Source organism: Equus quagga, chromosome 7 (genome assembly GCF_021613505.1).
Source record: "Equus quagga isolate Etosha38 chromosome 7, UCLA_HA_Equagga_1.0, whole genome shotgun sequence".
Taxonomy (NCBI): domain Eukaryota; kingdom Metazoa; phylum Chordata; class Mammalia; order Perissodactyla; family Equidae; genus Equus; species Equus quagga.
The window spans coordinates 134,711,621-134,782,478 of NC_060273.1; the positions used below are offsets into that span (position 1 = coordinate 134,711,621).

The following is a 70,858-nucleotide window of genomic DNA, read 5'->3' on the forward strand; positions in this document are numbered from 1 at the left end:
GGGGGGGGGGGGGGGCATGAATCGAGCACCCGCCACGCTGGAGCCCCTGGAGCGTCTGTGAGCTGAGGGGACGGGTGGCCGCCCCACGGAGGGCAGATCCAGAGTGAGATGTCCAGATATTTTTAAGCATTTTCCCGAGTGTTTCTGGAAGAAGATCTGGAGTGGGAAAGAGTCTGAAGTGGATTCACACCAGCACACTGCATCTTCAGCAAACGCTGACCTTGCGGGCGGGGAAGGGTGGCTGGACCACACTGAGCTTGCTCTCTCTTTCAGCCACTCGTATTTTTCTAAAATGGCTGATGTCAAGACGATATTCTGTGGTCATGATCTGGAATCCTCACCAGCAACTGCCTTTAACCATCTGTGCTCAAGAAGTCAAAAGTCTGACCGGATGTGCACACACCAAATTCACAGCAGTGGAACCCCCTAGATGGGAGCGCCTGGGGCCCCAGCACCCTTCAGGCAGTCCCTGGTCCCCGTGGGAATTTTCACGTGGCTGCTGTTGTGACAGCAGATAACTCTGGCTTGGGCATTCTCTCTGTCTACGAGAAGGTGTTGGGCAGTCTTGCGCTCAGAGAGGGGGGTGCAGGCCCCGTTGTAGTAGGGAAAAAGAGATACCTGGTGCGTCTCTCTCAACACTGTCCCCACTGCTCATCACCGAGGGCAGAGACCTCACAGTGTCCGTCTATTTACATCGTCAGCTCAGTGGTACAGAATGGGACCTTGATCCTTGGTGTGTGCTGTGTAACGCGCCCCTCATCACCTCTGCCCTCCCGAGAGAGACTGCACTCCCACTGGAGCGGGGTCTTGGGGAATAGCGTGTCCTGGAGCCCGGGAGAGCCTGTGCTGGCCTGGCTCTAATTCTCCGACACCAACTGAGGGCCCAACAGTTCACTTCCACGCTGACACTAGCCACTGGAGGTGGCGCAGACCCCAAAGGTTAAGGGCAAAGTCCTGCACAGGACAGCCCCCACTTCAGACGCCCACTGCCAGTCTCAGGGGTCACTCACACTTCTGCTGGGCTGGCTACAAATCGGGGGATTCCAATGACCCCCTCAGGTTTGATTATTCATTGGAACAACGCACAGAACTCACTGAAAGCTCTTTCCTTGTGATTAGATTTTATTGTAAAGGATCTGACTCAGGAACAGCCAAATGTTGGGGGTAGCACTTCGTGACGTCTGGAGGGTCCCAATGCACAGCTTCCACGTCCTGCCAGCACAATCAGGAAGCTGAGCTGAGCTGTCCGGGGTACTTATGGGGTTTCCATACCCCACCCCACGTTGACTCCATCTGCAGCCCCCTCCCCAGAGGTTGGTCTGGCCCAAAGTCCCAACCCTCTAGCCATGTGCTTGGTGACCAGCCCCATCCTGAAGCTATCTACCCTTCTCCCCACTTGAGTCCCATTAGCAGAACAAAGATGCTCCTATTTCTCAGGAAATTTCAGGGGTTCTTGAAGTTCAGTGCCAGGAACGAGGGGCAAGGACCAGACCTGTTCTTTGTTGTGCCACGAGCCGCAGGGAGGGGCCTCCCTCAGAAAGGACTCTCAGGATGCGGCCCCATCCTGCTCACATGGTCAAAGCTGCGGCCATCTGTCCCAACTTCCCTGTCACCCCGTGCTGGCTGCTACCCACTGGGGCTGTTCCCTTAGGGCCACGGGCTTGCTGGTCTCACAGAAATGCTGCTGTTCCCGGACACCAGTGGAGCTGAAAGCCCGGAGCTGCATGCACCCTGGAAAGGGGGTTAGTGGAGGGGCTGCTCTTGTTAGGACTTATGAGTGCTTTTGACCATTGCCATTTCGGGCAGATGAGGACATCACACAACGATAGACAAGGAGAGCAAAGTGGCCTCCTAGGTTTTACTTAAAGATGGTGGATTCCTCCCTAAGGATGGGGCTTCCTGTGGATGGATGCCACTTCCTCCCTTATCCTGGACACCCCGTGCTTGCCGAGGTGGCAGCACTGCAGAGCGGCCAGTGGGTCAGCTCCATGGTTCCAGTGTCTAGATGGAGGATCACGTGCGGAGATGGGGAAGGAAGGCAGAAGGAATGCACGCAGATGAATGTTCTCCTGCTTCAGCCCTTCGAGTCCTAAACATTTGTAACCAGAGACAACCCTAAAAGAGAATTTGGGCAAAATGCTTCTTCATGCCCAGGGAGTTGGGCTTGTGTGATAAGGTGTCGCAGCTGCCTGGGCTTGATGCCAGGTGATTCCAGAGGTGCTATCTTCATCCGCTTTCCTGTCTCCACAGCAGAGGGTGCTCGTCTCCTCTGCCGGTCGTGCACTCTTGTAAGATGCACAGGAGGGTGAATGGGGTGTGAGGAGGACGGTTAAATGCTAGACAACAAGCACTGAGCTCTGTTGCTCTGGCCGGAGACCCCTGGGCCGCAGGAAGCCGGGTCGCTGTGGCTCCCATCCACAGCTGACTTGCTCGGTTTGTGGAAAGCTTCCTTTGGATTCCAGCAGTTAGAGGCGGGCGCTGGAGGCAGACACCTGGTCTCTGAGCCGTGACCCAGCCGTGCCTCCTCCAGTCTGCAAAGGGAACTCTGCAGAGTCGGGGCTCTCACTGGATGGTTTTTAGCCCAGGTGCGTGTTTGCAAATCCTTCACTGGCCTAAAGAAGAGAAATATACGGGGTGAGCACATTCATTCACTTAGCCATGTTCACCAAGAGTTACTGTGATTGGAGTGCTTTCCCGTGAGGCCCACACCCTGTGTGGAATCTTCCGGATGTTGCATCACAAACAGCTGTCAGCAAAGCAGTGCAGGGAGGCAGAAAGGCTCCTGCCCTCCAAGGAGGTGAGCATCAGCAAGCCTCTGCTAGCCTCTCGCTCTGAAGCAAGTCAGGTGCAGAGGTCACAAGACGTGAAATAGTCGAGGCCCGGCATGTCTACTTGACTCCGCTCCCTACTCCCAGGCACCGGGTCTTCCCTGCGTTTTGAATCACTGCACAGTTTATCCACAAAACCCTTGGAAACAGGTGTGCTTACGCACAGCTGCCAGCGGGGGCACAGTATAAAAAGGTGAGGGTTAGAAATAGAAGGAAAAGGTAGAAGACGAAATCTGCCTCCTGGAGGCCAGAAGGCATTAGGACTGAGGCTCATGAGTGCTGGGTCCCGGTCCTGAAATCAAGCTCCATGCGTGATCCTGGATGCCCTTCCTGGGGCTCCCCACCTCCAGTCACCACAAAGGCCATCTCTCACTCCCCAGCGAAGCTCCGTGGGCCTCACTCCGAGGAGCGAAATCCCAAGTGAAAGCAAACACTCTTGGGAGAGTATTTGCTCCCAAGAGAAATTCAAGTTTTCTGAGAATCTGGAATAAGCAAGGTAACAACAATAACAATTACAACCTGCATGTTAAATGGGTTAAACACAGCCCAGGGGGCAGGAAGAGGAGACCCCGAGAACTGGAGGGTGTGAGGTGGCCGTGCCCTGGGGTGAACTGTGTCCCCAAAGACCTTCCACGTCCCAACCTCTGGAACCTGTGAACGTGACGTTATCCGGAAAAAGGGTCTTTGCTGGTGTGATCAAGTTACAGATCTCCAGAGTAGGTCATCCTGGATTACCTGGGTGGGCCCTAAATCCGATGGCAAGTGTCCTCACAGGAAGAGGAGACACACAGAAGAGGGGACATGGGGAGAAGTCATGAGAAGGCAGAGGCAGAGAGGATGACGCAGCCACAAGCCAGGGATGCCTGGAGCCCCCGGGAGTGGAAGAGACAGAAAGAATTCTCCCCTAGAGCCATCAAGACCTTGATCCCAGACTTCTGGCCTCCAGAACTGGGAGAGAAGGCCCCTCTGTTGTTTTAGCCAGCCCGTTTGTGGCTATTTGTTCCAGCAGCTCTAGGTTTCACCAGCTCCCTGGGGCTCCAGACGTTCCTCGGCTTGTGGCCGCATCTCTCCAGACTCTGCCCCCGTCTTCACAGGGCTTCTCCTCTCCGTCTCTTGTAAGACTTGTAAGATTCCACCCTTGTTGCTGGAATTAGGGCCCACCTGGGTAATCCTCAGTGATCTCATCACAAAATCCTTACCTTAATTATATATGAAAAGACCCTTTCTCCAAAAAAGGTGACATTCACAGGTTCCAGGCAACAGATCTTCACAGGGACCCCATTCAACCTACTCCTGTGGTTGTCAAGGGTCTGATTCTTTCAAGGGAGGATTAAAATCAACAATCTCCTGTGGTTACAGCAAATCAAAGCTGCCCTTGACATTCTGGTTTTCCGTGGTAAAGTGATGTTCCCAAGAATATGATTCTCTTCAGTCAAGAATCCAGAGTGTTGGGGGCTGGCTCCGTGGTCGAGTGGTTAAGTTTGCGGGCTCTGCTTTGGCAACCTGGGGTTTGTGGGTCCGGATCCTGGGCATGGACCTACACACGGCTCATCAAGCCGTGCTGTGGCGGCGTCCCACATAGAAGAACTAGAATGACCTACAACTAGGATACACAACTATGTCCTGGGGCTTTGGGGAGAAAAAGAGAAGAATCAGTGTTAAACCTGAAAGAGACAATGAGTTACCTGAAACCCTTCTCAGCAGGCGGGGACTGATGTGGGCTTGGTGAATCAAGGAGTCGAAAGAAAGATTTCTTGGACTCTCAAGGTCTGGCAGTAGTGCTCTTTTGTTCAGAGAATAGCATGGAGTACATGGGGACAGGAGCTGCAATGTGTTGAGGGTTAGAGCTAAATTGATAAGGCATGGGTATGTGAGTTATTTCTTTACAAGACAAAGAAAAGATGATGAAAAAAGTCATTAACATGGTATCAGTGAAGGTGGGGTCTGGTTATTGGGTGGTCCTATAACTTTAGATAAGAATCAGATCGGATTAAGTCAGGATGTCCTATTTTTCCTGGAGGATGATACAGATCAGTATGTAGGGCAGGACACCTTGGGCTTCTCCCTGGGGCAGCCTTGATCCTCATCAGGGACCATTTGGTTAAAGTTTTTATTTTTTGTTTGTTTGTTTTTAAAGATTTTATTTTTTTTCCTTTTTCTCCCCAAAGCCCCCCCCCCCCAGTACATAGTTGTATATTCTTTGTTGTGGGTCCTTCTAGTTGTGGCATGTGGAACGCCACCTCAGCGTGGCTTGATGAGCAGTGCCATGTCTGCGCCCAGGATTGGAACCAACGAAACTCTGGGCCGCCTGCAGCAGAGCGTGTGAACTTAACCACTCGGCCACGGGGCCAGCCCCAGGTTAAAGTTTTGTCTGGGGTCACAGACAAGTGGGGAAAGAACCTGGTGGGCCAGGATCCCAGGTTCTGCTCAGGAAGTGGCAAGGACCTAGGTGGAAGAGAGACGGGACATGCCTCCGTGTGTCTGCCAGGATTCCCCAGAGAGAAGCGGCACTAATGGGATGTGTATACACGGAGACAGATTTATACTGGGGAATTTGCTCCCATGATTGTGGGGGCCGGCCAGTCTATATCTGCAGGGCGGCCGGCCGGCTGGAGGCCAGGGAAGGGCTGCAGTCCAGTCTAAAGGTGGTCTGCTGGCTGGATTCCTTCTTGGGGAAGGCCAGTCTTCATTTTATTAAGGCCTTTGTCTTAGTTTGGGCCACTATGACAAAAATACCATAGCCTGGTGGCTAAACAGTGTTTCTTAAAGAAACGCTCATTTCCCATGGTTATGGAGGCTGAGAAGTCCAGGATCAAGGCCCCACAGATCTAGTGTCTGCTGAGAGATTCCTGGTTCAAGGATGGCTGTCTTCTCACTGTGTCCCATATGGTGGCAGGGGTGAAGGAGCTCTCTGGGTCTCTTTTATAAGAGCACTAATCCCTTTCATGAGGGCTCCATGCTCATAAACTAATCATCCCCAAAGGCCCCACCTCCTGACATCATCACACTGGAGATTAGGTTTCAATGGGTGGGTTTTGAGGGGACACAAACATTCAGTCCATAGCAGTCTTCAACTGATTGTATGAGGCACACCCACCCTATAGAGGACAATCCACTTTATTCAAAGTGTGCTGATTTAAATGTAAATCTCATCCCAAGAACACTGTCCCAGAAATGTCCAGAATAGTGTTTGACCAAACATCTGGGCACCGGTGCCCAGTGATGTTGACGCATAAAGTTAACCATCTCGGAGTCTGTGTTACAGAAGCCAAAACCTTGCTTTCCCAGATATCTGCTGGCCAGAGTCTTGAATGAGTTAAAAACTTGGGTTCAAAACAAGCCCTACCCCCAGTTTCACGGCTGAGCAGGTCCAGAGCCGGCTCTCCATCGCGAGAGTGACAAATAAAAATGGCAAGTTATAGGATATATTGGAATATATGAAGAAGCCATTTGGTGTAAACCTAATTCGGCCTGACCTTGTCTTTCCAAAAGGGCCTGACCACGGCTGTTGAGCATGCATTGTATATCTGCTTTAGACATTTCCTATGGCAAGAGCAAAGGCCCTTGAGATAAAGGTGCAACTTCCCTCCCCCTCCCAATGTTGGCATTTCCTTAAGGATTAAGCATCTTTCTTTAGGCCAGAAACTGATTGCTGCGCTCACCTGTGACCGCCAAATAGACTTGCCTCCTGCTATGCCCGCCGAGATAGCAGATCCACTACCTGCTGTGTCCATCAAGCGCTGTGCCGACAGGGCAATCTTGTGACTATTGTGGGAGGGACATTTCAATCGTATGTGAAATATGTTTGGGGGTATATAACCACTCTGTATACCTCACTTCTTTGGTGTCCTTTCTTCCTTCTGGAAGAAAGGCCCCGGGCCATGGTTCTCAGATTTTAGCTCAGAATAAACTCTCCTGAATTTTCATTTATAGATTGGTTATGGATTATTTTTGTCGACAAGAGTAAATCTGGGTCTGGTCACGAAAGAGCTCTGTCCTAGCCCCTTGATTCATCCTGTGCTGAGATCTCAGCGTGCTGTTGTGACAGGACCACTTGAGCCAGCCACAGGCACAGCTGGGGCAGCCATGGGTCAGGGCCACACACAGCCCTCGATGCCCCATTCCAGCCAAGGAAGACTGACCCTGTGGCCACTGTCCAGTCCCATCCGCGGCCAGGGTCAGGCCACCCGCCTCCCCACTGACCTTGTGCATCAGCCTGGGGAGGAAAGGAGAGGGTGACAGGTGAACCCCGTATCATCTCTGTGTGCACAGGAGGGTCTCAGGACGCAATTTTTCATGGAATGCTCAAACCTCGATAGGGCAAGGAATTGGGAGCCAGGAAGATGAACCTCAGAGGTGAGACAGACCTTCACTGACGTTCTGAGATGCCATGTGGGGAGATCTCTGCACCTCAGCTGCAGAGGCTACGCTGGGCCCACCTCGAGAGGCCCCGTGAGCTCTGGTGAGCCCGAGGTCCCTGGCTCCCCAATGCCCCACAGCAGGCTTTGGGCTGTACAGGACAGCATAAGAAGCGGGCAGGTGGACATGATGCCCCTGTGAGCTCCTGGCCTTGGAGGTGATGTTTATAGAGCCACTGGGCACCTTAAAATCAGCAGGCTTGGCCCACTCAACTCGTTCCGTTGAGGCGGAAGCTGAAGCCAGAAGAAGTTTAAGTGACTGTTCAGTCTGTGGGTTAGTGGTGGGACAAAGTGCAGGTCCTTGTACCGGGGCCCCCAGCTCCAGAGCTCACACTTGCCTCCAGGTTCATAGCCAGCTGCGCCTCCTGCTGTGTAGACCTGCATCTCATGTGGTCCCTTGCTGGTCTCTCCAAGCCCATTCTGTGCCTGGCCTCTCCAAGCCCATTCTGTGCCTGTTCTCTTATTCACTGGCACTGTCCAGGAGAAAAAAACTTTTTCTTTACCCTTCTATTCAGTAATTGGGGGCCACAAATTAAACTGACAAAAGATAGACAAGCAACAGAAGAGACAGATTTTTATCCACTTGTATGCAGGAATTCACAAAAATGTGACTCAAATTGGTGGTTAGAATTTGGGTCTTACACATCATCTTACTAGGAGGTGGGAGGAGCAGAGGGCACTTTTGGGGGAACAAATAATTGTTTAGAAGGGTGGGAGGGGAGCACTTATGGAAATACAAAGGACTTTTTTGAAAGATAAATGGGCCCTTAGGAGAACAGACAGAGGCCTGAAGCTTGGGAGGACCGCGTGGGTGTGGCAGGATCCTGGTCTCTCTCCTGTGGTGTCAGTCTGCCGTGGTTGGTGAAACTACCGCCACGGGGAGGGGATTTGGGACAGCTGAGTTCTTTTGGGATACTCTGCTTTTAAGCTGTTGAAATAAATCTCTAGGCAGATGGAGCCTCTCCTGCCGGTGTCACGTCAGGACACTGAAACGGAGATGACTTTCGGGTCCCTGTGAATGCTCCGCTTGACCAGAGCGCAGTGAACCCGGTCAGCCCGTCCCCAAGGCCGGGCCAGCTCTGGGCCTTCTCACTCCGGACAAGGTGGACTCCGCGGCCCCAGCCAATCAGATGCTATTTGTCTCTTCCTTGTTCTCGATTCTTTATCCTATTCGTTATCCTTCTTCCCCTCCATCCCGTTTTGCAGGTCTCTCGAAGGAGACTGTCCCTTAATGAAACGTGCAATACAGTTTGTATCACCTAAATTGTCTTTCTTAATCATTTTTTAACAAAGGAAATAAGGGATTTCAGGAACTATAATGCCTTCAGTTCGAAATAGCTCTTACGCCACCGCGGCAAGTGTGGGCAGCCCGCCCTGGGCCCCTGTGGCGCGGACCCACCCGAGGCCCGCGCTGCCCCGACTCTGCGCTCCGAGGGCGCCCGGGGCCCCGCCGACCGCGTCAGGTGCGGAGGCGGCCGTGAGGCCTGGCTTGTCTCCGCTGCCCCCGCCCACTCCCGTGGTCTCCCCTGGGGGGGATAAATGTCAGAGACGCGGGCCCTCTCGCGCCCGACGGACCGCCCAGAATGTGGCACACGGGCTTTTGTTTGTCGCTTTCCTGGGCCGAGGCGAGACTTTTTTTGAGCAGGGTTTTAAGGACAAGCAGAGAGAACCAAAGCTGCTTTTCTGCAGTTTCTCAGGCACATGAGAGGAAGTCTTATCTGAAGCCAGACAGCTGCCCCTCCCCGCCGGGCTCAGGTCCCTGCGCCCCGGGGAACGGCCCTGGGGCGGTGGGGCTGCTCCCCTCCCGCACAGGGTGTGGCTGAGCGCAGACCCGCAGCGGGCTGAGCTTCGGGCTCTGGATAGCAAGGTGGAGTCACGATAAATCCAGGGAAGAAAAAAGTCGCTTTCAGTAAGATGCGAGCCTGCATTGAAATGGGGCGAGGGAGGACACTGTCTGCGCAGGATACCAAGCAACGGGCTCGCTCCGCTCCCCGGATCTGAGCCAACAGCCACAACGGGCTGGGGATCCAGAAAGGAAGTTTTAATTTGATTAGCCGGCGAATCGAAGACCGGTGACTAATATCTCAAAAAACCATCTTCACGAATTACGGAGTCGAGAGGTGGTTGTATAGGGAAAACGGGCAGTGAGAGGGCCTTTCCTTCAGGCGTGGTGGGCGCCAGGGTCTTTCACTGTTCTCTTCCGTCGGCTGCGATGGATGCCTTGCAGGTGTGTTTCCCGCCTGTGGTCAGCCTGTTTCTGGAGAGAAACTCATACAACAAACGTTTTGATTCATGAAGCTGTGGGGCAGCGCATGCGTAAGCAGAGGCCATAAGTCGGAAGAGCATGTGACTTATTTTAGAGTAAACGCAGAACAGCAAGTAGCCACACAGAGGAGGGGCTGGGGCCGTTTAGCGTCACAAGATGGCCTCACTTAGCTCACTTAACAGGAGAGGCTTGTTTAACCTGGAAATGCTTGGGAGCTGCCCTCCCCGCCCGTCCCTCTTGGCCACCTTGCTGGTAGCCAGTAAGGGAGGGACTTGTAAGGGCCAGGACGGCTTGGGGACGCCTTGGCTGGGCTGCCGTGGGCTGATGGATGTATATCAACTCCAGGGTGCCACCTGTAGGGGAGGAAGACATTTCCTCTTCCCAAATGTGGGTTCGTCTGGCCAGAGAACGAATTAAATTCACATGAGACAGAATAGCAAGAGAAAATTAAACAAAGCTTTATGAGGAACCATGGCCCGGGGCCTTTCTTCCCGAAGGAAGAAAGGACACCGAAGAAGCGGGGTGCACAGAGTAGTTATATACCCCCAAACAGGGTGTTTCACATATGATTGAAATATCCTTTTTACAATAGTTACGAGGCTGCTCTGTCAGCACAGCCCTTCATGGAAATGGCAGATAGGTCTGCTGTCTCAGTGAATGCGGCGGGGTGGTAGGTGTGTTGCCTCGGGCTGGGGGGTCACAGATGACCGCTGCAATCGGTTCCCAGCCTAAAGAAAGATGCTTAATCTTTAAGGAGATGTCAAGGTTGGGAGGGGGAGGGAAGTCAGTTACAGGTTACCAGACAAGCACAATAAAATGTAGATTTTAAGTCCTTGCCTTTGGTATTGATTAAGAGTTTCTAGAGAGAAGGTCATCTCCTTTCTTCTTCCTGGTACAGAGAGGGAGGCACCTTTTACAGATAGAGATTTACCTTACAAATGCAAATGTGTCCTAACAAAGGGCAAGTTCCATTCCTCAGAGCCTCCTTCCCTGTCCCAGTTTATCAAAAGCAATCAGCCTTAAATAATCCTGATGCCAAAGAGACAGATCTTGGGATGGCCATTTCCAGGTCCCTACACACCTCTCTCTCCTCAAGGGGGCAGCTCTCTCTGGGATCCCAAAGCATTGCTTTTGGGTCTGGTTTGTTCCAGCAGGGCTGCAGCAGAGGCTCGGTGGTAGAGGGGAGGGAGGGGTCCATTTCTGCGTGTCTGTCCTTGTGCACTTTTGTCTTGATAATTGCTGAGCATCCTAGAGTCATGGAAACACTGACTGCAGATGTCTGGGAGGGTTCAGCTCGGGCAGCTCTAATCTGCCCCTCGCAGCCTCTGCCTATCTGTCTGTTTTTCCTAGAGGCTAGGAGTATGGTGGAGAGACCAGGGAGGAGGCCGGGCTGCGTTCTGGTCCCACCGCCTCTGTGTGGCCCTTGGCAGTTTCCTGGGAGTCACTGAACTGCTCTGAGCCTCAGGGTGAAGCGGGGTACCTGAGGGCTACTGTAGATGGCCTCTTGACCTTGTTCCCAACACAGACATGGATGAATCTGGTCAGTTTGCTGCTTTCCCCTCAGGTTGAGGGGTGACTCGGTCTCCAGGATTTGTGAGCTTGTTGTGCAGAAGAGAGAATGCCTTTGGGGAAGTTGTGATCACCAGATGGCCGGCCTCCAGCAGCCAGTGCAGACTGCCCGGGGGCTTCTTGGGAGTGAACCCTTTGTTTTGCGGAGCTCCTCCTGCCCAGCCCCTTAGCTCTATAAAGCTCCCCTGCTTTTTGCTCTGGTAAAGGCAAATTTGAGTGAAGCCATGCTCCCACCTTCTCGGCTTGGCCAACTCGAATAGGGCCTTTTTCCGTCTCCAAGCACCGGTGTCTTGGTGTTTGGCTTGCCATGCATCAGGCACACGAACTTGAGATTAAGAGGTTTGGTAACAAAGTGTCTTCCACTCTGAAGAGACTACAAGACTGTAAACAAACGTCCACCAAGTTAATGGCCTTACAGTCGCCCCCATATCTACCTTTGAAGGAGGGCTCCCATATGGGTCCTCCTGGGGTTGACAGGATGGCAGGACACTTGAGGGATTTTCTGGCAAACTGATACATTATTCCGTTACACAACCATGGGAAGCTAAAATTAAAGTTAGTAGAGAACTTGCCAGATTCTGGTACATACCAAAGCCTGCACATGGGATCCTGGAAAACTGGCAGAAACCAGCGAAGGGTGAGCAATCTTTCTAGAGTCCCCTTGATGCGGGGTCGGTGAGCCGAGGAGTCGAAAGAAAGATTTCCTAGACTCAAGATCTGGCAGTAGTGCTTTTTTATTTAGAGAATAGTGTGGAATAGCATGGGGACAGGACCCATGGGCAGGCAGAGCTCCTGCTGCTGCCCCCGCTGGCATGGGGACAGGACCCATGGGCAGGCAGAGCTCCTGCTGCTGCCCTGAGTTGAGGGTTAGGGCTAATTTTATAAGGCATGGGTACGTGACTTATTTTTACTGGAAAAAAAAGAAAAAGAAAAAGATGATGTAAAAAGTCATTAAATGATTTCAGTGCAGATGGGGTCTGGTTATTGTGCGGTCATATAACTTTAGATACGAATCTGGCCATATAGATCGGCATGCAGGTGAGGATGCCCCGGGCTTCTCTCCCTGGGGCAGTCGTAATTCATACCATAAAAAAAGTCCACTGGGTCATATAGTTTGGCATGTAGGCCAGGTCACCTTGGGCTCCTCTAGCTGGGGCAGCCTTAATCCACATCACCCTCTCTCAAGTCTGTCCCTAGTGCCTGGTCAAGAGAAGAAAGTAAAATTCACGTTGTCCCTTCCTTTAGTGTTTGTCCTAGCTGAACTGACAAGACATCTGAAAGGATTTTTTTCAAAGTAACTCTGTGGTCAGAAATTGGCCAGATTGAAAGCTGATATTCAGAGCCTGATAGGAACTTCTTTTCTTCTTCTCTCAGCTAAATGTACAGGGGAGGGGGGGGGGGGGGGGATCTTCTAAAGACTTTGTGGAAGGATTTACTAAACATTCCGAATGTTCCAGCTCTAAATCTAGAACATAGGAATCCTTTTGATTTTCATCTTAGTTGAAGATCTTCTCCTTAATATAAAAAAAAAGCAAACTGAGATAATGTAGTCGGACAAATGGATCAACCTATGTTGCAACCTGATTCCTTGAGGAATTAATAACAACTGTCCTTATCTTACGAATCTTTGCAAAATAAGAAATGCAGCCTCAGAAACAATTCAAAGTCCACCTATCCTTTTTGCCAATCCCAAAACCTCCCTTGTTTACCTCAAAAGGCTTGTAAGTATTGTTAAAATTCTAGCCTTAGGAAACAAGCGTCCTTCTTGGAGGAACTTGCGTTCTTCCCTGTGCCTTTCAGATGTAAATGATTTGCCTCCAGGAACTCTTATCCGGGCCATCTCTTTGAAATGCAAACTTCAGAGAGGTCATTCTTATAAAAACCAAATAAACAAAAGGGAGAAAGACCATTCAGAATTTAGGCAAATGTCTTCTCCACAAATATTAATAGAAAGCTTTAACCATCTGAGCAGGTAATCTTAACTCATTCCATCTTGCAAAAATACAATTTGGATCCAACTTCTTTTGTAACTAGTGAGCTTTGTATTATTGTACCTGATTTATGTCTACAATTTTACAAGAGAAGCTATAAAGGTCTCTGTTTATGTCTGTCTGTTTATGTGTGTCTCTATATATGTGCTGCAGATACGTGATATTTTTCTACCTCTGGATGATACTGTTAACATTCGTTTGTAGAAGAGATCTATCTAATTGGCATAAAAACAAGCAAGCACTTATATGAATTAAGGATTCCTAAAATTCTCAGAAATAGAAAAACTAATCCAAATGTTTTTCCAGTCCACATGATCTGGGGAAGTATTTGGTATTAAAGCTAGTTTAAGGTTGTTAGTTTAGTTAAAACAAGTATGTCTTCAGTTGTCGGCATTCACAATCATGCAGAAATGCAGCTTTTTCTACCTGGGTTTACTAGTCAAATAAACTCATATTATCACCACTGCAGAATCTGTCAGCAAGAGGAATAACTTGGTACGATGCAATTTTCATGAGTAACCTAAACGTAATTGTTGAGAAGAAGTAAATTAAATAGATGTAAGTGGGATAAAAGTTTTTGAGTGAACTTTCTAAATAGTTTCCCCAAGTCTTTTTGGTAACCTGAAATTTTAAAGTTTTGCTTAGTTAAATTAAATGACAGGTAGTCATTGAATATCTAGATTATTTTCAAATAAAATAGAATACTGAAATATTAAATCCTGAACATAGGTTTCTCTACTTTTGCTTCTTATTACTGAGAAACTTAAGATATTTGGGTCTATTAGTAAACATGTTTTGTGCTACATTTAAAAAAGTTTTATGAGGAAGATTATACTTCTAGAAATTATGAAATGTATTTACGTCTACCAATCCACAGAACGCTACTATAAGAGACAGTCTATAATTATTTATTTCTTTTCACTAGAAAACAAGGCTTACGAATTCTAATATGTATAATTAGAGCTACTGGAAATAAGAAGGGAACCATCTCTGCGTGCAAAGAATGTAGGATATGTGTTTTCAGTAAGAGAAGGTATGAGAACAGGGGATCATTTTTGTTGAGAAAAAAGAAAGTAGTGTTCCAAAGTGAGGCTGGTTATTTCAGAATGAGAAAGAGGGAAAAAAAGACATAGGGCAAAATCGTAAAAGGTTTGTGGAAAAGGAATCTTGGGAAAGGAATTTTATGCATGGCCAAGTTGGATAAGATTGAATTTGTTATAAAGGCTTTAAAAATAAGCTTCAATATCAATAGTGTGCTTATGTAAAACTAAACCTTAATTTTCTTTCATCTGCTAAAAAGACAGGTTTCCTTAGATTATTGGTCTGCTGTTAACAAGAAATCGTAAGCAAAGTTTTTCTTTACCTTTCAAGTAACTGCCTAGAAAACAAAGCTTCTGTATTTTGTCAAAATAATTTAAATGTTTCATGTTGTCTTTATCATGTTTTTGTTTACTTAAGAAAGTTGAGTCTTCTCTATTAAAAGAGCTACGGTTTTTGTTTTGTTTTTACAACTATTTACCTTTCTGTATTTACTTGTGAAGTCTTTAACTGTTACTATGGTTAAGTGGATAATTAAGTATTGTTTCACAGTGACCTATAATCCTATTTGACTAAGTGATTAAAACCTCTTGATATTTTTGAAAAACTTCCCAAAAATGAAATTCTAAATAAAGTCTTTTTGACCTGGAAGTAACTGGGATTTTCCAGAGGGCCCCTGGAACTTGTCAAAAGATTTGTTGTCTCTCCTTATAAAAAGAGAGATGTTAAACTAATTAGGTTTAACTGATATGTTAAATTACATGGGAATCATGATCAAATAAGAAGCAATACTAAGGCTTCTTTATGTTATATTTGTATAGGTATATGTCATAAGTGTTCCAGAAATTCTATTCCTGGAAATCTGATTTGTCCTGATATAACGTTATCAGTCATAATACCAGTTATTATCTTAAAATGTTGTATATCACTGAAATAACTACATTTCCATGTCAAATAAACTGTCATCAGATCTCAAACAATGGACATTTTTAAGTCTTTTGTCATTTCCAGATAGTTCTTGTTTTACTCTGATGTTTTTGCAAAGTGAGACACATGGAAACAACTTTACCAAGTGCTCCTGACCACTGACACTGCTGCAAAATTAAAAGGCGTAGAACCTTGGGTACCATCTCACAGTGGAAGAAGGCTGTGCCTGACCTCTGGTCCTGTGCAAACTATGGACACCTCCAGATCAAACTGACTAGGAAAAGAAGTAGCTGACATGGGGGTAGACTGCTTCCACCCAAGATGCCAGATCAAGTCTTCATACTTCAACTAAACAGGAAACCCTTTCTTCTTCTCTTTCTTTCCTTTACTCTGGCATTGGCCTGGAAAGATAACACCATCATCCATATCTCCCAGGCCATTGCTAAGGGGGGAAACCTGTCAGACTGCTGGATTTGTCATCAAAAACTGCAGTCTGTCTATGATGCTAGAGACCCCCTGATCTTCCCTGTGACCAATTTCTCTTCTATTCCCAACGTCCCATAAATTACAATTGACCGCTATTAGAAGTTATATACAGAGTCTGACTTTTACAGCCGGGACATCCAGGGCCCTGCTTTTACCTTTCTTCAATTATTACTGTACATGCTCATTTAGACACAAATACCTAAGCAAATCGTAGTATGTTTGCACCCCAAACTCTCATGATCATTTAGTCAGATCGGCCCCCAATCATGCAAAGAGCTCACCAGCAGCCCTCATCTTAGCAAGAAATTTAGGACAATTTTTTATTTCAGGCTAGGAGATTTACTTCCTGGATGTGCCAAAAACCCTAACTGACCCTGGCTTGCACGGGCAAATGCGACAATCCCTGTGAGTGAATCCATTGCCAGTGCTGCCTTAGCAGGAGTGATTTGTGCCCTGACAGGATTTGCCTTTGTCTGTGGTGGTTATCATTTTCCTTGGGCCTATGAATATGTAGATGGCTGCTGCAAAGGTGGGCAATGCCTCTCGGGTACATAACCGTGCCCCTAACTGTTCACAAGCTGAGAAACCTCACTGGTCAATGCCCCTGAATTTACACCATTGACTTAGAGGGGACCTACCAGGTGGCAGTCAGGATTTAGGATTTGCTTCCTTTGGCAGGCCCCTACTTCCCTGGTTAGGAGTACGTATGAATTAGGCTATGATCAAGAACCTCTCCTTAACTCTTGAAGGTATGGCAGAATCCACTGCTAAAGCGATTGGTGCCCAAGAAAAATCCTTAGACTCTCTGGCCAAGGTTGTTCTTGATAATAGGATAGCCCTTGATTATCTTTTAGCTGATCAAGGAGGTGTCTGTGCTGAGGCCAACACCACCTGCTGCACCTGGGTTAATGCTTCTGGGGAAGTTGAAACTCAGCTATATAAGATCACTGAACAAGCCACTTGGCTTAAGAAAGCGACTCCTTCACTGGGGTCTTTCTTTGACGTATTTGGTTTTGATTGGTTTGTGTCTTGGGGACCATGACTTCAAAGGGCACTCCAGACATTGGGCGTTATCCTGCTTATAATAATCGTGGTGGTCTCCCTGGTGCACTGTGTTCTCTCGAAGCTTCAAATGCATGTTCACAGCTGCTAAACCCCAAGCAAATGACCTCCCTAAGACTGGAACATCAGAAAAAGGATGAAGAGAACGACTGACTTAAAAATTGTGAACCTGAAGTTCTGACCTGTGACTACCACACAGAGGATCAGCAAAAACTGTACGATCTTAAGAACAGTAGCTGGAAGTGGCACTAATGCCTGAAATTTTGGTCACACCTCTTAGTTGGGCTGAGAGTCCGATCAAAGGGGAATTGTTAAAAAAGAGACAACAGGCCCCAAATGGGGTCACTTGTGCTAAGCCCCATGTCACCAAATCGAGACTCAACACCTAGCTTGACTATAGTTTCAGCCTCCCTGAGGAGTGGGATCTTGGACCAGTCCATCTGGAATTCCCTGGTCAGCATGTGTGAGGCAATCCCCCTGATAGACCCCTGCTGTCCCCCAAAGGAAGGTGACCTTGTCACAAACAATCCTCTCTTTGCTAGTAACTTCCTCACCCCGCACCCTGCTGCCCATAAACGTCATTATGAGGGGCCGGTGGTGCAGTGGTTAAGTTTGCGCGTTCCGCTTCTCGGCGGCCCGGGGTTCGCCGGTTCAGATCCCGGGTGCACACATGGCACCGCTTGTCAAGCCATGCTGTGGCAGGCGTCCCACGTATAAAGTAGAGGAAGATGGGCACGGATGTTAGCTCAGGGCCAGTCTTCCTCAGCGAAAAGAGGAGGGTTGGCAGTAGTTAGCTCAGGGCTAATCTTCCTCAAAAAAAAAAAGTCATTATGAGCAGCTCCTCAGAGCTCCTTTCTCCCTGCTAGACGGGATGCTGCCAGATTCGTGAATTATCGAATAAAGCCAATAAGATCTTTAAAATGTACCCAGTTTAATTTTTTTAAAAAACACATGTAACACAAGGATACATTTTACAGAGTGTTTATTCAATTTTCCCGACTTGTCCCCAAATTGTCTTTTTATTGAGGTGAAATTTACATAACATGAAGTCCACCATTTTAAAGTGTATGATTCAGTGACATTTGGTATCTTTACAATGCTATGCTACCTCTGTGTATAGCATATTCGCAAAACATTTTAATTAACCCAAAAGAAACCCTGTGAGTATTTTTTTTTAAAGATTGGCACCTGAGCTAACAACTGTTGCCAATCTTTTTTTTTTTTAAATTTTTCTTCTTTTTCTCCCCAAAGCCCCCCAGTACATAGTCGTGTATTTTAGTTGTGGGCCCATGTAGTTGTGGCATGTGGGACACCAACTCAGCGTGGCCTGATGGGTGGTGCCATATCTGCACCCAGGATCCAAAAGCCTGGGCCGCTGAAGCAGAGCACACGAACTTAACCACTCGGCCAGGGGGCCGGCTGCCAAACCCCCCGACCTGTGAGTATTAATTAGTCACCCACCATTCCTTCTTATCTCTATCTCTGGGAAACTCCAATTTGTTTACTAATCTGCACTTACTTATTCTGGATATTTTATGTCAGTGAAATCGTACGGTGTGTTTCCTTTTGTGTCTGGCTTCTGTCAGGTAGCATGATGTTTCCTAGGTCTCGCCATGTTGTATTTCATTCCTCTTTTGGCTGAATAATTTTCCACTGTATGTATATGACACATTCATCCATTCATCCTTTGATGGGCATTGGTTTGTTTTCAAACATTTTTCTTTTTCTTTTTTTTCAGGATAAAATATACAAATATATTTTATTTATTTTTTATTGCGTCAACATTGGTTTATAGCATTATATAAATTTCAGGCATACATCATTATATTTCGATTCCTGTGAAGAGTACATCACGTTCATCACCCAAAGACTAATTACCATCCATCACCACACACATGTGCCTAGTCACCCCATTCAGCCTGCTCCCTCCCTTCTTCCCTTCTGGTAACTGCCAATCCAACCTCCCTCTCTTTGTGATTGTTTGTTCTTGTTGTTATCTTCTACTCATGAGTGAGATCATACAGTATTTGACTTTCTCCCTCTGACTTATTTCACTCAGCATAATACCCTCAAGGTCCATCCATGTTGTCGCAAATGGCAAGATTTCATCATTTTTTATGGCTGAGTAGTATTCCATTGTGTATATATACCGTATCTTCTTTATCCATTCCTCCCTTGGTGGGCACCTAGGTTGCTTCCAAGGCTTGGCTATTGTGAAAAATGCTGTGATGAACATAGGGGTGCATGTATCATTATGCATCTGTGTTTTCAAGTTCTTTGGATAAATACCCAGCAGTGGAATACCTGGATCATATGGTAGATCTATTCTTAATTTTCTGAGGACTCTCCTTACTGCTTTCCATACTGGCTGCACCAGTTTGCACTCCCATCAGCAGTGTACGAGAGTTCCCTTCTCTCCACATCCTCTCCAACACTTGTTTCCTGTCTTGTTAATTATAGCCATTCTGACCGGAGTGAGGAGATACCTCACTGTAGTTTTCATTTGTATTTCCCTGATAGTTAATGATGTTGAACATCTTTTCATGTGCCTGTTGGCCATCTGTCTATCTTCTTTATAGAAATCTCTGTTCAGATCTTTTGCCCATTTTTTAATTGTGTTGTTGAGATGTATGAGTTCTTAGTATAATTCAGATATTAACCCCTTATCTGATATATGGTTTGCAAATATCTTCTCCCAATTATTAGGTTGTCTTTTCGTTTTGTTGATGATTTCCTTTGCTGTGCAGAAGATTTTTAGTTTGATGTAGTCCCATTTGTTTATTTTTTCTAATGTTTCTCTTGCTTGGTCAGACATGGGACTTGAAAATATGCTGCTCAGACTGATGTCATAGAGCGTACTGCCTATGTTTTCTTCTAGAAGTTTCATGGTTTTGGGTCTTACATTCAAGTCTTTAACCCATTTTGAGTTGATTTTTGTGCATGGTGTAAGGGAATGGTCTACTTTCATTCTTTTGCATGTGGCTGTCCAGTTTTCCCAACACCATTTATTGAAGAGGCTCTCCTTTCTCCATTGTATGCTCTTGGCTTCCCTGTCAAATGTTAGCTGATCATAAACGTGTGGGTTTATTTCTGGGCTCTCGATTCTGTTCCATTGATCTGTGTGTCTGTTTTTGTGCTAGTACCATGCTGTTTTGGTTACTATGGCTTTGTCGCATATTTTGAAATCAGGGAGTGTGATACCTCCAGCTTTGTTCTTTTTTGTCAAGATTGCTTTGGCTATTCAGGGTCTTTTGTTTTCCATATAAATTTTAGGATTCTTTGTTCTACTATGAAAAATGTTCTTGGAACTTTGGTAGGAATTGCATTGAATCTACTGATTACTTTAGGAAGTGTGGACATTTTAACTGTGTTAATTCTTCCAATCCAAGAGCACAGAATATCTTTCCATTTCTCTGTGTCTTCTTCGATTTCTTTCAACAATGTTTTATAGTTTTCACCGTACAGATCTTTCACCTCTTTGGTTAAGTTTATTCCTAAGTATTTTATTCTTTTTGTTGCAATTGTAAATGGGATTGTACTCTTAATTTCTCTTTCTGCTACTTCGTTGTTAGTGTATAGGAATGCAACTGATTCTTTTTTTTTTTAATTGAGTTAACGATAGGTTACAATCTTGTGAAATTTCAGTTGTACGTTATTGTTTGTCATTCATGTTGTAGGTGCACCACTTCACCCTTTGTGCCCACCCCCCACCCCACCTTTCCCCTGGTATCCACTAAACTGTTCTTAGTCCATAATTTTAAATTCCTCATATGAGTGGAGTCATACACCGATTATCCTTCTCTCGCTGGCTTATTTCACTTAACATAATTCCCTCAAGGCCCATCCATGTTATTGCAAATGGAATGATTTTGTTCTGTTTTACAGCTGAGTAGTATTCCATTGTATATATGTACCACATCTTCTTTATCCATTCGTCTGTTGATGGGCACTTAGGTTGCTTCCACGTCTTGGCTATTGTAAACAGTGCTGCAATAAACATTGGGGTGCATAGGACTTTTGGGATTGCTGACTTCAGGCTCTTTGGATAAATACCCAGTAGTGATATGGCTGGATCGTATGGTAGTTCTATTTTTAATTTTTTGAGGAATCTCCATACTGTTTTCCATAGTGGCTGCACCAGTTTGCATTCCCACCATCAGTGTATGAGGGTTCCTTTTTCTCCGCAACCTCTCCAACATTTGTTGCTATTAGTTTTAGATATTTTTGTCATTCTAACGGGTGTAAGGTGATATCTTAGTGTAGTTTTGATTTGCATTTCCCTGATAATCAGCGATGATGAGCATCTTTTCATGTGCCTATTGACCATCAGTATATCTTCTTTGGAGAAATGTTTGTTCATGTCTCCAGCCCATTTTTTGATTGGGTTGTTTGATGTTTCGTGGTTGAGTTGCGAGAGTTCTTTATATATTATGGATATTAAGCCTTTGTCAGATATATGACTTGCAAATATTTTTTCCCAGTTAGTGGCTTGTTTTTTTGATTCAATCCTGTTTTCATTTGCCTTGAAGAAGTTCTTTAGTCTGATGAAGTCCCATTTGTTTATTCTTTCTATTGTTTCCCTTCTCTGAGAAGGCATGGTGCCTGAAAAGATCCTTTTAATACTGATGTCAAAGAGTGTACTGCCTACGTTTTCTTCCAGAAGCCTTATGGTTTCAGGTCTCACCTTTAGGTCTTTGATCCATTTTGAGTTTATTTTGGTGAATGGTGAAAAAGAGTGGTCAATTTTCATTCTTTTACATGTGGCTTTCCAGTTTTCCCAGCACCATTTGTTGAAAAGACTTTCTTTTCTCCGTTGTATGCCCTCAGCTCCTTTGTCAAAGATAAGCTGTCCATAGATGTGTGGTTTTATTTCTGGGCTTTCAATTCTGTTCCACTGATCTGTGCACCTGTTTTTGTACCAGTACCATGCTGTTTTGATTACTGTAGCTTTGTAGTATGTTTTGAAGTCAGGGATTGTGATGCCTCCCGTTTTGTTCTTTTTTCTCAGGATTGCTTTAGAAATTCGGGGTCTTTTGTTGCCCCATATGAATTTTAGGATTCTTTGTTCTAATTCTGTAAAGAATGTCATTGGGATTCTGATTGGGATGGCGTTGAATCTGTAGATTGCTTTAGGTAGAACGGACATTTTAACTATGTTTATTCTTCCAATCCATGTACATGGGATGTCTTTCCATCTCCTTATGTCGTCATCCAGTTCTCTCAGAAAGGCCTTGTAATTTTCATTATATAGGTCCTTCACTTCCTTAGTTAAATTTACCCCAAGATATTTTATTCTTTTTGTTGCGATTGTGAATGGTATTGTGTTCTTGAGTTTTTTTTCTGTTGGTTCATTACTGGAGTATAGAAATGCTACTGATTTATGCAAATTGATTTTATACCCTGCAACTTTGCTGTAGCTGTTGATTACATCTAACAGTTTTCCAATGGAGTCTTTGGGGTTTTCTATATATAAGGTCATGTTGTCTGCAAACAGCGAGAGTTTCACTTCTTCCCTTCCTATTTGGATTCCTTTTATTCCTTTTTCTTGACTGATTGCTCTGGCCAGGACCTCCAGTACTATGTTAAATAAGAGTGGTGATAGAGGGCATCCTTGTCTCGTTCCTGTTTTCAGGGGGATGGCATTCAGTTTTTGCCCATTGAGTATGATGTTGGCTATGGGTTTGTCTTATATGGCCTTTATTACATTGAAGTAGTTTCCTTCTATGCCCATTTTGTTCAGAGTTTTTATCATAAATGGCTGTTGGATCTTGTCAAATGCCTTCTCTGCATCTATTGAGATGATCATGTGGTTTTTATTCCTCAGTTTGTTGATGTGGTGTATCACGTTGATTGATTTGCGGATGTTGAACCATCCCTGTGTCCCTGGTATGAATCCCACCTGATCATGAGGTATGATCCTTTTGATGAATTGCTGAACTCTGGTTGCCAAAATTTTGTTTAGAATTTTTGCATCTATGTTCATCAGTGATATTGGCCTGTAGTTCTCTTTTTTCGTGGTGTCCTTGTCAGGTTTTGGTATCAGCGTGATGTTGGCCTCATAGAATGTGTTAGGAAGTGTTCCATCTTCCCTAATTTTTTGGAATAGCTTGAAAAGGATAGGTATTAAATCCTCTCTGAAAGTTTGGTAGAATTCCCCAGGAAAGCCATCTGGTCCTGGGGTTTTATTCTTTGGGATGTTTTTTATTGCTGTTTCCATCTCTTTCCTTGTGATTGTTCTGTTCAAATTGTCTGCCTCTTCTTGAGTGAGCTTTGGGAGATTGTAGGAGTCCAAGAATTTATCCATTTCCTCTAGGTTATCCATTCTGTTGGCATATAGTTTTTTGTAGTATTCTCTTATAATCTGTTGTATTTCTGCATAGTCTGTTGTTATTTCTCCTCGCTCATTTCTGATTTTGTTTATTTGAGCTTTCTCCCTTTTTTCTTTGTAAATCTGGATAGTGGTTTGTCAATTTTATTTATCTTCTCAAAAAACCAGCTCTTTGTCTCATTGATCCTTTCTACTGCCTTTTTCGTTTCAATAGTATTTATTTCTGCTCTGATTTTTATTATTTCTCTCCTTCTGCTGACTTTGGGCTTCATTTGTTCTTTTTTCTCTAGTTCAGTTAGGTGTGTTTAAGGTTGCTTATTTGGGATTTTTCTTGTTTGTTAAGATGTGCCTGTATTGCGATGAATTTTCCTCTTAATACAGCTTTTGCTGTATCCCATATGAGTTGGTATGGCATGCTATCACTTTCATTTGTTTCCAGGTATTTTTTAATTTCTTCTTTAATTTCTTCAATGATCCATTGCTTGTTCAATAGTGTATTGTTTAGTCTCCACATCTTTGTGCCTTTCTCAGCTTTTTTCTTGTAATTAATTTCTAGCCTTATAGCACTATGATCAGAGACGATGCTTGTTATTATTTCAATTTTTTTAAATTTGTAGAGGCTTGCCTTGTTTCCCAACATATGGTCTATCCTTGAGAATGCTCCATGTGCACTTGAGAAGAATGTGTATTCAGCTCTTTCAGGGTGAAGTGATCTATATATGTCTATTAAGTCCAATTGTTTTAGTTTTTCATTTAGCTCCACTATTTCCTTGTTGATTTTCTGTCTGGATGATCTGTCCATTGATGTGAGTGGGGTGTTGAGGTCCCCTACTATTATTGTGTTGTTTTTAACATCTTCCTTTAGGTCTGTTAATAGTTGCTTTATGAATCTTGGTGCTCCTGTGTTGGGTGCATAGATATTTATAAGCGTTATTTCTTCTTGATGAAGTGTCCCTTTGATCATTATATATTGTCCCTCTGTGTCTCTCTTTACCTGTCTTATTTTGAAATCCATTTGTCTGATATAAGAATTGCAACACCTGCCTTTTTTTCCTTGCTATTAGCTTGAAGTATTGTCCTCCACCCCTTCACCCTGAGTCTGTGTTTGTCCTTGGGGCTGAGGTGTGTTTCCTGGAGGCAACAAATTGTTGGATCTTGTTCTTTAATCCATTTTGCCACTCTGTGTCTTTTTATTGGAGAGTTCAATACGTTTACATTGAGAGTGATTATTGATGCATGTGGACTTAATGCTGTCAATCTGTCGCTCATTATCTTGTTTTCCTGCATTTCTTTTCCTGTTTGCTTTAGACTACCCATTTAATACTGCAATTTCTTATGCTGGGTTTCTTAGATTTTTCCTTATTTATGATTTGTGACTCTGTTCTGTACTTTATTTTAGTGTCTCCCTTGAAGTTTGTATTTAGAATGTCGTGTATAATATAGTCTATTCTCTGGTGGTCTCTTACTTACTTGACCAATACTGATTTAGACCCTTTGCTCTTCCCCTCCTAAATAATTATTTTCATTTTTTATTCCAACTCGTCTTATTAATTTGTAGTTAGAGTGATAAGATCGTCCTTGCTTTCGTAGTTTCCTTACCTTTACCCTAACGCTACAGTTGAATATTTGCTATCCTGTTCTGGTTCTATCCATCGGTCTCCCTAGTCTGTGGATTGTGTCCCCTTTCTCCCTTTTTTCTTTTTTCAGGTATGAGAGCCTTCTTGAGGATTTCTTGTAATGGAGGGTTTTTAGTTACAAATTCCCTTAACTTTTGTTTGTCTGGAAAAGATTTAATTTCTCCCTCATATCTGAAGGAAATTCTTGCTGGATAGAGTATTCTTGGCTGAAGATTTTTATATTTTAAAGCTTTGAATATGTCACTCCATTCTCTCCTAGCTTGTAGGGTTTCTGTAGAGAAATCCGCTGACAGTCTGATAGGGGCTCCTTTATAGGTTATTCTCTTTTTTTTCCCTTACTTCCCTGAGTATTCTTTCCTTGTCTTTCCTTTTTGCCAATTTTACTACTATGTGCCTTGCAGTAGCTCTTTTTACATCGACAAATCTAGGAGATCTAAAACCCTCCTCTACACACATTTCTCCGTCGATCCCTAGATTTGGGAAGTTCTCTTCAATAATTTTGTTAAGTACACTTCCTGCTCCATTTTCCTTTTCCACATTCTCAGGAATTCCTATGATCCTTATGTTCTTACTCCTCATTGAATCCATTGTCTCTCGGAGATTTTCCTCATTTTTTTTAATTCTTAGTTCTCTTTCTTCCTCTGTCTGGAGCCATTCAGCCTGTCTATCTTCAATTATGTTAATTTGCTCTTCTATAGTGTCTACACAGGCATTCAGGGAATCCGTATTCTGTTTTATCTGGTCCATTGTGTTTTTCATCTCTAGTAATTCTGTTTGATTCTTCTTTATGATTTCAATCTCTTTTGTGAAGTAACTCCAGAACTCGTTGAGTTGTCTATCTGAATTCTCTTTTAACTCATTGAGTTTTTTAATGACGGCTGTTTTGAAGTCATTGTCATTTAGGTTATATATTTCATTGTCTTTGGGATTGTTTTCTGGGTATTTGTCATTTTCCTTCTGTTCTGGAGATGTAATATATTTTTTCATATTGTTTGATGGTGTGGATTTGTGCCTCCGCATAGAGATAGAGTTTAGTTACTACTTCCACTTGTTTCTACTGGTGTGGTGGGGGAACAGCTGTTTATACTGCACCAACCAGGAACCCTGTCAGCTGTTGCTAACTGGGCCTGGGCCCCTCCTCATAGTCACAGTGGTCCTGTGGGGTCCCTCTTCAGCTGTGGGGGCAGTCACAAGAGGGCTTCAGGCTGCTGGTGTCTACTGTTGCAGACCACCTAGACGTGCTCCCTCCTTAGGGTCTGCAGCAGTGTTATGGGCTTTCCCAGCGGCCAGGGGCAGGATCACTTATATTTGCAGCTCTGTCACTGTCGGAGCCCACAAAATCTCACTTGTCCAATATGGTCACAGCAGAGCTATGGGCATCTTCTGCAGTCTGTGGTTAGCTCACCTAGCTATGCTACTTTTGTCTCAGGGTCTTCCAGCCTTGTGGTTGGTGGGCAGGGCCTCTCTACTAGTGCTGTACAGAGGCTTTCGCTGAGGCTGCTGTGAGACTGTAGAGTTTCCCCCTGGGCCGTGGAGCCGGGCCGCTGGAACTCCACCCAGCCCCATTCTCTCCCCCAGGATCTCGGGGAGCCCCTTGCCCTGTCTTGGGGACAGCCGGAGACTGTGAGTTCAGTGGCGGCTGGCCGGCTGCGGCCCTGCCTGGGATTCTCCTCTTTGGGAACCTCCCGGCGTTCTGAATGCTGGGCGGAGCCTCTCCACTAATGGTGAGTAGAGGTTTTGCCTGCTGCCAGAACGGGACCCTGGAGTTTCCCCCTGGGCTGTGGAGCTGGCCGCTGGAACTCCACCCAGCCCCAGTCCTCTCCCAGGATATCTCTGGCAGCCCCGTGCCCCGTCCAGGCGACAGCTGCAGTCTGTGGGACTGGTGGCAGCAGCTGGCGGGCTGCTACCCCGTTAGGGATTCTCTCCAGGAGCCTCGCGGCATTGTGGATGCTGGGAAGAGCCTCTCTGCTAATGGCAAGTAGAGGCTTTTGCTGCCGCCACCGGTGTGGGACTCTGGAGTTTCCCCCTGGGCTTAGGTGTAATTGCAGGGGGCTTAGGTAGGGCTGTAGTCACCTGTTTCCACTGTCGCTCCTCTGGTGTGCTCACCCTCCTGCCCTTGGTGTATGGCAATGTTTTGGGGGCGTCCGCTGGAAGAAAACCACTTGCAGGTACTAGGCTGTTTGGGGGTGGGGGTCGGAGAGTTTTCACCTATCTCCACCTCCTCCCAGGGGGAAGTCCATCCGCCTTCCGATGTATAGCAGCATGGGTCTCTCAGGCGTCCTGAGATGCTATATGGATATCCTTTGTTAAGCGATGAATGTCCAATTAGTTGTAGATTCGAAGGGGGAGAGACAAAGAAGACTACTCACGCCACCATCTTGGTGACGTCCATGAAATCCATTTTTGAAGGGACCATATCAGTGTCTTCCAACATGTCCTATGTACTAAACTTCTCTTAATGTTTCCTTAGGGTGTTATTTATCTTTTCCCTCTATAACCACTGCTTCCCAGAAACTGAAATTTATATCTGAAGGTTGATTCAATTGAGGTTAAATATCTTTCAAAGGAAGACTTCACAGTGATGCTGTATTCTTCATGTTGTTATATTGCACAGAAGGCACATTTTGTAGGCAGACTTCTAACATAGATTTCACCATGTGGTATACATGGCTTGTATAACCCACCACCTTAAATGTGGGTGGAACCTGGGACTATGATGAGATACCACTACAGTACAGTAATTATGTTATATGGAAAAAGGAATTTTAAAGATAAAATTAAGGTGCCTAATTTGTTGATGTTACATGAAGCAAAAGGGAAGGCATCCTGGGTGGGCCTGCTACAATTAAGGACATCCTTGAAAGAGGAAAGAGGCGGCCCTGGAGATCCTCGTGCCACCCCCCAGAGCTGGCTGCCATGTTATGCAGGAGCCAAATGCCACCGAGCCAAGAGCAGACCGTTAGAACCAAGAGCAGTGCTGGCCTACAGCTGCAAGAAAACATGAAATAATGTTTCCAAACACCTGAGGGAGCTTGAGTACCCGCCTAGCTAACATTTTGATTTCAGATTTTTTAGGATTCAACTAAAACATTCTTGTCTCCTGACCACAAGCTATGACTTAATAAATTTGTGTTTTTTAAGCTGCTAAAGTCATGCTAACTTTTGCACAGCAATAGAAGACTAATACAACACGCAGTGTCTGATTGCCTGTCAGTAGAGATTCCAAGATTGATTAATAGACAAGGAGAGTTTGACACTAGCCTTTTATCTGTTTTATGACACTTACAGTATGCCAATATCCTTCCTTACTCCTTTTTTAGTAACACTAAGAATGGGATTGTGAACATTTTTATTTGTAATGCTATTCCATTAGTTACAGAAATTATTCATTTTGATGCCCAAATTCTTCAGCTTTGCATTTGGAAGTCCCTAATCACTATCTTCTCTGTCTTTTTCATCCAATCTCACTAGTGTTGGAATGACTTACTCCTTTTTGACAAGGGTTCATTTTGTGCATTCATCACTCAAGACCAAGTCTTAGAGGGAGACAGACATTTAGAAGTCAAACTCTGGCTGAGAGGCATCGCATTGCTCTTGCTGTCTCCTTACCTTCAGCCATTTTGGTGAGAAAAGCTAGGTAAGATGTGTTAAAAATCATGAGTTAATTTGCTATTTCCAGTTCTCAGTGTGTTCGAGATGATCCTACATTACATCCAGGCGGAAGGAGGGATCACAGTGTGAGGATTTCATTTTGCTTGCCATGATGTAACCACGTGAACACGCCAGGTTTGGACACTGTGTTACAGCACTGGAAGGTTCCACCAGGGGTGCCTGTTTACCTTGCTAAACTCTGAAACTGAAATAAGTATTTTTCCCCTTTGGAGATTCCTTCTTTCCAAACAACCAGACATCACTGTGCTTTAAAGGCAACATGAAAATTGCTCATCTGGGGAGAGATGAGGTAATGGCATCCTTTCTGTATAACTACAGCTTGACTCTCCTCTCTCGCCAGCAGACACACCCTCAAGGACCGCTTGGTAAGTGTCGTTCTGAGAAACCATGAGGAGGTGGCAGTGGGAGAGGAACTTGGATCCCGGTCTATCCAGGCAGGCACGGGAACAGGTTTTGTCTTAAGGAGTAGAGTGACTTACGAGAATGCTCAGAATACGCTCAGTAGACTCCAGATGCAAGGCTCACTTCAGCAAAAAACCTTCCAGAAACCATCACTTTCTAAATGTTTGTTTACTTATATGAGTGGAACCTTTATATATGCTTGTTATGCTACTTTAAAAACTGAATGTTAGGCAGACTGAAAATCTGACTTTATTTAATTCTTTTTGAATACTTATTTCTAGTATCTTGTAGGATATAATTTTACTAAATGTAGGCCATTATGTTTCTTTAAAATGTTCATTTCCTCATGAATTCTAAAGGCCCATGTGTTTCTTCTCACTTCCTCCTTTAAAACTGTGGGCAGTATACTCTATTTGAAATGTCCTAAGGGTGTTGTGTGGGGAAAGTGAATGGTAGAATTATTTCCCTTTTGTGATGTCATAATGCTTGGGTTGTTTTTTTTTAAATGCATGGGATAATATAATTTTAACAGGTGGGTATATTTTTATCTTTTTCATCACTGTAATTAAGAACATATTTTTATTGCGTATGACATATAACTTGAGGGATTGTCTTCCTGGTGATTTAATTCATTTCACACTTAGGAAAATAATTCATATTTAATTAAGAAAGAGTGTGAAGTCTCAACTATAGATTTTATTGAAATATTTTAATTTTACTGTTTAAATTTCCTAAATCTATCAGGTGTGATTGACCAAGCACTTTATATTAGTTTCAGTTCATTTTCATAATTAACGGACAAGAGTAAGTCAGAATAGTTAGGAAAATTTCCTTCTTTTTGTTCAAAATATTTTATTTATTAATGAATTTTGAATGCACTTTCTACCAAAAACCTAAATTGTAATTTAATTAACAAAATATTCCTCATAAAATTAGGTAATTTACCACAAATGTCAAGTTAGTTTTCCACAATTAACCAAAACCTGCACATCCTCTATAATTTTGTGCTTTCAAAGGAGGAGAAAACTGTGGCTGGTCTGTGAGTGTGGTAAATAAAAAGACAAAAATCAGGATGACAGAGATTTTCCTTCTCGCTGTTGAGAATAATCAATGAAATATCAGAAAACCTAAGCAGGAGAAAAACCTATGTGTAAGGCCACACACTGAGAAAATGTCCAGTTGTTCCCAGACTTGTTCAAAGTGGAAGATTCCTTCCTCTTCTCTGCTGAGACGCAGCCAGCTGATCTCATTAAGAAGAGAGGGCAGACTGAGTCTGACTGGTTCTGACTTATGGATTTAAAATATCGGGCCTCCCTTCAGCTGACATTTCCAGGACGCCAACTGTGAGAAAGGGAAGGTAGTCTATGCCCTTCACCTCACCTGGGATGCGAGGAAAAGGAGGGCATTAGACTACGCAAGCTGTTCAACAGAAGATGGCACACGCTGCTCCCGCTGTAATTTGTGTAGGTCAGGAAACGTAGATTGAAATGTGGGTTTCCCGTTAGTGTTATATTTTGTTTGTGGTAGACCTCCTCTGGTTTTTTCCCACCTCTCTTTTCCCACTTCTTCTCCACAGTGACGTAAACGCTCTGGGATTGTGAACATCCTAGTAGCAGACAAAACCATGAACATAGCTTTTTTCAATTCAGTTGTCAAAGGACAAGTGATTGTCTGACCACGGCTTTGGGAATTGGCTCTGACTCATCCCACAGGTCCATAACGATCTTTTGGGGAATGCAGTTGAATATTTGCACATCTGTGCCTTCTCCATATGAGCCAGATGGATTTTTATGATCCTGTCCATGGTTTCCTTGTTTTGAGGAAACACCGTCACCCACTGCCTCCACTACCTCTTCTCAGTGTTACTTTTATCTCCCAGATAGTCTTTAGACCTTTATACTCATTATTGTGTTGAACAAGACTTTTTTCCCCACAGGATAATAGAGTAAATAAAAATGATGATGATGTAGACGAAAATCACAATGACAAAGTAGTCTGTCACTTTGTGGTTGATATGATTCACTTTTATCCCCTCATGTTGTGACACTGATTTACACACTTTATATAGTTTATATTTCATGCTCCATTAGGATCCTAGGGACACTCTTACTTTCTAATTCTACAACTGAGGACACAGGCCCACAACTCATTTCCTTGTGACTCATCACTTCCTGTGATGATCGTCTGGATCACACGACTGGACACGATTGGGAATGGTTTGCCGTGGAAACAGAGCCTGCCTGCTCCCATCCAGGCGGGGCCTTGGTGCACGCTGGGGCTCACTCCTGCAACCTTCGCCATCATCCTGGGGTCCAGGCTTCATTTACCAAAACAAACGCCCAGAGGTGAATGTGAAAGTTCTGGTTGTTTACAGATCTTAAGGTTTTGTTGTTTTTCTGTAGAATCTATATAGGCTAAGTGCCAAGATAGACGTGAGAAGTCGCTCTCCTATCGTTAGTACTTACTGTTCATCGGAAATGATTAGATCACTTTTCTTGCCTAAGATTTCTTGTGCCCTCAGATGCACCAGAGAGGGAGCCCTAAAGAAGATGAGCCAAAGACGGGAATGGCCCTGTTTGAATCTTTTACTGCTTTCACTTGCCAGTTTTGTTTGGCAATTGTTTCCATTTTGTCTGACAATTATCCCCAGGCAGCATTTTGAGCATGGCAGAAATCCAACTTGCTTTCTGTCCTTGAGGTACTTACAGGTGGGAAAGGAAGAATACTTTCCATTCATGGTATAAATGTCACTGTGGAGAGGGGCACAGGCTCTGTGGGAACCCAGGAAAGGGCACAGTGGGAGCACCATCGGAGGGAGGGAGGGAGACAGACAGGGAGCATCCTGAGAAAGGCATGACTGAGCTGATCTTGAATGATAAGGAATAAACCACTCACATTCAATCCCATGTTTTCAGGTGTAGAAACTACTGATTCCAGATCACAGACATTGTTGGACATAGTGGTAACGATTGGGAAATTGGCAGAAATGGTGCTATTATCATCAGATCTCTTGTTTTTCTCCACAGATATCCTTTTTTAAAAAACTTGCATGAAGATGACCAAACTTCCTAGTTATATTAACACAAAAAACTTCTTTTATCCACAAGCCAGCTTTGGGATCTCAGCAAACACCTTCCTTCTTCTCTCCCACGTCTTCACCTTGGCCTTTACTCACAGGGTTAAGCCCATTGACATGACAGTTAGTCACTTGTCCCTAATCCACATACTGCTGCTCTTCACCAAAGCAACGTTGGTGTCCTCAGACTTGTTTGGGTCACAGAATGTTCAGAGCAATCTAGGGTGTAAGGTAGCCGTCTTTTTAAGCAAGGTGCTGAGGGGCCTCTCCATCAGTACCACCTGCCTCCCGAGTGTGCTCCAGGCTGTCACCATCAGCCCCAGCAGCTCCTCCTTGGCAAAGTTCAAACACATTTCTCCAAATCACGCCCTAGGATTCTTCCTCTTCTCATGGGTCCTCAACATGTCCATAAGCAGCAACCTTCTGTTCTACACTGCGGCCGCCCCCAGTGGGACTGAGGCCGGTCTTCTGTTTGTCACGAAGCACTGCTCTTTTTTGCCCGTGAGCAATATGCACAGGAGCATGTTCTCCACCCTAGTGACATTGAGAGATGTCACCTTCCTAGGGTTCATGGTCCTCTCTAGTGGCTACATGGTGACCATTTTGTATAGACATGAGAGGTTGTCCCAACACCTTCACAGCACCGGCTTCTCGCCAAGAGTCTCACCAGCGAAAAGGGCCTCTCAGACCGTCCTGTTGCTGGTGAGTTGTTTTGTCTTTGTATACTGGGTGGACTTCACCTTTTCATTTTCAGTGGTTGTGACATGGATGAATGACCCTCTATTAGTGTGGTTCCAGATTCTTGTGGTCGACAGCTATGCTACCATTAGTCCTTTGGTGCTAAATCCAAGCAGATAAGCGAATATTCAAGATTGTGCAAACTCTGCGGGGAAAGAAGAAACAAGGTTTAAAAAAATTAATGGATATTTACAACTAATATGCATTTGACAGTCCCTAAACAGTTTTACATGTTGCACAGGTCATTTTTCTGAATAAATTCATTGAGTCATTACTAATTCTCCACTGAATCCATTATATAAGCCTTTGTAATGTGGTTGGCAAATACAATTGAGTCGATTGTACATATCAGTCATATATGTGTAGGCTTCAGTGTTTTGCTTTCCATTCATTTTTGCATCTCTGGCCAGATGTCTGTGATCATTGTCTTCTTCAATTATATTATTGGAAATTCTTTTATTGAACATTGATTGTAGGTAAATGCTCTCCTTTGATCTAAAATGTCTCTTTTCTCTACATCTTAAAGTCAAATAGAGTATAGTCGATTCTAGCTATTTGTGTGGGAGTTATGTTCTACAGTCTTGCTTAAAACACTGAATTATCAGATACTGATTCATTGTTCCTAAGGAAAATACAAGAATAGGTTAGCGTGAGTCTCTTGTCACAACATGCTCATCAACTGATCAATACAGAACCTTGTTTTATGTGTGTTTCTGCTTAAAGACAACGTATTTAAAGTTTTTGATTAACACTGAACTCATGGCCAACAGCACTGTAACTCATGCCTCAAGGACGTTTATGTAACATACAAATTTTTCCCTGAGGCACATCACGGATTTCTGTGCCTAATTGCACTGGACAGCCCAGCAGCACTGCACTTGGGAGGCATCCTAACAGCAAAATCACCAACAAAAATGCAAAAGTATGGCACTAAATATATCCTGAAAAGACACTTGTTTACCGTATGAGAGCCGAAACAAGAGGTCAGAGCATTGCCCCGTTGACCTCTCTGGCAATGTGGATACCAGATGACTCAAGTTTTTGCTTTTCTGTGTACGTCTCCAAATCACCATAAAAGTACTGTGAGCATTGTTTTTGGGGTTACAAAAGAATTTTAATGATTAAATGAAATTACAAATATGGAACACACAGTTAGTGAGGATCACCGTGTATAGTTCTATATTCTTATACTGTTAGGATAATATTTTCTTTTCTCTTGGCCTCCATTTTTGTGAATTATGCTGCCATGTGATATTTTTTAGGTAGCTTGTTTTCCACCCCACTGACTAAATTTAATTTTTTCCTAAACATTGGTGTTCCTATTACACTGTGCTGTGTCTGTCTATGGATACCCACTCTTTAACAATCACACTGGTTTGATATTCCACATTAATCCCAATTTCTTGTATCTGCCATGTCTATAAAATTCTGTCTTTATTTTTTGTGTTGTATCTTAGTTTCCCCACTTCTCTAATTCTGAATTTCTAACGTATTATAAAATAGACCCTCTCATTTTCTTCTTTGTGTCTCTTAATATCTTTTCCATATTTATTTATATTTTTCCAGTTTTGTTGAGATATGATTGATGTATAATATAGTGTGAGATTAAGGTGTAAAATGTGATGACTTGAAACATGTATATATTGTAAAATGTTTACCAAAATAAGTTAAGTTAATGAGTCATTTACCTCACAAAATTATCATTTTGTTGTTGTTGTTATGGTGAAAACACAGAAGCTCTACTCTCTTAGCAACTTTCGAGTATATAAATCAGTAATGTTAACCATGGTCACCATGCTGTCCATTAGATCCCTGGAACTTATGCATTTCATAACTGAGAGTTTGTACCTTTGACCAACATCTTCCCTTTCCACAACCTCTCAGTCCCTGGCAACCACTGCTCTACTCTCTGTTTTATAGAGTTCAATGTTTTTAGATTCCACATATAAGTGATATCATACAGTGTTTGTCTTTCTCTTCCTGACTTGTTTCACTTAGCACAATGCCCTCAAGGTCCATCCACGTTGTCATAAATGGCAGGATTTCCTTCTATTCTATGGCTGAATAATATTCCACTGTATATATGCCACATTTTCTTTATCTATTCATCCATCAACAGACACCTAAGTTTTTTCCATATCTTGGCTATTGTGAATAATGCTGCAATGAACATAGGTGCGCAAATATCTCTTCAATATGTTGATTTCATCTTCTTCGGATATATATCAGAAATGGGATTGCTGGATCTTATGGTAGTTCTATTTCTTATTTTTTGAGGAACCTCCATATTGTTTTCCATAGTGGCAGCACCAATTTGCATTCCTACCAGCAGGGCACAAGGGCTCCCTTTCCTCCACATCCTCACCAACATTTGTTATCGCTTGTCTTTTTGATAATAGCCATTCTAACAGGTGTGGGGTGATATCTCATTGTGGTTTTGATTTGCATTTCGCTGGTAAGTGATGTTGAGCACCTTTTCATGTACCTGTAGGCAGTTTGTGTCTTTTTAAAAAAAATGTCTATTCAATTCCTCTGTCCATTATTAAATCAGATTGCTTGTTTTCTTGCTATTAAGTTATTTGAGTTCCTTGTGTATTTTGAATGTTAACCCCTTATTAGATTCGTGGTTTGCAAATATTTCCTCCCATTCCATAGGTTGCCTTTTTATTTTGTTTATGGTTTCTTTTGCTGTGCAGAAGCTTTTTATTTGATGTAGTCCGGCTTGTTTATTTTTGCTCTTGTTGCTTGTGCTTTTGATGTCATAGCCCAAAATGCATTGCTAGGACTGATGGCAAGGAGCTTTTTCCTGTGTTTTCTTCTAGGAGTTTTAGAGTCTCAAGTCTTAGATTTAAATTCTTAATCTATTTTGAGTTAATTTTTGTAAGCAGTATGAGATTGGAGTTTAATTCTTTTTTAAAGCTTTGTTTAAGTATAATTGACATATGACATTGTGTAAGTTAGAAGTGTATAATGTGTTGATTTGATACTGTTATATGTTGCAAAATGACTACCACCATGGCATTAACTGACTCTTCCATCATATCACATAATTACCATTACTTTTTTGTAGTGAGAACATTTAAGATCTACTCTCTTAGCAACTTTCAAGAGTATAATACGTTATCGCAAACTAGATAGGGGTCCAATTTCATTGTTTTGCATGTACAGATCCAATTTTCCCAACACCATTTATTGAAGAGATTATGCTTTCCCCACTGGGTATTACTGGCCCCTTGTCATGCGCTGGTTCACCACATATGCATGGGTTTATTCCTGGGCTCTTGATTCTGTTTCATTGGTCTGTGTGTCTGATTTTAAGCCAGTGCCATACTGTATTGATTACTACAGCTTTGTAATACAGTTTGAAATCAGGAAGTGAGATGCCTCCAGATGTGTTCTCTATAAAAATTGCTTTGGTTACTCAGGATCTTTTGTCGTTCCATACAAATTTTAGGATTGCTTTTTAAAAAAAATTTCTGTGAAGAATGTCATTGGAATTTTGATAGGGATTGCATTGAATCCTTAGATGGCTTTGGGTAGTACGGATATTTTAACATATAACAAATAATATTAATTCTTCTGATCCATGAACATGTGGAGTCTTTCTATTTATTTGTGTTCCTTTCAATCTCTTTATCAATGTCTTATAGTTTTCAGTGTATGATCTTTGAGGTCCTTGATTAAATTTACTCCTAACTATTTTATTGTTTTTGATGCTATTGTGAATGGAAATGTTTTCTTTAATTCTTTTTCAGAGAGTTCATTGTTAGTGTACAGAAATGCAGATGATTTTTTTAAATTGAGGTCATAATAGTTTATAACATTGTGAAATTTCAGTTGTGCATTATTATTTGTCTGTCACCATATATATGTGCCTCTTTATAACCCTTATGTCCACCCCCTAAACCCATTCCCCTCTGGTAATCACTAATCTGTTCTTTTATGTAGATGATTTTTGTATGTTGCTTTTGTATCCTGAAACTTTACTGAATTCACTTGTTAGTCAAACAGCTCTTTGGTGTAATCTTTAGGATTTCCTATACACAAGATCATGTCATCAGCAAACATAGACAATTTCACTTCTTCCTTTGTGATTTGAACGCCTTTTATTTCTTTTTCTTGCCTAATTGCCCTGGCTAGGACTTCCAGCATATGTTGAGTAGATGCGGTGAAAGTGGGCACGCTTGTCTCGTCTCTGATTTTAGACGGAAAACTTTTACCTTTCTCCATTGAGTGTGATGTTAGCTGTGGGTTTCTCACACATGGCCTTTATTCTGTTGAGGTGTGTTCCTTCTATGCACAATTTGTTGAAAGTTTTTATCATGAGACTGTGTTGAGTTTTGTTAGATGCTTTTTCTGCATCTATTGAGAGGATTGTGTAATTTTTATCTTTCATTCTGTTAATATGCTCTGTCACACTTATTGATTTGTGTGTGTTGACTCATCCTTTCATCCCCGGGATAAATTTCATTTGATCATGGTATATGATTCTTTCAACATGCCTTTTAATTCAGTTTGCTAATATTTTGTTGAGAATTTTTGCATCTATTTTCATCAAGGATATGGCCTGTAGTTTTCTCTTCCTGTAGAATCCTTATCTGGCTTTGGTATCAGGTTAATGCTGGCCTTGTACAATTAGTTTGCAAGTGTTCTATTCTCTTCAAATTATTGGAAGTGTTCGAGGAGAATTGGCATGACTTCTTTAAATGTTTGGCAGAATTTACCAGTAAAACCATCTGGTCCTGGGCTTCTCTGTGTTGGGCGATTTTTGATTACTGATTCAATCTCCTTAGTTGTTCTTGATCTGTTCAGATTTTTCATTTCTTCATGATTCAGATTTGGTAGGTTGTATGAGTCTAGAAATTTATTCCTATCTTCTAGGCTGTCTAATATGTTGGCTTGTAATTGTTTTTGGTTGTTTCTTTTCTTTTCTTTTTTTTAAAGATTGGCACCTGAGCTAACAACTGTCGCCAATCTTCTTCTTTTTTGTTTCCTTCTTCTTCCCAAAGCCCCCGAGTACATAGTTGGATATTCTAGTTTTGAGTACCTCTGGTTGTGCTATGTGGGACGCCGCCTCAGCATGGCCTGACGAGCAGTGTCATATCCACGCCTGGGATCCAAACTGGTGAAACCCCAGGCCACCAAAGCGGAGCACGTGAACTAACCACTCGGCCACGGGGCTGGCCCTTGTTGTTTCTTATGAACCTTTGCATTTTTGTGGTATCAGTTGTAATGACTCCTTTTCACTTATAATCTTATTTATTTGAGTCTTCTCTTTTTTTTCTTGGTAAGTCTAGCTAAAGATTTGTCAATTTAGTTTATATTTTCAAAAAGCCAACTCGGGGGCTGGCTGGTGGTGCAGTGGTTAAGTTGGAGTGCTCTGCTTTGGTGGCCTAGGGTTTGCAGGTTCGGATCCTGGGTGTGCACCTACACACTGCTCATGAGGCTATGCTGTGGCAGGCATCCCACATACAGAATAGAGGAAGATTGGCACAGATGTTAGCTCAGGGACAATCTTCCTCAGCAAAAAAAAAAAAAAAAAAAAAGCCAACTCATAATGTGGTCAACATTTTCTATTTTTTTCCATCTCTTTTTGTTTCTTTCTGTTCTGATCTTTGTTATCTCCTTCCATTCTGCTAATTTTTGGCTTAGTTTTCACTTCTTTTTCTACTTCCTTGAAGTGTAAAGTTAGGTTGTTTATTTGAAGTCTTTCTTTTTTCTTAAGGGAGACATTTATCACTATAAATTTCCCTCTTAGAACTGCTTTTGTTGCATCTTGTAGATTTTAACATACTGTGTTTCCATTGTGGTTTTTCCCAAGATATTTTTGAATTTCCCACTTGATTTCTTCTTTGATCCATAAGTTGTTCAGTAGTGTGTTGTTTAATTTCCACAAATTTGTAGATTTTTTACATCTTTCCTCTTGTCGTTGATTTCTAATTTCATATCATTGTGCTCAGAAAACATCATTGGTAGGATTTCAATCTTGTTAAATTTGCTAAGACTTGTTTTGTGTCATATCCTATGTTCCATCCTGGGGAACGTTCTATGTGCACTTGAGAAGAAGGTATATCTGTTGCTGTTGGGTGAAATGTTCTGTAGATGTCTGTTAGGTCCGTTTGGTGTAATGTGTGGTTCAATTCCAACATTTCCCTGTTGATTTTCTGTCCTGTGATCTATCCATTGCTGACAGTGGGATCTTTGAAGTCCCCTATTGTATTCTTGTCTGTTTCTTCCTTCAGATCTCCTAGCAGTTGCCTAACAGATCTAGGTGCTCTGATGCTGGATGTGTATATCTTTATGACTGTGGTATCTTCTTGGTGAATGGACCTCTTTACTGTTATAGAATGACCTTGTTTGTCTCTTGTTGCTGTTTTTGGCTTGAAGTCTATTTTGTCTGATATAAGTATGGCTATCCCTGCTTTCTTTTGGTTTCTACTTGTTTGGAATATCATCTTTCCTCCCTTCACTCTGAGCCTCTGTGTGTTTTTAGAACAGAATTTGGTCTCCTGGAGGCAACATACTGTTGGGTCTTGTTTTTTTTTTTAACCCTCCAGCCATTCTGTGCCTTTTGAGTGGTGAGTTCAATCCATTTACATTTAGAGTGATTGTTGATATGTAAGGACTCACTGACGCCATCTTGTTGTCTACCTTCTGGTTGTTTTGTGTCTCCATAGTTTCTTTTCCTCTGTTTCTGTCTACCTTTGTAAGGTGGTGGTTTTCCATGGTGATTTGCTCTGTCTCCCTTTTTTATGCTTCATGAATCTACTCTAGATTTTTGCTTTGTGGTCACCATGCGGCTTACATAACACATCTCATACATAAAACAGTCCCTTTTATGCTGATAGCATCTGATCTTTGTTCACTTATAAAGCCTCCACCCTTTTACACCTTCTCTTTTATATTTTTGATGTAACAATTTATCTTTTTATGCTATGTATTCGTTTACAAATTAGAGCATCCATAGTTACTTTTAATGCTCTTCCTTTAGCCTTTTTACTTTAGTTGAGTGGGTACACACCTTTCCAATGTAGAGTTACAGTTTTCTAATTCTGTCTCCTTTCACCATTGCCAGAGTGTTGTGCGCTTCTGCATGTTTCATGCCGCTGATTGGTGTCTTTTCATTTCAGCCTGAAGACGTCCTATCACTTCTTGTAAGGCCGGTCTAGTGGGTGAACTCCCTCAGCTTTTGTATGTCTGGTAAAGCCTTTATTTTTCTGTCATATCTGAAGGATAACTTTGCCAGATAAAGTATTCTTGGCTGGCAATAACTATCTTTTAACACTGAATGTCATTCCACTCTCTCACGGCCTGTGGAGTTTCTGCTGAGAGATCTACTGAAGGCCTGATGGGGGCACCTGTGTCAGTTACTTTCTTTTTCCCCCTGGCTGCCTTTAAGATTCTTTCTTTTTCTTTTTCTTTTGTTTTTACCTTTTGACTTCCTTCATCCATTTCTCCCACTCCCCATCCCCCACCTCTGGCAACCACCAATCTGTTCTATCTATGAGCTTTTTTGGTTTTGTTTTGTTTTTGTTGTTTAGAGTCCATATAAAATAAGTGATATCACACAGTACTTGTCTTTCTCTGTCTGACTTATCTCGCTTAGCATGATGGCCTCAAGGTCCATCCACGTAGTCACAAATGGCAAGATTTCATTCTTTTTTATGGTTGAATAGTGCTCCATTGTATATGTGTACACCACAGTTTCTTTATCCATTTACCCATTAATGGACTTAAGCTGTTTTCATGTCTTGGCTATTTTAAATAATGCTGCGCTGAACACAGGGGTGCAGACATCTTTTCAAGTTACTTTTCTTGTTTTCTTTGGATAAATACCCAGGAGTGGAATTTCTGGGTAAAGATTCCTTCTTTATCATTGATTTTCGACAGTTTCATTATAAGGCATCTTGGAGAAGGCCTTTTTGCATAGAGATAATGGAGTGTTCTATTAGCTTCATGAGCTTGTGTGTCCTGTTTCTTCCCCAGATTTGAGAAGTTCTCAGCTATATTTCTTTTTTTTTTAAAGATTGGCACCTAGCTAACAACTGTTGCCAATCTTCTTTGTTTTTTCTTTTTATTCTTCTCCTGACTGGATAATTTCAGAAGAACCAGTTCACTCATTCTTCCTTCCGCTCAGTCCCATCTGAGGTTGTAGCCTTCTACTGAGTTCTTCAAGTCAGTCATTGTATTCTTCAGTTCCAAAACTTCTGTTTCATTCTCTTTTGTGTCTCCTATCTCTTTGTTGAACTTTTCATTTTGCTCTGTTTTCCTGACTTTGTTGAATTGTGTGTCTGTGTTTTCTGTAGCTCTCTGAACATCTTTAGAACAACCATTTTGAACACTTTGTTGGATGCTTTGTGGACTCCATTTCTTTGGGTGAGTCATTGTAAGTTGACTGTGTTCTTTGGTGGTGTCATTCTTCCTGATTTTTGATTCTATAACCTTGCATAACTATCCATAAATTTGAAAAAGCAGGCACCTCTGCCTTTATGGACTGATTTCTGTAAGGAAAGACCTTTACCTGCATGTGGGGCACACCGGAGCGTGCTGTGACCCCAGGTCTAGTGACACACATCTCCAAGTGCAGGGTGGGTCGTGGCTCTGAGTCTGGAGTGTGTGGTATTTTGTTGGCTCTGGCTGCTGAGATCCATAGCATCAACAACTCTGTGGCCCTTGGCAAGTGCTGCCAGGGGTCCTCAGTGGCTACAAGGTCTTCTGGGGTCCTCAGCATTGCCCCCCAGTGGCGTGCCTAGGTCCAGGGCAGGCAGTGGTGCTGGCCAGAGTTGGTGATGTGCACACGCTCAACTCAAGTGCTTGTGAATAACAGTGGCTGACTTCTGACACACACGTAGCGGTGGGCAGTGGCCAGTATCCAGGGCCTGGTCCACCCATGGGCACACTGGCAGCTGTGGGGGCTTAGTGGTCAGTGTGCACTCTTGTGGCTGCAGGCTTGTGCCACGAGTGCACAGCAGTGGATACCAGTGACTGGAGTGAGGCCTGGTTGTGCAGGTGTGCTACTGGAGGGCTAGCTGTGGGTGAGCCCCGTGTTGCAGTCCAGGAACAGGAGCTGGGGCCAGACTCAGGCCCACAGCAGCTGTTGGGTGCAGGGGTCGGGGGTCGGGGAGGGAGTGGGGAGAGACTCAGGCAGCTGGCATCCATGAACGTCAACATTTGGGGGACGAAATCCAGTGAAACCTGCAGGTGGCCTGCAGTGGCTCTGCTGGCTATTGGTTTCCTCAGTGGCAAAAGCTGAGGGGTCCTCTGCAGAGCAGGCTCCTGGGAAGTGGTCACTCCTGCTGCACAGCTGCCGTTGGTGTCCCCTGATATTCATCCTTGTTCTTAGCCGTCTCCATACATCTCAGCTTTGCCCTCCTGTGGGCGGCTGAGACCTAAGAGGGACATTTGTGCGGTGCCCTGAAAGGCTGGGCAAGTTGCTTGCTCCCTCCACTCTTCCTCTCTCGGTGAAGGAACTCCTTCCAGCTGGGGAGTTTCCTCTTGGCACTGAGCAGTGCCGGCCCGGGGACTGGGACATGCGGTGCGTCTGGGGGACAGGGGGACTTGGTGTGGGTCTCGGGGAGAGGGCACGCGGTGCGAGTCTGGGGGATGGGGGCCGCAGCAAAAGGAAGCTGGTCCTCCTTCCCTTCTGCACAGTTATTCTCAGGACTTTCGCTCCACTTGTGGCTGCGCTTTCTTAAGCGGCTCCTGAGCTCTCCCACTGTTGTGCTCGAGGACAGCTGTCTAACTGGTGACGTTGGCGGACAGATGGAGGCAGGAGTTTCCTGTTTCCTCATCTTGTGACGTCACTTCCGACTCGGGCTGTGTCTGTGCTGACTGGTGAATGGTGCTTTAGGCAGTTATGGATCCTGGTCAGGGGTCCCAGCTCCCACTGATTGAATCCAGGCGTTGCCTCATGTCCTGAAATCTCTCTGTCTCTCTCTCTCTCTCTCCCTCTCTCTTTCTCTCTGTCTCTCTCTCTCTCTCTTGCCCTGTCCTAACCACACCAGTAGCCCTGAAGCCGCAGGTATAACGTGTGTAAGATGTTACTTTACCTTCTAGAGAACTAGCTAAGCCAACCCTGTGCTGAGACGTTTTTTCCAGTTATAGTAGAAACCAGCTCAGCTGAACTGACGTTTCAGGAGGCCGCTGTCTGTCACACACCGGGGACACTCACCTACAGGCTTAGAAACACCAGCAGGAAAGACTCCTTCCTGATAATTCCAGCAGGAAGACTCCCACGGTCGTTAAGGCCGCCTGGCTCTGCTCGGGGGCAGCTCCTGATCTGGTGGCTGTTTAAAAACAAAGAGACCTTTGACTGGTCAGGACTGAGTCGCACACTTTCTTCCCTCCTTCTCTTTGGGCAACAGAGAAATGTTTGCACATAGGAAGGGTGCACACTTCAGCAGAACGAAGAAGCAACTGTGACAGACAGGCGAAAATGCCAGAGGTTCAATTTTCCTGCAGTGCGCCCTATTCCCTCACAATGCCAGTCACCCTTGCCCAAACTTGTCATGTGCCTGTGTCCTCTTTACATAAATACTCTTGCTGAACAGGGCATTGTAAGGTAAGCAAGTTTATCTTCTTTTCACAAAAAAACAGTGGAAAGTGAAAAATTATATAAAAATAGCAACTCAGATCCTTTTACGTCTGTGGGTGGAGTCATTGAATACACGTTGTGTGAACATGTCCCTTGTCATCTCTGGCATCCCCAGAGTGGCTGTGCTTTGTTATGCAGACCTGGACCAACCGGTGTCCCATTTCCCCGGGAAAGTCACGGCAGGTTTTCTGCAGCTAAGAATCCATCTCCTCCCCAAAACGCTTTGATCACAGATTGTTCCCCAGAGAGCAGAAAATCGCACAGGGTAACGGGGCTCTGAAGGAGAGCAGTGATGAGGATCACAGTTTCTTCTCTGGAGATCTCAAATTAGGGAAATCGGCGTTGCTGGGGCTCAGCTCAAGGTGAGGGCAGCAGAGAGATCAGAGGCTGCTTTCTTCCACCTGCCCCACTCCGAGAGGAGGCTCTCCCTGGCGCAGCGGCCAAGAACGCCAGGTCCTCACTCGCCCTCTTCCAGATTGCTTGTGCAGCAGAAGCTCCACTCCATGAGAAGGAATCTGAGCGCTGCTCCACACGGCACCCACAAGCAGGGGTGTTACTCTGAGTTAAGTGGGCCATTGGCCCCCGCTACTCCATAGCTGTGACTCAAAGAACATAACCAGAGAGAGAATGGACAACTGAGAAACTCTCCCCCTGTGTTCTGACTTTATTCAGAACAGAGCTGAGGAGTCTGGCCCCTGATTAAACTGATGTGTGACTTTTCAGGCCTGACCACAGGCAATTACAGAGGCTTTACCCAGCAGGCTTCCTGTGGGAAAGACACCCTCCCCCCTCCAGAGTGCTGCACAGCTCAGCACTGCAGGCTCTGAGAGAGTTTCCGTCAAGGGCTCAGGCCCCTTGGCCAGTTACGCTGTTCGCATATTTGCATTCCTATCCAGGCACCCTGATCCCTGGCTCTTTACATGAGGTCTGCGGCAGATATTTTCTTTAGGTGCCTTTGCTGAGGTACCCTTGTTGGGGGAGGATGGAAGACCTTGAAGTGACCTTGCATGTGAGGGGAAGTCCTTCACAGCATGAGACCTTCCAGGGAGAATGTGGGGCCACCACCCAGAAGGGGAGGAGGGGGAGGAAGCCCAGCAGGAGGGGGATCAAAGAAGGGGCTTACACTGCTGCTGCTCTGCACCCTGCCCTCCCAGGGCCTGAGTCAGGACTTCAGCCCAGGCCACAGCTGTGCATTTTAATCCCTGGTCCCATGCTGCTGCTTCGTCCTGTCTCTCCCCAGGGACAGTCACTACTGTGAACTCCAGTGACCCAGACTCTCACTCTGTGGTGATTTTCACATGCCCTCATTTCAGACACCAGCCCACTGCCACAGCAAGTGCTCCTGCACCCCAGGCCCCAGGTGCTATGACAGTTCTGCATGCCCCTGAGCCCAGGACCCTGACTCGGCTGCTGCTCTGAGTAGGTAGAGTGCACCAGACTTGGCAGCAAGAGGAACTCCGTCAGCTAGAATGTTCCCAATGGGCATAAAAGGAGAAGAGGAGCCCAGCACCTTTCACCACTGAGGACCCAACAGTGGTAGCCTCCACTGCCACCGCAGACACCTGCAGTATCCTTGTCGCCTTGGTCACTGTGGACCTCACAGTCTTTGCTGAAGTTGACCTCAGCTGATGGAGCCTCATGGAAACTGCAACACTGTGCCCTCCCAGGGACCAAAGATGCCACACTCACCTAGCAGATGCCCTCAAGCCACCTTCAACTGAAGGTCTTTCCCCACTGAGGCCTGTCCACACAGGCTGGAAGAGGTGACTGCTCCCTCAAATGCACAAATATCAATGCAAAGCCATTATGAACACAAAAAAGCAAGGAAGCATCACACCACCAAAGGAACACAATGATTTTTCAGTAAATGACCCCAAGGAAATGGAGATCTGTGAGTAAACTGAAAAAGAATTCAGAATAATTATATTAAGGAAGCTCAATGAGATTCAAGTGAACACAGACAACTCAATGAACTCAGGAAAATGTATGAACAAAATTAGAAGTTCCATAAAGAGAGAGGAATTATAAAAAAGAGCCAAACAGGAATTCTGCAGCTGAAAAATACAATGATTGAAATGAGAAATGCAGTAGAGAGATTCAATATCAGGCTCACTCGTGGAGAAGAAAGAATCTGTGAACTTGAATACAAGTCTCTTGGAAATATCTAGTCAGAGAAGAAAAAAGAAATAAGAATGGAAAAGTGAAGAAAGCCTAGGTGAATTATGGGACTTCAGTAACAGAAACAATATTAGCATCATGGGAGCCCCAGAAGGAAGAGAGAGAGAGAAAAGGGGCAGACAGCTTTTTAAAGAACTAATGGCCAAAACTTCACAAATCTGGGGTGATATATGGACATCCTGGTATGTGAAGCTTAAAGATCCCCAAAGAGATTCAAACCAAAGACATTTTCATTGAGATAGCTATAATCAAACTCCAAAAGTCAAAGACAAAGGGAGAATTTTGAAAGCAGCAACAGAAAAAAAAAAAAAAAGTCACATAAAGGGAGCACAAATACCGTTATCAGAAGATTTCTCAGCAGAAACCTTGTAGGCTAAGAGAGAAGGGGATGGTATATTCAATATTATCAGCCAAAAAAAAACCTGCTAATGAAGAATAATTTACCAGAGAAAGTTTCTTTCAGAAATGGAGAGATAAAGACTCTCCCAGATGAACAAAAGCTGAGGGAATTCATCACCACCAGAGCCTCCTTACAAGAAATCCTGAAAGAAATTCTTCAGGCTGAAATGAAAGATGCTAATAAGTGATGCGAAAACATGTGAAAGTATAAAAATTCACTGGAAAAGCCAAATATATAGTTAAATTCCAAATGCTCTGATGTTGAAGTGGTAGTGTGTAAACCACATTGAAATCTAGTATGAAGATTGAAAGACAGAAGTGTTGAACTATAGGTACAAAATATTGTTAATGGATATGCAACATAAAGAGATAAAGAGTGACAAAAACATAAAGTGTAGGGGGGAAGTAAATGTATGGAGCTTTTTATGCAATTGAAGTTGCTATCATCTTAAAATAGACTGTTACATCTATATGGTGTATTATGAAAGCCATACTACAATCACAAAGCAAAAACCTATAGTAGATACACAAAAGATAATGAGAAAGGAATCAAAGCATGCCACTGCATAAGATCATCACTTCACAAAGGAAATCAGCCAGAGAGAATGCAAAGGACAAAGGAGCCAGAAAATTGTCAGAAAACAATGAACAAAATGGCAATAGTAAACCCTTTCCTATCTAATTACTCTAAATGGTAATAGTTTAATTTTTCAAATCAAAAGACATACAGTATTGAATGGATAAAAAAAATCCAATCATATGTTGTCTACAATACACTCAAATAAGACTAAAGGGCACACATTGGATGAAAGAAGGGATGGAAAAGTATTCCAGGAAAATGAAAATCCAAAGTGAGCAGAGGTAGCTATACATTTATCACAGCAGATAGGCTTTAGGCCAAAAGCTGTAACAAGAGACAAAAAAATGACAAAGGGGTCAATTTATCAAGAGGATATAACGATTGTAAATATTTATGCACCCAGTATTGGAGCACCTAAATATACTAGGCAATTGATAACAGATCTGAAGGCAGAAATGGAGCAATGCAATGTATTATAGGACTTCAGTCTGCCACTTTCAACAAGACATATCAGATCTAGCATCATTTCTGACCACAATGGTATGAGACTAGAAATTAATCACTAGGAAATTCACAAATATGTGGAGATTAAACAGCGTGCTCCTTAACAACAAACAGGTCAAAGAAGAAATCAAAAGGCAAGTTTAAAAAAATCTTGAGAAAAAGAAAATGGAGACACAACATAGTAAAATTATGGGATGCAACAAAAGCAGTTCTAAATGGGAAGATTATCGGAATAAATACCTGTATTAAGAAAAAAGGGATTTCAAATAAACAACGTAACTTTACACCTCAAACAATGAGAAAAACAAGAATGAACTGAGCCCATTGTTATTAGAAAGAAATAATAAAGATTAGAGCAGAAGTAAATTAAATAGAGACTAGAAATACAATAGAAAAGATCAATGAACTAAGAGTTGGTTTTTTGAAAAGGTAGACAAAATTGACAACTTTTAACTAGACTAAGTAAGAAAAAAGAAAAATGACTCAAATAAATAAAATTATAAATAAAGGAGGCGCTATTGCAACTGATAGCACAGAAATACAAAGAATCATAATAGACTAATATGAACAACATGTATCCAACAAAGAGGATAACCTAGAGGAATAGGACACATTCCTAGAAGCATACAACTTACCAAGACTTAACTGCAACAAAATGGAAAATCTGAACAGACCAATAATAACTATTCACTTGAAATCAGTAATCCAACACCTCACACCAAATAAAAGCTCAGGACTAGATGGTTTGACTGGTCAATTCTACCAAACACTTAAATAAGAATTAATACCAGTCCTTCTGAAACTCTTCCACAAAATTGAAGAAGTAGAAACACTTCCAAACTCATTTTATGAAGCCATTATTATCCTGATACAAAACCAGACAAGGACGCTACAAGAAATAAAAATACAGGCCAATATCTCTGATGAAAATAGATGCAAAAATCTTCAACAAAATACCAGAAAACCTAATGCAAGAGCACATTAAATGGGTCGTATACCATGATCAAGTGGGGGTTATCCCTCAAATACAAGAATGATTCAGCATATGAAAATCAAGATGTGATACAGCACAGTAGCAGAATGAAGGATAAAATTTATATGATCATTTTAGTAGATGCAGAAAAAGTATTTGACAAAATTTAACATCCTTTTATTAAAAAGCTCTCAAAAATTGGATATAGAAGGGACATATCTAAAAATAATAAAGGCCATATATGACAAACTGACAGTTGACATCATACTCAACAGTGGGAGACTGAAAACTTTCCTCTTACATCAGGAACAAGACAAGAGTGCTCATTCTCGCTACTCCTGTCAGCGTAGTACTGGGTGTCCTGGCCAGAGCAAGCGGCCAAGAAAAAGAAACAAAAGGCATCCAAGACAGAGAGGAAGAAGTCAAATAGTCTTTTTTTGTAGGTGACATGATCTTGTATATAGAAAATCCTAAAGATTACGTCAAAAAACTGTTAGAACTAATAAATGAATTCAGTGAAGTTGCAGGATACTAAATCAATATACGGAAATCAGTTGCATTTCTGTACACTAACGATGAACTGTCTGAACGAGAAATGAAGAAAACAATTTCACTTACGATTGCATCAAAAGATTACAATACAGAGAATAAATTTAACCAAGGATTTGAAAGACCTGTATGCTGAAACTGTAAGACATTTATGAAAGGAATTGAAGGGGACAGAGATACATGCAAAGATGTCTCATGTTCTTGGACTGGAAGAATGAATATTGTTGAAATGTCCATGCTACCCAAAAGGGTCCACAGAGTCAATAAAATTCCTAATGAAATCCCCATGTCATTTTTCACAGAAATAGAACAAACTATCTTAAAATTTGAATGGAAGCACAAAAGACTCCAAATAGCTAAAGCAATACTGAGGAAAAAGAACAAAGCTGGAGGCATCATACTCCCTGATTTCAAACTATATTAGAAACCTATAGTAATAAAAACAATATGGTACTAGCATAAAAACAGGCACATAGATCCATGGAACTGATTGAGGGCCCAGCAATAAACTCATGCAAATGTGGCCAATTAATCTTCGACAATGCACCCAAGAATATTCAATGGGGAAAGGATATTCTTTTTAATAAATGATGTAGGAAAGCTGGAAGTCCACAAGCAAATGAATGAAACTGGACCACTATCTCAGACCACTCAGAAAAATTAACTCAAAAGGGATTCAGGACTTAAATGTAGGACCTGAAATTGTAAAACTCCTAGAAGAAAACAGGAAAAATCCTTCACATTGGTCTTGGCAACGAGGGTTTTGGATAGGATGCCATAAGCACGCACAACAATAGATATAATAAACAAGTGGGACTACATGAAATCAAAAAGTTTCCAGACAGCAAAGAAAACAATCAACAAATTGAAAAGGCAGCATACAGAATGGGTGAAAATATTTAAAAAACATATATCTGATGAAGGGTTAATATCTAAAATATATAAGGAACATATTACAACTTGATAGCAAGGAAACACCAAATAGTCCAACTAAAAATGTTCAAAGGACTTGAATAGGCATTTTTCCAAAGAAGACATTCAAATGACCAACAGGTACTTGAAAAGATACTCAACATCACTAACCATCGGGGAAATGCAAATCAAAACCACAATGAGTTATCACCTCACCCTGTTAGGATGGCTATTGTCAAATCAACAAGAGAGAAGCGTTGGCAAGGATGTGGAGAAAAGGGAATATTTGTGCACTGTTGGTGGGAATATAAATTGGTAAAACTATGATGGAAAACTATGTAAGTTCCTCAAAAATTAAAATTAGAACTATCACTTGATCAAGCAATCTCACTCCTGGGTATATATCCAAAGAAAACAAAATCAGTATTTCAAAGAAACATCTGCTCTCCCTTGTTCATTGCAGCATTTTTCACAATAGTCAAGATAAGGAAGCAGCCTAAGTGTCCATCAACAGATGAATGGATTGAGAAAATGTGATCACACACACACACAATGGAATGTTATTCAGCTATAAAAAAGAAGGAAATCCTGTCATTTGTGACAACATGGATGAAACTGGAGGGCATTATTCTAAGTGAAATAAGCCAGACAGAGAAAGACAAATACTGTTTGGTATTACTTATAAGCAGAATTTTTTTAAAAGCTGATTTCATGAAAAAAAGAATATAAAGATGGTTGTGAGGGGCTCCGGGTGGGAAACGGGGAGACGCAGGTCAAAGAGTGCAAACTTTCAGTTATAAGAACAAGTTCTGAGCGTAACGCGCAGTGTGGTGCCTCTAGTCACTAACATGGCATTCAGCGCTCGAAATTTGCTGAGAGTAGATGTTAAGCGTTCTTACCACACACACACACAAGATCTGGCTGTTAGATGATGGGTGTGTGAATTATCTTGATCTTGTTAATCATTTTTTAATGTATATATTTATCAAATCATCACATTGCACATTTTAAATATGTACAATTACATTTGTTAATTATTTCTCATTAAACCTGGAAAAATAATAATAATAAAAAGGTGAACAACCCCATAAAGGACTTGAATAGCCATTTCTCTAAAGAAAACATACAAAGGTGACACAAGCACTGAAAAGATGCTTACCGTCATTAGTCACTAGGGAAATGCAAACCAAAACCACAGTGAAATACCACTGCATGCCCACTAGGAGGTCTAAGGTAGAAAAGGTAGACAACAAATGTTTCAAAGATGTGAAATAATTGTAACACGCATTGCTGGTGGGCTTGTAAAATGGTATGATGATTTAAAAAACTGTGTCAATTCCTCAAAATGTTACACATAGTTACCATTTGACCCAGCAATTTCACTCTTAGTTATATACCCAAGAGAAACGAAACTATATGTTCACACAAAAACTTGCACATGGTTGTTCATAGCAAATTATTCGTAATAGACAAAAAAATAATCTGATGAATGTATAAACAAACGGTGGTAGATCCATACAATGGAATGTTATTTAGCAATGAAAAGGAATGAAGCACTGATACATGCTATAACATACGTGAACCTTGAAAGCATTATGCTAAGTGAAAGAGCAAGCCACAAAAGACCACAGGTTGTACGATTTCATTTATACGAATTTTTCAGATTAGGCAAATGTATAGAAACAGAAAGCAGATTAGTGATGGCCTGCGGCTGGGGAAAGGGAGAGTGGAGATTGACCATTACTGGATATAAGGTTTCTTTTCGCAATGATGAAAATGTTCTAACACTAGATTGTGGTGGTGGTTGTACAACTCTGAAAAGATAAAATGATTTAATCGTATACATAACAGAGGTGAATTTTATGATATTTAAATTATATTTTCGTAAAGATGTTTTTAAAAAGCATGATGAAGAGAATAAAGTTATAAGCCATAGAATGGGAGAATATATTTGCAAAGCAGTAATTCTAATTATTGATAATTTGACCTGATTTCAGGTCAAATCAGGACAAAAGATTTGACCTGAAACTTCACCCAAAAGCAATTAAAAGATGATCAAACCTATTAGCAATTTGAGTGACACAAAGAAAATTTAAATCGCATGACATACCACTATGCATCTGTTGGAGTGACTAGAATTCAGAAAACTGACAATACCAAATGCTGGCCAGGGTGCGAATGCAAATGGGCCAGTACTTTCAAAGTCAATTTCACAATTTCTTATCAAGTTAAGTACAGACCTGCCATAGAAACCAGCAGTCCTCCTCCCGGGCGTTTACACAGTGAATAAATAACATAGTGTTGGATAAACGACACAAGACTTAACATGCATATGCATGAGACCATATTCAAAAAAATGAATGGTGTAATAAATAAATGGAGGGAAGGGACAAAACTTCCTTACAGAATTCCAAAAAGAAATAGGTAGATACTCCCCGAAGGGGGAGCTGAAGCCCTTACCCCCATGAGTGTGGACTGGATCTAGAGATTTATTCCCAAAAATGGAGTATACAAAGGGAAGAATAGTAACTTTAAAGTGGAGAATCCCAGCTAACACCACCTCAACCACATGATGAAGGTGAGCACACCACTGACAACGCGCACAATGTCATCTGTTCCCTGATATGGCACACTGCCGTCTGCACAGTACCATCCCTAATGCATGACTCCAATCCAGTCACAGCAAAGCGCCTGAGAAACTCACATTGAGGGACAGTGTACCGAATATCTGACCAATGCCCTTCAGAGTGTCAAGGTCATGCGAAAATGGGAAGACTGAGAAACTGAGAGACTATGGAAAACTAAGGTAAGGGATGACCAAGGAATGGACGACTAAGTGTGTGTAGTATCCTGGATTGAACCCTAGAGCAGAAAAAAAATGACATTGGGGCCGGCCCGGTGGCACAGCGGTTAAGTTCACGCGTTCCGCTTCTCGGCGGCCTGGGGTTCGCCGGTTTGGATCCCAGGTGCGGACATGGCACCGCTTGGCACGCCATGCTGTGGTAGGCGTCCCACATATAAAAAGTAGAGGAAGATGGGCACAGATGTTAGCTCAAGGTCAGGCTTCCTCAGCAAAAAGAGGAGGACTGGCAGTAGTTAGCTGAGGGCTAATCTTCTTCTTCTTCAAAAAAAATGACATTAGTGGAAAAATTGGTGAAATCCCAGTGAAGTCTGGAGCTTGGTTAATAGTAATGCAGCAGTGTTAATTTCTTAGTGTTAGCAGACACACCATGATGACAGCCGGTGGACGGGGATTCTCTGTATTATTCTTGCTTCTTCTCTGTAAATCTAAAAATCATTCCAAAATAAAAATTGGTTTTAAAAAGCGAGAAATGAGACATACACCTCATATCCATGCATATTGAATGGGAAAAGGTTGGAAAGAAGCACAATTTGTTATCACTAATTACCTCGCGGGAGAGAGGTGGGAAGAGATAGGACAGTAAGTGGATTTCACTAGTTATTCCTTCTAATTGAATATTTAAAAAAAGCTTTTTCACTGATAATATGTTTATCTACTACTTGTGGAAAACCTTTAGAAAAGAAATTATTTGAAAACCAAGATGGCCAAGTTTGATGATGGTGGATAGCTACGTTTGTCCTGAGCACCAAGCTTTTTGAATCTGCAAGAGAGAAATATCCCTTCAGTATGCGGCAGCTACTGGAGAAAGTAAATTTCACCACCTTCACGTAAATTCAGCAAGAGTTTAAAGAACACGATTTCTTGTGGATGAGTCAGAAAATCAGTCCCCAGTAAATGAGACCCCAGGAGAGACCAAAATATGGGACCTATCCAAGCAACCCAGGAGAATAAAGCCCTGGATAAACAGGGTAATTTCCTCCATAGAGTCTCATTTTGAGCAAAATTCACTGCAGTGAAGGTAAACAAATCAGTTAACAGTGCTTAGGGACCGACCTCCTCTGTGGCTTCCCATTTGTCTCCAGGACCCTCTGGGCACTTGCTGTTGTCATACGACCTCAGAAATGCTACCTGCAGGTGGAAACCAAAATGCTCCAGTCTCCTAACACGGAGCAGCACTCCAGAAGGAACCCCAGCACCACTACTGTGGAACATGATGTGCTGAGGAACACCCAGCGTGTGGGCACAGAGCTCAGGTAAAACGAGAAAAAGACTGACCTGGCTTCCAATCATCATGTCTGCTGGTTTGCCTTTCTTCAGGGTTGTATTTCACCTTAACAGGGTATTTTGTAGCAACTTGAGAAGCCAGGGGAGAATACCTAGTTCAAGTAACTGGGTGCAACTTTAAGAACATGGAACCAGGCTGGCCCCATGGCAGGTGGTTAAGGTGGTGCATTCCCATTTGGATCCTGGGCACGCACATGGCATTGCTCATGGTGAGGCGGCGTCCCTCATAATGGAGCAGAAGAACCTGCAACTAGAATGTATAACTATATGCTGAGGGGCTTTGGGGAGAAGAAGAAGAAGGGAAAAAAAAGATTGACAACAGACGTTAGCTCAGGGCCAATCTTAAAAAAAAAAAAAAAAGACTACAGAACAAACATTAAGACCATTTTTACTAAATTAAATCACCTCTTGGATCTGGTTCTTTCTTCAGCTCTCACCCACTTGTCCCTAAGAGCTTCCCATACCCTCCACCTGGAAACTCGTGGTCAACTGATGGGAAGACATAGTTATCAGGTCCTAGAAGTAAGTCAACCCAAAAACCTCAGTGATGCGGATGGACCTGAGGCTCCGCACCCCGATGCACTTTCTGCTCAGCCAGCTTTCTCTCGTAGAGCTGGCCCTCATCAGCAGCACTGTTCCAAAGATGATGATCAACTTTTTCTCTGGAAGGAAGGACATCACACGTGTGGCCTGTGGAACACAGATATTTTTCTTCTTTACTCTTGGGGGTGCTGAATGCATCCTCTTGACCCTCATGGCCTATGACCGATACGTGGCTGTCTGTTACCCCTTGAGATATGCAGTCATCATGAACTACAAGGTCTGTCTGCAAATGGCCACACTGTCTTGGATTGGGGGCATTTTAGCTTCTACAGCCCACACATCCTGTACCATGAATCTGCCGATCTGTCGCTCCAGAGAAATCCACCATTTCTTTTGTGAGATGCCAGCGATCATGGAGATCTCATGCAAAGACACTTCCACCTATGAGCTGGTGGTCTTTGTGATGGGCGTTGCTTTCATCATCATCCCTTTTGGGCTTATCATGGCTTCCTACACTTTCATCTTCCTCACTGTCCTGCGTATGAAATCCCCCCAAGGCCGGAACAAAGCTTTGGCCACCTGCTCCTCCCATCTCACAGTGGTAAGTTTTTATCTAGGACCATGTCTTTATATGTACATGACACCTGGTTCCTCCCACAGCCCTGAGCAGGAGCAGGCTGTGTCTGTATTTTGCACTGTCCTCACACCCATGCTAAATCCACTCATCTACAGCCTGAGAAACAAGGATGTAGTGCGTGCTTTTGAAAAAGTCCTGAGGAAACGTCCTGTCTCCAAACAGAACACATAAACCTCAAAGTGGAAGACAGCTATCAGGAGTTGGGTCAGGAACAAGGACTCCTGGAGTATCCACAATTGCATTTTCCAGCATGAGGAAATTTGCTGTAGCCCTATGGGCAGACCGTGGTGTTGAATTCAATTGATGATAATAATTCAATAATTAATAGTTTAGGAGATTTTTCTCAGTGTCTAAATATTTGTTTCCCAAATGGATCAGTTCAACTGGTGTGCTTCAAACCAATTCATAAGCACTGACAAAGTTCCAATCTTCTCTTTTTATATTTGAAATGCTTAGACGTTTCTCAGGGTCCTCGAGTCTCAGTCCTGCTTGGTATTATCGGTGACTCAGATCTCTTTAGTTTCCATTGTTAGAAGCACCAACTTCCAGGGAAAGACAAATGTGACTGGTATGTAAAAACGAATGGATCAGGGACAATCATAAGCTAAGTTTTTGTTTCTCTCTTGAATGCCCTGGCAAACTCAGCATGTTGGCTCTATTCTCCCTACCTGTCTTGCGTAGAAACTTTCCTGGTCATTCTCAGATAAGCAAGAGTCCTAAGTTCAGGTATAGCACAAGAGGACTCTCCTCGCAGGAGCTGACATACCTAGCTTTGAGTGAAAATATCGTCTGCCAAGGGCAAGTGAAGTGCAGGTGGCTTTCGTCTTGATTTTACAGGCTTTCCAAGCCCTCACTGGCTCTAGCTTCAGATCCCTCATCCTGGGAGTGCAGCTGTAACTCAAGATAGACAGTGGAGATAAGAGTCTCAAAAAGCTACTTGTACCTGCTACCTATCCAGAGAAAGTACCCTCTGGCCATGGCAAGCATTCAACAGACTTTCTGGAATCAGTGCATATTTAGAGCTGCATTTTTCCTCATGGGATACTTGCAAGCTCTTACAAGACACTGTCATTCATCCATAATAAATGTGTAAATAGGTCACCTTTGATGCACAGAGATAAAAGTGATTGGAGTCTTTTTGGGTTTGCCAGTCTATGTAAAGTAATTGTAAGATTCACCAGAGAATGGAACAGGTTGGGCCATGAATCAGGCTGAGGTGACTAATAGAGATGAGCAAAATTTCATAGTCAGTTACATGAACATTGGAGAGGTGTTGGGTTGGATTCCTCAGGAGATCCATGCCTGCCTGTGGAGACACATGTGAACACAGATTGCTGCCTCAGACCAGAGTGGATGATGGCCCCACCACATACACATAGGACAGTGGCAGGAAGGCTGACTAGCTGCTGCTGAGAGTGGAGCTGCGAGGTGCTTGCAGGCAAGCTTGTAGCTGACATTGCCACAGTGCCATCCAAGGCCAGCCCACCTTTCATATGACAAAAGAGCATAAAATCCTGTTGGAATTGTGAGTCCCAATAATAAAGCCCTGGTCAAGATTCTCCTAATGTAGAGAAGATTTTCTTTAGATTTCTGTGACTGAGGAGATGGTTTTGATATCAGGCTGTATGAATCACAATGAAACTTTACAACTGAAATATGTTGCAAAATCCGTTGTCAACAATCAGCAGCTGTGCCTCACAAAAAAGTACAAAAAATTGTGGTATGTATTATTCAACATATGCCAGCTCATGAAAAACCAAAAAGCACTCTAAAATCTATTGATGGATATGATGTGTAGAAAATGGCATCTTTTGCTTTTCTAGTATAGATGTAAACTGTTATGGCCTTTTTGGAATGCAATTTGTTAAAATTAAATATTGTTTCACATTCTTCTCAGGAATTCTTCTTTTGTGAATTTTCTAGAATAAATGAAATAGAAGTGTCAATATTTAACATATGTAAATGCATGTTTATTGTGAGATTGTTTACTCAAAGACTGGCAACAACCAGTGGTAATGGCTGAATAAATTGTGGTATACTCACATCATGGATTGCATAACTGTTGTAAAGAATGAACGAAAACTATAGAAGACAACTAGAAGAATCTCCAGGAGTTTTTTGGGGAAGAACACAAGGGTTGGGGGGAAATGTATATAATAAAAATCTATATTTTGGTAAAATAAATGACCCCTAAGCTGCTATAGATGTGTACATTTGTGTGTGTGACAGTGTATTCAATTATCTTTTTTCCAGATTTATTGAGATATAATTGACATACATTGTGTAAAGTTTAAGGTGCACAATATGATGATGTGATATATGTATATATTGCAAAATGTTTACCACAATAAGGTAAGTTAACACATCTCCACCTCACAGAATTATCATTTTGTTGTTGTTGTCATAGTGAGAGCGTTAAAGCTACTCTCAAATCACTTTCAGGTATACCATACAGTACTGTTAACTAGAGTCGCCATGCTGTACTTCAGATCCCCAGAACTTATTCATCTGATGACTGAACGTTTGTACACTTTGGCCAACATCACCCATTTCCCCCACCCTTCAGCCCCTGGTGACCTCCATTCTACTCTATGTTTCTATAAGTTTAATGTTTTTAGATTCCGCATATAAGTGAGATCATACAGTATTTGTCCTCACTTAGTGTAATGTCTTCAAGATCTATCTATTTGTCACAAATGGCAGAATTTCCTTCTTTCTCATGGCTGAATAGTATTCCATTGTGTATATATACATATATACACCATATCTTCTTTATCCATTCATCCACTGACAGACTCTTAAGTTGTTTCTGTATCTTGGCTATTGTGCATGATGCTGCAATGAACAAGAGAGTGCAGGTATCTTTGCAGATTGTGATTTGATTTCCTTTGGAATTCTACCCAGAAGTGGGATTGCTAGATCACATGGTAATTCTATTTTTAATCTTTTGAGGAAACTCCATACTGTTTCTCACGGTGGTTGTATCAGTTTGCTTCCCACCAACACATCTATAGCAGCTTAGGGGTCCCCTTTTCTTCACATTCTCAACAAAACTTGTTATTTGTTGTCTTTTTGATAATAGCCATCATAACAGTTGTGAGGTGCTATCTCATTGTGGTTTTGATTTGCATTTGCTTGATGATGAGTGACGTTGAGCACATTCTCATGTACCTGTTGGCCATTTGTATGTCTTCTTTGGAAAAATTTATATTCAGGTCCTTTGCTTGCTTTTAACTTGGGTTATTTATTTTTTGCTATTGATTTATATTTGTGCCTTGTTTATTTTGGATATTAACCCCTTCTCTGATGTGAGGTTTGCAAATATTTTCTCCTATTCCATAGGTTGGCTTTTCAGTTTGTTGATGATTTCTTTTGCTGAGCAGAAGCTTTTTACCCTGATGTAGTCCCATTGTTTATATTTGCTTTTGCTGCCTTTGCTTTTGGTGTGAAATCCAAAAAATAATTGCTAAGACGAATGTCAAGGGGCTTACCCCCTGTTTTCTTCCAGGAGGTTTATGGTTTCAGTTCTCATGTTCAAGTCTTAAATCCATTTCAAGTTGATTTTCATATATTGTGAAAGAGATGTGTCCAGTTTCATTCTTTTGTATGTGGCAATCCAGTTTTCTCAGCATCATTTATTGAAGAGACTGTCCTTTCCCTGTTATATATTATTGGCTCCTTTGTTGAAAATTAATTGACCATGTATGCTGGGTTTATTTCTTTGTGCTTAATTCTGTTCCATTGATCTATGTGTCTGTTTTCATGCCAATGTCATACTGTTTTGATTACTATAGCTCTGTAATATAGCTTGAAATCAGGAAGTGTGACACCTTCAGCTTTGTTCTCTCTCAAGACTGCCTTGGCTATTTGAGGTCTTTTGTGGTTCTATACAAATTTTATAATTGTTCTATTTCTGTGAAAGATGCCACTGGAATTTTAATAGGCATTGCATTGAATCTGTAGATAACTTAGAATGTTACAGAAATTTTTACAATATTAATTCTCTGATCCATGAACATGAAATATATTTCCATTTGTTCATGTCTTCTTCAATGTCTTTCTTTAGTGTCTTAGTTTTCAACATATATCTCTTTCATCTTCTTGGTTAAATTTATTCCTAAACATTTTATTCTTTTTGATGCTGTTGTAAATGAGACTGTTTTCTTAATTTCTCTTTCTAAAGGTTGTTGTTAGTGTATAGAAATGCAACTGATTTTTGTATGTTGATTTTGTATCCTGCAACTTTGCTGAATTCATTTATTAGTTCTAACAGGAATTTGGTGTAGTCTTCAGGGTTTTTCTATATACAATTACATGTCATCTGCAAACAGAGACAATTTTATACTTCCTTTCTGATTTGATGCCTTTTATCTCTTTTTCTTACCTAATTGCTCTGGCCAGAACTTCCTGTACCATGTTGAATAAAAGTGATGAAAAGGGTCATCCTATCTCATTTTTGATCTTAGAGAAAAGGCTTTCAGCCTTCACCATTGAGTGTGCTAGCTATGGGCTTGTCATGTATGGCCTGTCCTATGTAGAGAGATGTTTCACCAAATCCACTTTATTCAGACTTTTTATCATAAATGGATGCTGAATTTTGTCAAATGCTTCTTCTGCATCTATTGAGATGATCATGTGATTCTTATCTTTCATTCTGTTAACGTGGTGTTATTACACTTATTCACTTGCATATGGTGAACCATCCTTGCACCCAAGGACAGATCCCACTTGGTCATGATGTATGTATTTAACGTGTTGTTGAATTCAGTTTGCTAATATTTTGCTGAGAAGTTTTGCATGTATATTCATCAGGGATACTGGTATATAGTTTTCTTTTCTTGTAGTGTCCTTATCTGGCTTTGGTATCAGCAAAATGCTGGTCTCATAAAATAAGTTTCAGAAGTGTTCCCTCTTCTTCAATTTTTTGGGAAAAGTTTGAGAAGGATTGGTGTTAATTCTTCTTTAAATGTGTAATAGAATTCACCAGTGATCCTGATGAACATGGATGCAAAAATCTTCAACAAAATATAGGCAAACCGAATTGAACAATACATTAAAAGGATCACACACCATGATCAAGTGGGATTTATCTCAGGGGTGCTAAGATGGTTCAATATCCTCAAATCAATCAACATGATACACCACATTAACAAGATGAAGGATAAAAATCATATCATCTCAATAGATACAGAAAAAGAATTTGAAAAAATTCAGCATCCACTTGTGATAAAAACTCTCAACAAAGTGGGTATGTAGGAAATATATCTCAACACAATGAAGTTCGTAGATGACAAGCCCACAGCTAACATCATACTCAGTGATGAAAAGCTGAAAGCATTTCCCCTAAGATCAGAAACAAGAGAAGAATGCCCACTATCACTACTCTTATTCAACATAGCATTGGCCATCCTAGCCATAGCAATCAGACAAGAAAAAGAAATAAAAGCCATCCAAATTGGAAAGCAAGAAGTAAAACTGTCACTATTTGCAGATGACATGATACTATATGTAGAAAACAATAAAAACTCTATAAAAAATATTAGAACTGATAAATGAATTCAGTAATGTTTCAGGACACAAAATCAATATACAGAAATCTGTTGTGTTTCTATACACTAATAATGAACAAGCAGAAAGAGAAATTAAGAAAACAATTCCATTTACAATCGCATCAAAAAGAATAGAATATCTAAGAATAAATTTAACCAAAGAGGTGAAAGACCTGTATTCTGAAAACTATAAGACATTGATGAAAGAAATTGAAGATGGCAAAAATAAATGGAAAGATATACCATGCTCATGGATTGAAATAATTAGCATTGTTAAAATGTCCACTCTACCCAAAGCAATGTACAGATTCAATGCCATCTCTATGAAAATATAAAGGCATTCTTCACAGATGTAGAACAAATAATCCTAAAGTTTGTATGGAACCACAAGACTCTGAATAGCCAAAGCAATCTTGAGAAAGAAGAAAAAAGCTGGAGGTATCATGTTCCCTTATTTCAAACTGTAACTACAAAGCTCTAGTAATCAAAACTGTATGGTGCCGGCCCCAAAACAGACACATAGATCAATGGAACAGAATTGAGAGCCCAGAAATAAAGCCACACTTATATGATCAATTAGCAGGCAAGAATATACAATGTGGAAAAGACAGTTTCTTCAATAAATGGTATTGGGAAAACTAGACAGCTTCATGCAAAAGGATGAAACGGGACCACTTTCTTACACTATATAAAAAAAACCCTCAAAATAAATTAGTACTTAAATGTAACACCTGAAATCATAAAACTCCTCGAAGAAAACATATGCAGTGAGCTCTTTGACATGAGTCTTAGCACTATTCTCTTGGATCTGTCTCCTCAGGCAAAGACAACAAAAGCAAAAATAAACAAGTGGGACTACATTAAACTAAGAAGATTTTGCACAGCAAACAAAACCATAACAAAACAAAAAGGCAACCAACTAAATGGGAGAAGATATTTGCAAGCCATATATCTGATAAGGGCTTAATATCCAAAATATATAAAGAACTCATGTAACTCTCCATAAAAAAAATCTTATTAAAAAGTAGGCAGAGGACATAAATAGATATTTTTCCAAAGAAGACATACTGATGGCTAACAAGCACATGAAAATATGTTCAACATCACTAATCATCATGGAAATGCAAATCAAAACCACAATGAGATATCACCTCATACATGTCAGAATAGCTATTATAAAAACGACAAGAAATAACAAGTGTTGGTCAGGATGTGGAGAAAAGGGGCCCCTGGTGCACTGTTGGTGGGAAAGTAAATTGGCACAGCCACTATGGAAGACAGTATGGAGGTTTCTTAAAAAATTAAAAATAGAACTACCTTACAATTCAGCAACTCCACTTCTGGGTATTTATCTGAAGAAAACGAAAACACTAGTTTGAAATGATATATACACCCTTGTGATCATTGCAGCATTATTTACAATAGCCAAGACTTGGAAGCAACCTAAGTGTCCATTGATAGATGAATAAAGAAGATGTGGTATATATACACAATTAAATATTACTCAGCCATCAAAAAGAATGAAAGCTTACCATTTGCAACAACATGGATGGACCTAGAGGATGTTATGCTAAGTGAAATAAGTCAGACAAAGAAAGACAACTACTGTATAATTTCACTTACATGTGGAACATAAAAAACAAAACAATGAACAAACAAAACAAAGCAGAAACTGACTCATTGATACAAAGAACCATCTGGTGGTCACCAGAAGGGAGGGCAGTGGGGGTGTGGGCAAAACAGGTGAAAAGGATTAAGAGGTATAAACTCCCAGTTACAAAATAAACGTCATGGGGATGTTACATAGAGCACAGGAAATATAGTCAATAATATTGTAATAACTCTGTACAGTGACAGATGGTTACCAGACTTGTTGTGGTGATCGTTCCATAATGTATATAAATGTCAAATCACTATGTTGTACACTTGAAACTAATGTAATATTGTATGTCAACTATACTTCAACAAAAAAAATTCACCAGTGAAGCCATGTGGTCCTGGGGTTTTTCTTTGTTGAGAGGTTTTTGATTAACTGGTTCATTTTCTTACTTGTTGTTGCTCTGTTCAGAATTTCTATTTCTTCCCCATTCAGTTTTGGTATATTGTATGTTTCTAGGGATTTATCCATTTCTTCTAGGTTGTCCAGTTTGTTGGCATATTGTTGTTGAAGAGTTTCTTATGATCCTATGGGTTTCTGTAGTTTTAGTTGTAATTTCTCCTCCTTTATTTCTGATTTCATTTATTTGTGTTTTCTCTCTTTTTTTCTAACTTGGTCTAGCTAAAGCTTTGTCAATTTTGGCTTTTCAAAAACCAGCTTTTAATTTTGTTGATCTTTTCTACTGTTTTTCTCATTTATATTTTACTTATTTTCACTCTGATCTGTGTTATTTTCTTCCTTCTGCTACCTTTGGTCTTAGTTTGTTCTTCTTTTTCTAGACTTGAGATTTAAAGTTAGTTATTTATTTGAGATCTTTCCATTTTCTTAATAAATGCATTTTTCTCTATAAACGCCGCTCTCAGAAATCCTTTTGCCATATCCCATAGGTTTTGGTGTGTTGTGTTTCCTTTTTTTTTTTTTTAAAGATTTTATTTTTCCTTTTTCTCCCAAAGCCCCCCAGTACATAGTTGTGTATTTCTAGTTGTGGATCTTTCTAGTTGTGGCATATGGGACGCTGCCTCAGCATGGCTTGAAGAGCAGTGCCATGTACGCACCCAGGATTCGAACTGGTGAAACCCTGGGCTGCTGAAGCAGAGCGTGTGAACTTGACCACTCGGCCACAGGTTTGGCCCCTCCATTTTCATGTTTTTGATATTCCTTCGATATCTTCTTTGACTAATTGATGTTCAGGAGAGTGTTGTTTAGTTTCCACATGCTGTAGATTTTCCAGCTTTCCTCTCATCGCTGATTACTACTTTCCTACTGTTGTGGTCAGAAAAGATACTTGATATGATTTCAACCTTCTTTTTTTGGTTGTTTTTTTTTTGTTTTTTTTTCCTGCTTTTTCTCCCCAAATCCCTCCAGTATATAATTGTATATTTCAGTTGTGGGCCCTTCTAGTTGTGGTATGTGGGACGCCACCTCAGCATGGCCTGATGAGCGGTGCCATGTCTGTGCCCAGGATCTGAACTGGTGAAACCCTGGGACGCTGAAGAGCAGCACGTGAACTTAACCACTCAGCCACGGGGCCGGCCCCTTCAATCTTCTTAAATTTATTCAGGTTTGTTTTGTGGCCTAGCATGTGATCTATTTTGGAGAAGGTTCCATGCGGGCTGGACAAGAATGTGTGTCTGCTGCTGTTGGACGTTACGCTCTACACATGTCTGTTAGGTTCACTGTTGTAATGTACGGTTCAGCTCCAATGTCTCCTTGTTGAACTTCTGTCTGGACGATTATTCAATGCTGACAGTGGGGTACTGAAGCCCCCTACTATTATTTTCTTGTATCTGTTTCTCCCTTCAGATCTGTTAGTATTTGCTTAACACATTTAGGTGCTCCATTGTTGAGTGTGTATACACTTATGATTATTGCATCTTCTTGGTGAATTGACTCCTTTATTGCTGTATAGTGACCTTCTTTGTCTCTTATTACCATTTTCGGAGTAAAGTCTATTTTGTCTGATACAAGTATCTCTCCCCTTGCTTTCTTTTGGTTTCCACTTGCAGGGAATGTCTTTTTCCACCCCTTCCCTTTCAGTCCGTGTGTGTCCTTAAAGCTGAAGTGAGTCTTTTGTAGGCAGCCTATGGTTTGTCTTGTTTTTTTTATCCATGCAGACTCTCTGCACCTCTTTATTGCAGAATTAAATCCATTTACACATAGAATAATTATTGACATGCAAGGACTTACTAATGTCATTGTATTAATTGCTTTCTGGCTGTTTTGTACCTCCATTGTTTCTTTTCCCCTCTGTTTCTGCTTGCTGTTGTAAACTGGTAACTTTCCGCTCTCATTCTTCATTCTTTATCTTTTTGCATCTGCTCTAGATTTTTCTTTGTGGTTACCACGAGGTTCACATGAAACAGCTTATAGATAAAATTGTCAATTTTAATCTGATAGCAACTTAACTCCGAGCATGTCTGAAATCTTACCCCTTTTCTATCCCTCTTTTATATTTTTGATGTCACAATTTACCCTTTCTATATTCTGTATTAAGTAACAAAGTATGGTAGCTATAGTTATTTTTAATACTATTTTCCTTTAGCATATACACTACATTGAAGTTGTTAACACACAATCTGTTTACAGAATTGCAGTTTTCTAAATCTGATGCAATATTTCCCTTACCAGTGTGTTGTATACCTTTGTACGTTTTCAAGTCACTAATTAGCATTTTTAAATTTCAGCTTGAAGAACTCCTTTTGGCATTTCTTGCTGGGCAGGTCTAGTGGTGATGAACTCTCCCACTTTTTGTTAGTCTGGGAAAGCCTTTATTCCTCTGCCGTATCTGTAGGATAACTGCCAGATAGAATATTCTTGGCTGACAATTTTTTTCTCTCAACACTTTGAATATGTCATTTCATTCTCTCGTGGCCTGTAGGGTTTCTGCTGAGAAATCTGCTGATATCTTAATGAGGATTCTTTTATAGGTTTCAATCTCTATTTCTCTTGCTGATTTTCAGATCCTCTCTTTTTCTTTGATTTTCTGTGGTTTCATTATTTTACTTCTAGGAGAAAGTCTTTTTGCATTGAAATAATAGGATGCTCTATTAGCTTTGTGAACTTGGATGTCCAAGTCTCTCTTCAGGTTAGGGAAGTTCTCAGCTACTATGTTAAATAAACTTTCTGCCTCCTCCCTGTCTTCTCCTGGTACTCACTTCTATATTTGTATGTTTGATGGATTTCTATAGATCATGTATGCTTTCTTTCATTCTTTTCTTTGTTCTTCTCTGATTGGGTTATTTCAAGGTTCCTATCCTCTAGTTCACTGCTTCTTCCATTTGGTCCATTGTGCACTGGATGCTCTATATTACATTTTTCATTTCATTCATTAAATTCTTTGGCTCCATAATTTTTATCTTTTAAAAAGGTTTTTAAGTGTTTTCTTCATTATTTATTTACTTTTTTGTTGGTGGTCACTTCTGTACGTTTATTTTTAAGTTGAAATATATATAACTATGTGTAAGTTTAAGGTGTGCAATGTGTTGGTTTGATACATTTATATATTGCAATATGATAACAGTTGTAGCATCAGCCAATACCTTTATCATGTCATATAATTATCATTTCATTCTTGTAGTGGGAACACTTAAGATCTAGTCTCTTAGCAGCTTGAAGTTTTAATACAGTATTGTTGACTCCAGTCACTAGGCTGTGTTAGCTCTTCAGGACTTATTTATCTCCTGCTTCCAAATTTGTACCCTGAATAACATGTCCCCAACCCCCTGCTTCTGGTGACCACCATTCTACTCTCTGTTTTTACAGTTCAGTGTTTTTATATTGCACATATAAGTAATATCATGCGGTATTTTTCTTTCTCGTTTGACTTATCTCACTTAGCACATTGTCCCCAAAGTCCACCCATGTTGTTACAAATGGTAAGATTTTCTTCTTTTTTATGGCTGAATAATAGTCCATGGCATGTATGTGTGCGTGTACAAAGACTATATATATACAATACATATATTATGCGTATGAACACTAAGGTTGTCTCCTTGTCTTGGCTGTTGTGAATAGTGCCATGTGCCTCCGTCCCCCAGACCCGCACCACATCCACCTGCCATACTTCAACCAACACTAAGGTTGTCTCCACGTCTTGGCTGTTGTGAACAGTGCTGCACTAAAATGGGGATGCAGATATCTCTTTGAACTCCTGTTTTCATTTCCTTTGGATGTATACTTCCAAGTGGAATTGTGGATCATATAGTAGCTCCATTTTTAATCTTTTAAGGAACCTCCAAACTGTTTTCCATAGTGGCTGCACCAATTTACATTCTCACCAACAATGCACAAGGGTTCCCTTTTCTCCACATCTTCCCCAACACTTGTTATCTCTTGTCTTCTTGATAACAGCCATTCTGAAAGGTGTGAGGTGATATCTCATCGTGGTTTTGATTTGTATTTCCATGACGATTAGTGATGTTGAACATCTTTTCATGTCCCTGTTGTCCGTCTGTATATCTTCTTTGGAAAATTCTCTCTTCAGATCCTCTCCCGTTTTTAAATCAGATTGTTTCTTTTTTTGTTTTTGATTTGTATGTGTTCTTCATATACTTTGGATATTAAGCCCTTGTCAGATCTATGCTTTGCAAATATATCCTCCCATCCCGTAAGTTGCCTTTTAATTTTGTCGATGGTTTCTGTTGCTATGTGGAAGCTTTTTAGTGGGGTGTCGACCCACATGCTGAGTTTTGCTTTTACTTATCTACGTTTTTTGTGTCCTATTCCAAAAGCTCTAGAACTGGTTTGGTTCTTTTTTATGCTTTCTATCTGTCTGTTAAATTTCTCACTTTCTTCATGTACTGTTTTCCTGATTTTACCAAAGTAGCAGACACCTCCTCAAGTCTTTCCCTGTAGGTGGTTTATACTGTTCATCAGTCCTGTTGTGTGTGGAGCTTTCTCCACTCTTGTGCCAATACACCTGCTCCATTGTTTTTGCTCCCTCTTGTGGCAGAATCCTTACATTTTTATGTCTTCTCTGCTTCTTAGAGCTCCCCAGACTGACTGCTGGAAACCCTCTTCTGTTCTCCAGAAGGAGGCACTACTCCCCAAGTTTGCGTTTTCTTCCTCCCCAAAACCCCCATCACTGTTTCTGAGAGCATTCCATTTGCTGTAGCTCGCTCTTGTGGCCACATTCAGAAGAGTCACAAGGAGCTGGCTGCAGAATAGAGGGACGTGCGACTTTGATACTCGGCACTCTGGGGGTGCCATGGGCACAGTGTGAGGATCCTTGGATGAGATTCACATTTTGTTATACATATATATATGGTTGCTAAATATATATAGTTACATAATAAATATATATTTGCACAGGTACAAATAGTAGCATACCATATGACTATTTTGCACCTTGAATTTCCTCTTAATAAGTAGAAGGTAATTTTCCATGTGAGTGTATGTATAACTGCCTATTCTGCATTAACAGCTCCATTGTACTCTCTTGTAAGGATGAATAATAATTATTTAATGTCTCCTATTTATGCACATTTAGGTTATTCAAAAGGAATATGCTGTAATAGTTAGCAGCACAGACTCTCCACCGCCCCAGCTGGGTTTGAAACCCTTCTCGCCCCCTAGATGCATAACCTTGGGCAAGTTATATAACCTCTGTCCTTCAGTTTCTTCATCTCTAGAATGGGAACAGTAACAATACCTATCGTGTGGGTGTGAGGTGAGGATTAAATGAGCTGGCGCATGTTCATAAATTGTAATCGTGCGCAGCACCTAGGAAACGCTGTGTGTTTGGTGTTATTGTTTACAGTTTTGCTTTTACAAATAATACTGGATGGATTCCTTCACACCCACTTCATTTCTTCAAGTTCTGTACTCCATGGCCCAAAACTGGAGTGGTTAGGCATACACACCAAAGGATCAGTATACTAAAACTTTTGATATCGTTAACTTTCACTCCTTGGCAGGTGGATCGATTTGAATTTCCAGCAGGAGTGCCTAGAGCGCCATTTCCCCACACTCATGGCAGCACAGTACGTCGCCAAGCTTCTTCACCTTTACTTTCCACTTGCATTTCTCTTAATATGAGCTAATCTGAGCGCTTTTCACATGTTTAAGAACCACGTGTTTCCTCTTCTATGAGCTGTTGGTCCATATCTTTTCTCATTTTTCTTTTAGTTTGGTTGTGTCTCATATTCACTTCTAAGAGTACTTTTCCCCCCTTTTATTGCATATATCCTGGTTATTCGCTCTTAGTCTGTGATGGATGTTGTGAAATTTCTTCACATTTGTTCTTTGTCTTCTAACTAGTTATGAGTCCTTGAACACACCATTTTATGCTTCTTAGTGTTTTTTCCCTTAACATGAAATTCACTTTTATTGTTATTTAGGAGTATTTGATAATCCTTAATGAATTTTGAGTTTAGAGCCTGGGATCCAAATTTAGTTTTATCAAATGACTAACCAATTATGCAAGCACAATTTATTGAATAATTCATCTTTTTCCAAAAAACATATGATGCTAATTTTATCATATACTAACTACTATACGTATTTGAGTCAATTCTGGACTATCCTATTTCATTGATCTGTCTATCTGTTCCTTTGCTGGTATCACCACAGTGTGTCTTACGATCGAGGAGGGCAGACCCTGCTCAATACTCAACATTTTCAGAATTTTCCTGGATGAGCTTTTTTGTTTACTTTTTCATAAGGATTTAAAAATCAGCCTCTCTAATTGTTAAAAAGTTACTATCTTTGTTGGGATCACATTAAATTTATAGTTCAATTTATGGAGAGTTGACGTCTTTCTGATGTCAGGCCATCCAAGATATTTCATTTTTTTCCCTTAGTTTCAAACACTTAGTTTCCATTGCAATCTCTTATTTCACTCTGAAGCTATGTAATAATCTATTTCTTAACATTGAAAAGGATGTTTCATTATTCTTTAAGTGCTTTCTCTCCTTGTTATGCTGGGTTGATGTGCTAGTTTTCTGTTGCTGCATAACAGATTACCACAAACTTAGCAATTTGAACAATGCCCGGGTGCTAGTGCCCCGTTCTGCAGGTCAGAGGTTCCACAGGCCAGAAGCGTGGCACGGAGTAGCTGTTTTGAAAAGTCCCTGAATTATATACCTGCCCTTCCGATTTCAAACCTGTTTGCCTAGGCTAGCTCTAGTTTCTATAGAAGATACTGCAAATCTACACGATTCCAATTTCCTTGGCCCATAAAGATTAAATACATATGTTAAATTGGCTTCATATTTCTTTTGTTGTAACCAACTCTGGATTAATGATAAATGCATTGTTCCTGTCTCTAAAAAGTCTGAAATGTATTTTATTTTCAAATTTGCAAGGGCACATATCTTGACCAGAAGAAAAAAACCCTTGAAATCAATTGGATTTGGCCATTTGGTGACTTGATTTGAGCTAAAAGTTGTTGCTGTGTTGCATGTAAATCTCTGTGTGAGGCAGTGGGGCCGGGCGGTGTGAACGCTGCTCACGCGTGGGGATTTGCAGGGTGCTGGTGAATTAGACGAGTTATTAGGGTGCGTGTTAAGTGGTTCTAGCAAGAAGACCTGGAGCAACGGGGCCTAAAGAAGACAAACATTTCCTTCTCTCTCCTGTGACAATCCAGGGCTGGCGCTCTCATTTTTAATACACGACACCTCGGGGTCCAAGGCAGCCCATCTTGGCACCACCTGGGGGGGAGAGGAAAAATGCCAAGGATCATCAAGGACATCAGTGGGAGTCAGAAGGCACTGGAAAATACCCTCCGTGTGCTGAGAAAAGAAGCAATGATGCTGGGGCAGACTGGCTCATTTAGTTTTCTACCCGTGTGCACATCAGCAACCTGCCTTCAGAGTGGGCTGTGTGAGGTCCAGCAGGTGGGTGAGCCGTCAGGATGCCTCCAAACACTCCTCAAACTCGGCCCTCGAAGTGCCCACAGACGACCTTCCAGGCTGTTCCCCCTCCGAAATCGACTGTGGTGATGGTGCACAACTCCGTGCATATACCAAACGTTGAATTGTGCACTCGAAGTGTGTGACGTGTGTGGCATGTGAACATATGTCAATAGAGCTACGAGGAACAGGAGGAGGAGGAAAATGTAAGCTCCCGAGGTAAGGGGTACTTTTGTTCGTTTTATTCACTAGCGCATTCGAAGGGACCCAACACCTGCACAGAGATGTTTTGAATGAATAACTAGTATCATGTATGAAATGGCCCAACCCCATATATTTCATTGACTGTAGTTATTTTCTGTTGCAAACGTCTCATTTATCCTTGACTTTCTTCTTCCTGTTTAAAATTCTTTTTTCAGTTTTCTTATTTTTTGTTTTTGTCTTTTCTTTATTCATTTCTCTTTTTTCTCTTTTATGTTTTATTTCTTTGTGTTTCTTTGTTCATTTCTCTTTATTTCTTTTTCCATTTTCCATTGAGGTGAAATTCACATAGCATAAAATTAACCTCTTTAGAGTGCTAATTCAGTGATATTCTGTACATTCACAGTCGTTGCAACCAGCACCACTATCTGCTTCCAAACTATTTTTATCGCACTAGACTAAAACGCCAAACCACCGGGCAGTCACACCCTGTTCTCCCCATCTCCCTGTGCCTGATGATCACCAATCTGGGGTCTGTGTCTCTGGAGTTGCCTCTTGGACGCTTCACACATGTGGAACCTACAGGACAGGGCCTCACGTCTACCTGCCACCCTCTCCTCCCTTGGCCCTTTCAGGGTGCTGTCCCCACCCCGCGTAAGGGCTGCACCTCACGAGTTGGGTGGACATCTCTCGTAGAACTCGATGTTCAGAGAAAGGCCCTGGGCCACACAGGAGCTCATGCCCAGTGAGGCCCACTCACCTGGGTGGCCGATGAGGACCTGGAGGACGTTTGCTACGCAGGTGTGGAGCCCTCGTCTCCTCGTGGCGGCTCTCAGGGTCAGCCGTTACTGGCGTCTCCGAAGACTCTCGGCGTCCATCCTTGTCCTGGGCGAGCCTTGAGTCCTGCTTCCTCACGGCTGGCGGATCTGAGGTGCGCTGTCTTGTCACGGCCCGGTCCTCCTTCCTGACTCAGAGAGCACCCGAGTGGAGCTTTAGCTGGTGTGGTCATCTGATCAGAGCAACGCACAGGAGGAGGAGAACGAGTAGCAGCCATGACCCTCATATTGGTGTGTGAGGGGGACAACTGCCCACCAAGAGTGGCTCCCCGAGGAGGAATGGGGGGTGGGGTGGGCTGGGGACAACACCA

General features: G+C 42.1%; 1 protein-coding gene and 1 pseudogene across 1 annotated transcript; both read left to right on the top strand.

Moving 5' to 3' along the window:
- The first annotated feature begins 31,529 nt into the window (after positions 1–31,529).
- On the top strand, positions 31,530–32,637 carry LOC124242660 (vomeronasal type-1 receptor 5-like; annotated as a pseudogene).
- A 21,184-nt stretch (positions 32,638–53,821) lies between these two features.
- On the top strand, positions 53,822–54,625 carry LOC124242661 (olfactory receptor 2M2-like). Its single transcript, XM_046667823.1, has one exon. It carries the CDS (start codon positions 53,822–53,824, stop codon positions 54,623–54,625), a length of 804 nt encoding a protein of 267 aa, XP_046523779.1.
- Positions 54,626–70,858: the final 16,233 nt, after the last annotated feature.

Excerpts from the sequence above, each read along its gene's own strand:
- LOC124242661 (XM_046667823.1), top strand. The coding sequence starts at position 53,822 with ATGCGGATGGACCTGAGGCTCCGCACCCCGATGCACTTTCTGCTCAGC.